At 38.5% G+C, this 72,089-nt stretch overlaps 1 protein-coding gene across 1 annotated transcript; it reads right to left on the bottom strand.

Annotated features, from left to right (window-relative positions):
* Positions 1–56,645: 56,645 nt before the first annotated feature.
* Positions 56,646–58,339, bottom strand: LOC147633549 (peroxidase 46-like). The gene is made up of 4 exons (XM_086806656.1): positions 57,883–58,339; positions 57,601–57,789; positions 57,321–57,486; positions 56,646–57,233 (listed from the first exon to the last, which is right to left on the bottom strand). Exons 1-4 carry the CDS (start codon positions 58,204–58,206, stop codon positions 56,812–56,814), a joined length of 1,101 nt encoding a protein of 366 aa, XP_086662782.1. The 5' UTR covers positions 58,207–58,339; the 3' UTR covers positions 56,646–56,811.
* Positions 58,340–72,089: the final 13,750 nt, after the last annotated feature.

Below are 72,089 nucleotides of genomic sequence, written 5' to 3'. Positions count from 1 at the left end.
TCTTTGCAAAAAAGAGCAAATGCACTTTCTCTGTCGACCATGTTGAATACTTGGGCTTTCTGGTATCCAAAGACAGAATTTCTCCAGATTCCGCAAAAGTCCAAGCAGTCATAGATTGGCGTGAACCAAAGACAGTGAAAGAAGTCAGGGGATTCTTGGGATTAGCTGGTTGGTATAGAATTTTTATACCTAAGTATGCTCTCATAGCTTCCCCCTTGACTAATATTCTCAACAAGAATACCTCATTTCAATGGTCTGCCAGGTGTTAGAGCATTTTTGCTACGTTGAAGACCACCTTGGTAACCAATCCTGTTCTAAAGTTGCCAAATTTCTCTCTACCCTTTGAGTAAGTAACTGATGCGAGTGGTTTTGCCCTGGCGCCTATGAATCTCGAAAACTTAGAACGCATGAGAGAAATTATGTTGTCCACGACCTGGAGCTACTTTCAGTAGTCTATGCCCTGAAGTTGTGGAGACATTACCAACTGGGTCAAAGATTCACTTTGATGACAGATCATCAGAGCTTAAAGTGGATCTTCACTCAGAAGGATCTCAACATGCACCAAAGAAGGTGGATGCAGACCCTGTAGGAATTTGATTTTGAAATCAAGTACCGCCTAGGCAAAGAAAATGTGGTAGCAGATGCCCTCAGCAGAAAAGCCTCCTTGCTTGCAATCATAGTGGTGTCAAATCCATTGATTAATGAAGCAAGAGAGAACATCATGTAGGATAGATTCTTTGGGCCTATTGCTACCCTACTTATGCAGGAAAGCAAAACTCCTCAAGAGTTAAACCGAGTTCAAGGGTATAGCCTGGATGAAGGAATTATGTATTATAATAGCAGGCTATGCATTCCCAATGATGAGGGAAAGCAAAACTCCTCAGGAGTTGAACCGAGTTCAAGGGTATAGCCTGGATGAAGGAATTATGCAGGCTATGCATTCCCAATGATAAGGGAACTAAGGGTCAAATTCTGAATGAAACCCATGATAGCATTATAGTAGGACATCCAGGTTTCATCAAGACCTACATGTCTGTAAAGAAAAGCTTCTTTTGGCCTAGACTAAAAAAAGGATGTACTTCATGTACGTCAATGCCTGATATGTCAGAAAGTCAAAGCCGAGAGAGTAAAAATGCCTGGTTAGACATCCCCCAGATGAAGTGGGAATGTATCAATATGGATTTTATTACTGGACTACCTTCAGTGCAATCAGGTTACAACTCCATCTTCGTGGTAGTTGACAGACTAACCAAAGTTGCCCATCTAATTCCAGTAAAAAAAACCTACACTGCACTGGGATGTGGCCAAAGTGTTCCTCAAGGAAATCTTCAGATTGCATGGCCTACCCAAAAGAATAGTAAGTGATCAAGATCTCAAATTCACGTCAAGATTCCGGACTGCATTCTTCGAAGCAGTAGGAACTTTCTTGGATCTCAGTGCAGCTTACCACCCCGAGATCGATGGTCAAACAGAAAGGGTTAACCAAGTAATCGAAGATATTCTTTGGTCATGCTGTGGCAGGGAACCCAAGAAGTGGCTACCTATCTGCACTTAGTCGAATTCGCCTACAATGCTTCTTATCACCGAAGTATTGAGATGAGCCCTTTCAAAGCTCTATATGGACAAGACTGCCTAACACCATTAACTTGCTATCTGCACTTAGTCGAATTCGCCTATAATGCTTCTTATCACCGAAGTATCAAGATGAGCCCTTTCAAAGCTCTGTATGGACAAGACTGCCTAACACCATTAACTTGCTCCGACCCATTGATTAGGTTCGAGATGTCCAGACAGATGCTTGACGACATGGAGCAGCAAATGCAGTCAATCTGCAAGGATATAAAAGCTGCCCCATGATAGACAAAAGTAGTATGCAGATAAGAAGAGGTCAGGCAGAAAATTCGAAGAAGCAGATATGGTCTTCATTGGAGTACGCCCTAAAAGAAGTTCTCTATCTCTTGGGAAGTACAATGTGAGATCCGTGTCCCCACCGCACAACGAATTCAGGGGTGCTAGCAACGGAAGTAGCACTTCTTGCGCGGGCCAAGGTCCCACACTCGGGGCCTCACCCACCACGGATATCCGGACAAGAGACTAATCCATCGGTTCTTCCAAAATCGAGAACCCGAAAAAAACTTCCCTTGCCCGGAAAGCACAAGCGATTCCTCCAGGATAACTTTTCTCGTAGTCAAAAGCCTTAACTAACTGAGCTGATCTGACCGAACCCGTAAGTTCTATAGTCAGATCAAGGGAAAGATTGCACTTGGATCAAAGAGACCAACATTTTTTTCCTCATTGAGAGACACAACCATTGGTTTTTTTCGATAGAACAATTTTTATCCACGATTTACTTCATCTATCGTACCAACAGAAATTTAGTCTGATTTTAGGGATCCATCAGTCCAGCCTAGTCCCATGGGTTAGCCGACCACCCAACCACTGTAGTGATGGGATCCAATTAGGAATTTGGTTAGGTTTTGTCCCGGGTACCAGGGAAAAGAGTTCCCAGGCCCCCTAGCTGGATATTCATGCAAACTTAAAGCTAGTCACACCACTTACACACCCAATATGAAATTGCCTTTTTCACAGAATCAGCTATCTTTCAAAGCAATCATTTAATGAAACCATTGTGTCAATGATCATAATCCTCAAAATCTCCAGTTAAATCCTTTTTTCCAATCATTCCTTCATCGATGTACCCATGGCATAAACGCCCACCTGTCCACAGGGGCCTTTTTGATAGTTCCTAGCTCATAGTAACCGGCAATATATTCACATATCAAAATGGAATCTCCGTTGAAGATCAGCAAGATCAACCAACGAATCCATATAAAAGAGCCATGGACTCATCCATTAAGGATAGCAAGGTCAATCAACCAGATCCATGCCCGAATTAAGAACACAACTCTTACTCCTTGTTCCAATATCTTCCCCAACGTACTTGTGGGTATCTTCTGCGACCCAGAGCCCGAGCACTGTATGGTCAGTACCCTCTAGGATCCTTCGCAGGTCACCTAGCGCTTCACTCATAGGCCGCTTCCTTGGTCCCTCATCCACGTACCGGAAGCTCACCATTTAAATCTAACCGAGGCTGGTCAAGACCTCAACTGACCTTGCTACGCGAGACATCCTCCATTGACTCTCCGTCAACTATTGCAACTTTATTAGCTAGGTCTTCACGACCTCATTCACAAGACGGTCAAAATGCTTCCCCAGCATTCTCGACATAAAACAGTCATTTAAAAACAGTTCATAAATACAATTTCTATAACAAACTCTCATCTTTCCACATCAATCTACATTACTTAATCCACATTAATTTCATATGCATTCCTATTCTCCTCCAATCACATCATTTTCCATCTCAACACTTCTTTCCTCAATTAACCTCACTAGATCTCATCCACTCGTATTTACCCATACATCTCATCACATCACATTCATTAACATCTATCAAGTTTACATCGCATCTTATCACATCCATTTCACATCACATCTCATTCATTCATATCCCGATTCACATCTCATCACATCCCATACCATTCGTTATCATCCCGACTCACATGTGCCATCACATTCATTCACATCCCTTATCATTCATTCACATCCTGATTCACAGGCTATCACATTCATTCACATCCCTTATCATTCCTTCACATCCTGATTCACATGCTATCACATTCATTCACATCCCATATCATTCATTCTCATCTCGATTCTCATGCCATCACATTCATTCACATCCCTTATCATTCATTTCTATCCAATTTACATCGCATCTCATCGCCTTAATTCTCGTTCATATCCATCACATTCACATCCACATATATTCTTCCACATACATCTACATCCATACTTATCACATACACATCCACATCTATCCTTTCACATACATCCACATCCACATCCATCCTTTAACATACAAACATCTACATCCATTCTTTCACATACATCCACTTCCAACATATAACCATTTCAAAATACAACAGGGCGTGAGGTGTAGTTTTGGTCCCTCCAAAAAAACACCTAAAATCGCCTAAAAATGTGAAAAAAACTAATAATTTATGTGGAAAAAAATTAGTAACCTTATTTTAGACAGTTTTAGTGACATTTTTGTTTCAAATGGCTCAGACACTTTTTTAAGTTCCAAACTCCACTCAAATTTGGTCACTTTCATGACAAATATTAATTTTCATCTTAAAAAAGCTTACAGATTTGGTCTAAATTGTTATTACCAATCAATGGAGAGTTCAATTTAAACCAAAATTTCAGGAATTAAAATGATTGTTATTTTTAAAAAATTAAAAAACAAAGATGTTCACATCTTCTTAAGATATAAATACTACAAAAACATTGTTATAACAAAAAAATATCTTTAGATAATGTGGGACAGGGGGTGAACGTCATCAATTATACTTTTCACCACGTGTTTTTTTATTTATGACCGCTTTTGACAAGATCTATGATAAATTTATATTAGAGAAGAGATTTTCATCACAAAAACAATCGTGCTTTCCAAAAAGCAAAAAGTGCTTTTCAAAAAGCAAATGTGCTTTCTTTGCTTTTCTCTAAGAGGACGAGATCCTAATGAAGAATCTATTTTCAGATAAGAAATTTGACTTTGTTAAGTGATTGCTTTCCACAATTAAAGATTTGCATATTTTTTGGTTATTTATAGCATACCATGCCAAATTAAGCATGATTGCTTTTCTGCATGCTAAAAATAACTAAAAAGCATGCAAATCACTAATTATGGAAAGCAAGCACTAAACATAGTGAGATTTCTTATTTGATCTCATCCTCTTTGAGAAAAGCACATTTACTTTTTGGAAAGATCAGTTGCTTTTGTGATGAATATATCTTTTGTAATATAAATTTATGAACTCATTAAAAATCAAGCCTGCTCCCCACCACACCAACCCCCCCTGTGCTCCCTCCACCCACCCCACATCACCCCCACCGCCCTACCCCCTCCTCCCACAATCCACACTGCACCTCCTCTCCCCCTGCGCCCCCCCAACTGCTCCTTGTACCCCCCTCTGCCCCCGGCCTGCTCCCCTCTCACACGGCTCCCTCCCAGCACTACACTGCCTCCCCTCCCCTCCCCCCCACAAACTCGGCACCCCCGCATTCCCACCCTGCCCCGCCCCGCCCCGACCCTTCGCCCCCCCACTTGTCCCACCCTCTCCATTCCCCACCCCTCCCCCCCCAACTTAACCCACCTCCCTCCCTCCCGCCCCCCCAAAAAAGCTATGCAACCCCACCGTGCCCTGCCATCCCCCCCCCCAACTTGCTCCACCCCCTCCATTCCCCGCCCCTTCCGCCGACACTCCCACCCCTCCCATTTATGGCCTGTACCTCCATCCCCCCCTGTCCCCCCAACAAAAAAAGCATCCCCACACCTCCTCCCCCCTCCCCCTCCCCTTTTCCCTCTGAAATGTGCCATTAACCACCCATTTCCTCCCAAATGTGCCACCAACCACCCATCTCCTCCCAAACGTGCCACCAACCACCCATCTCCTCCTTGCTCCTCTAAATTTTAGGAGGTGCAGGGCAAAGTTGTATTCCAGAATACATCCCTCCCCTAGAGCTCGAAAAAATGCAAGATTTGGAGTCACTATCTCATTTTGAGTTCCGGAAGCCGCCTCCTTCCTGTATTCTGAAATACGAGCTCTAGAGGGCTGTATTCTGGAATACAGGAAGGAGGCGGCTTCCGGAACTCAAAATGAGATAGTGACTCCAAATCTTGCATTTTTTCGAGCTCAAGGGGAGGGCTGTATTCTGGAATACAACTTTGCGTTGCCCCTCCTAAAATTTAGAGGAGGAGCAAGGAGGAGATGGGTGGTTGGTGGCACGTTTGGGAGGAGATGGGTGGTTGGTGGCACATTTGGGAGGAAATGGGTGGTTAATGGCACATTTTGGAGGGAAAAAGGGGGGGATGCAAGGCCGAGGGTTGGGCGAGGGGGGAGGGGCTCTATTCTGGAATACAACTCTTCCTTAGACCTTCTCAATTTAGAGGAGGAGATGGGTGGTTGGTGACATATGTGGCACTTTTGGGAGGAAAGAGATGGTTAGTAACATATTTGGGAGGGGAAAAAGGGGTGCAGGGGGGGGGGGGAGACTATGATCATTTAATGATTGCTTTTGATGAGACACGTGATGAACTTATATTATAAAAGACATCTTCATCACAAAAGGAATCGCGCTTTTCAAAAAGCAAATGTGTTTTTTGTGCTTTTCGCAAAGAGGATGAGATCATAAAAGAAATCTCACAGCTTAAGTGCTTGTTTTTCACAATTAAAGATTTGTATTTTTTTTGTTATTTAAAGCATGTAAGAAAGCAACCATGCTTAATTTGGTCAAATTAAGCATTGTTGCTTTCCTTCATTCTTTAAATAACCAAAAAACATGCAAATCACCAAATTGTGAAAAGTAAGCACTTAACAAAGTCAAATTTCTTATTTGAAAAATAGAATTGTGATCAGGATCTTGTCCTCTTTGAGAAAATTACAAAAACCACATTTAGTTTTTGGAAAGCATGGTTATTTGTGTGATGGAAATGTCTTCATTACTATAAATTCATCATAAATCTCATCAAAAGCAATCAAGAATCATAAAAAGGACATGGTGAAAAGTATAATTAATGACATTTAGTCCCCCCGCATTATTTTAAGAGATTTTTTTGTTATAATATTTTTTTTTAGTATTCAATTCAAATTTAGAGAAGTTATCTTAAGAATTTGATTTAAAGATGTGAAAATCTTTGTTTTTATAAAATAATCATTTTTATTTATGAAATTTTGATGTAAATTGAAGTCTCCATTGATTTGGTAGTAACAAATGATGGTTTTACAACAAATTTTTAAGATTTTTTAAGGTGAAATTTATTTTATCATGAAAGTGTAAAATTTTGAGTGGATTTTGAAACTTGAAAAATGTGTCTGAGCAATTTGAAATAAAAATATTAGCAGCATTTCTTTGGCATGTGCATCACTGAGCTATCGAAGAAGAGAGAATAATCTCTAGAATTAATTGAAGAGCTAGAGAGACTTATGTATGGAGAGACTCAAGAAGCTTATATTGGTGTAAGAAAAACAAGCAAATGACTCCAATAAGAGAACAAAATGTGGAAAGAAAATGTTAATCAGCTCACAATGGGGATTATAATTATTGTCTTAGCAGAAAATGATGAGAGTGGACACTGGATATCCCTTTTGATTCACAAGATCATCAAAATTCAAGAAGAGAATCAAAGGGTATAGTCAATTGATGTTTACTAGTTCAAAACAAGCGGAGATGATGCACTAACAAGAAAGTATACCTAGAGATAATTAAGGCAAGCCCAAAGGGAAAGAAAATAGAGGACAGTCACCATGACACATAATATCAATCAAGATGATGTGAAAATTCTTATTTATGGCTTCACTCGAAAGAAATCTAGTTACCTTCGACAACAAACCATACAAATTTTATGGGAGGAAGTGAAGGATCTTTTGAACAAGGAATGCTAGATCTTTAGATGTCACTTTTTGATAATGTATTTTATTTTCAATAAAAATGATGGTTTTATACGTCCAAATTTGCATGACTTTTTGAAGTTCAAAAAGTTAATTTTGAGTATTTAAGTATGAAATTTTAGTTTTTTTTTGTATTTTTTAAGAGGTTCATTCTAAATTTTACTTTTTTGGGCAAAAAACTAGCATTTTTGGAGTTTTTTGGTAGAATAAAAAATGAGGTGTAGTTTTGGCGGTTTAGGTGTACTTTCAAATGACCGACTGTTTTCCATTCTTCACATGCATCCACATCCACTCTTCACATACATCCACATCCACATCCATTCTTTCACATACATCCACATCCATTCTTCACATACATCCACATCCATCCATCCATTCATTCACATTTATGTGATTCACATCACATCTATCCATCCATTCATTCACATTTATCTGATTCACATCTATCCATCCATTCATTCACATTTATCTGATTCACATCTATCCATCCATTCATTTACATTTATCTGATTCACATCACATCTATCCATCCATACATTCTTTTATAAAAATCAACTTCAATGGGAATAACACTTTATTAAAAATCCTTTTATACATCTATTTATGCATAAATTCAATTTTAAGAAAAATAACACTTTCGAAATAAAAATAAATTCCTTTATGCATCTTTCTATGCATAAAATCAAAATTAATGAGAATAACTCTTTTGAAATAAAAACGAGTTCCTTTATGCATCTTTCTATGCATAAAATCAAAATTAATGAGTAACTCTTTTGAAATAAAAATGAATCCCTTTATGCATCTTTCTATGCATAAAATCAAAATTAATGAGAATAACTCTTTTGAAAAAAAATGAATTCCTTTATGCATCTTTCTATGCATAAAATGAGAATAACTCTTTTGAAATAAAAACGAATTCCTTTATGCATCTTTCTATGCATAAAATCAAAATCAATGAGAATAACTCTTTTGAAATAAAAACGAATTCCTTTATGCATCTTTCTATGCATAAAATCAAAACTAATGACAATAACTCTTTTGAAATAAAAATGATTTCCTTTATGCTTCTTTCTATGCATAAAATGAGAATAACTCTTTTGAAATAAAAACGAATTCCTTTATGCATCTTTCTATGCATAAAATAAAAATTAATGAGAATAACTCTTTTTAAATAAAAATGAACTCCTTTATGCATCTTTCTATGCATAAAATCAAAATTAATGAGTATAACTCTTTTGAAATAAAACTGAATTCCTTTATGCATCTTTCTATATGCATAAAATGAGAATAACTCTTTTGAAATAAAAATAAATTCTTTTATGCATCTTTCTATGCATAAAATCAAAATTAATGAGAATAACTCTTTTGAAATAAAAATGAATTCCTTTATGCATCTTTCTATGCATAAAATCATGTGCTTAATGATGAACTCTTAACTTCTTCAACCCAAGGGCAGATGGAACTCCAACCTAAAGAAATCCTTGATGTTTGAGAGAAGGTTCTCAGGAACAGAATTCTGAGAGAGTTATTAGTCAAATGGAAGTTCTATCCTTTTGAAGATGCCACCTGGGAGAAAGAAGCCGAACTGATGCGGGATTACCCCCAGTTTGCGAGATGAGGATATCTCGCGTTTTTCAAGTAGGGAGGAGGATGTAAGATTCCTCCCTAGCCTCTCAAGATGTAAGATTTCTCCCTAGCCCCTCAAGATGTAAGATTCCTCCCTAGCCCCTCAAGATGTCCAGTTTCTTCCCCTGTAATCAATCATCTTTTTACAATAATAAAAGATCTTGTTTCTACCTGTTTTGTAAATTTTCTTTTTACAATCCGTGCTTTTTACAATAATCTGTGTGAATATAAAATGATAGAAATTTCTCTCTTAGAGTATTTAATTATTCATTAATCAAATACTCATAGAATTTAAACATAGAATTTAAGAGAATTCTAATTTTGATATAAAAATTCTTTATGTATCTATTTATGCATAAAAATCAACTTTAATGGGAATAAAACTTTTATTAAGAAAAAATCCTTTTATGCATCTATTTATGCATAAAATAAAATTGAATAGGAATTACACTTTTAAAATAAAAATAATTTCTTTATGCATCTTTCTATACATAGAAATCAAATTTAATAAGAATAACACTTTTGTAATTAAAAAAAATTCCTTTATGCATCTTTGTATGCATAGAAATCAAATTTAATAAGAATAACACTTTTATATTTAAAAAAAATTCCTTTATGCATCTTTCTATGCATAGAAATCAAATTTAATAAGAATAACACTTTTATAATAAAAAAATTTCTTTATTTATCTTTCTATGCATAGAAATCAAATTTAATAAGAATAACACTTTTATAATAAGAAAACTCCTTTATGCATCTTTCTATGCATAGAAATCAAATTTAATAAGAATAACGCTTTTGTAATAAAAAAATTTCCTTTATGCATCTTTCTATCATAGAAATCAAATTGAATAATTAATATCAGTGATATCCATGAATATTCATAGGTGAATATGTACATGGAGTAATTATAATATTTCTTTTAGATGCAAAAATGGTGGGAATTACTCTTTTGGAATAACATAAAAATAAACTTTCTTTTTCACAAAATTCTAGAAAATTTTGCCATAACCTCCTTTGTATGGGTGACCATTTCTCATTTTTATCTTTCTTCACTTAACTTAATTAACCCAATTTAGAATTATAGAACTCTAATCTACACAATTTTCTAAATTCAAGAGAGTAAACAATAAGAAGAGTTTAATTAATCACTTAGTTAATCTTTCTAGGATTCAGAAAGGTTGGAGTGTAAAGAAGAGAAGGGGGTGGCCTTTTCATCAAAGGCATAACATTTGAATTTAATTCAATCATTTGCAAAACATAAAAATCAAGAAAACCATAGATTTTTCATTAAAATTCGTAAACAAAGTAAGAAAATTAGCTTACATGGAGCTTGTAAGCTCTCCTTTGGCTTGAGGGATTGAGGGTTCTACTCTTGTTTGAAGCAACCAATTCACTTTGGAGAGGATTAGGCCAAAAACAATTGAATTATTAAAAAATTCAATGTAGATGGCTCAGGACAGATGGCTCGGATAGGAGTAGAGTAATAGTGCATAAACACCATTAACCTTTTACAAAAGGGGGAGGCTTCTATTTATAGGAAAAAGTGAGCCTCTAACCAAGCAAACTGATTCTAGAATTTTTCAGATCAATTTGGTCAATTTTTGACCATTTTTGGGTCAGTTCAGCTTACTTTTTGGATCTAGATTTGAAACAGGAGAGTTGAAAATATCTCATTTTATTGATTAAAAATTGGGAGTAATGATGAGAAAAAGGCACCTACTTCATGAGGGGAGATCCCCACCACGAGGTGTCAAAATTTAGTTTTTTTAAATCTTTTCTTTGGTCCTTAGTCCACTCTTCATCTTATGTGAGCATTTACTCATTTTTAGGGGGTTTTTCTTTTATTCTTCAATTTATCTCCTCCCTACATTTGGATTAATCTCATTGGCTTGTCAAACCTTTGTTTGGACCTTAATCCAAATTTTTTTGAAAATAGGGAGCCCTTAGGCTAAGGTCTTTTGTGCACATTATAATTTATTTCTAATGCAGCTTAGGAATTTCTTTTTAAACTTCTATTTTGGGGGAATTTATTTTAATCAGAAGGGATATTTTTCCATCCAAAGATATCTAAAAACTGAATTACCTCTCTCTAGAGCATTTTCTCTATCGAGATCAAAATATTCAGATAAATGATTAATTTATTCCTCATTGGAATTTGTAACTAATTTAGAAATCAATTAAGTAAATATTCAAAGAAAGAAATTCAGTAAACTGAATTATCAAACCTTTTCGAGAAAGATAGTTTAGGAAAAATCTTATCCGACTCGAACCTTGAATTAGACTATGACCAAGACAAAACTCTTTCGTCAGTTTCAAGGAAAGAAGGTGTGACCAATTTAGAAAAATACACTCAAAACTCCCGCCAAATCTAAAACTAAGTTTGAGACCCTTTGAATTGATATGTGGATCAAGGTTATAGAATTCGAGGAATTCTGGTATGAAATTTAAAATTTTGATCAAGAAGTTCTGGGATAGTGATTCAAGAAATACTCCTTGTATTCAAAAGAAAATCAAACTGAAAACCTGTATAGAAACCCTATTTTCTTAGAGGACTGTCTTACGCCACCATGCTAGAGGGAGCATTTGGTATATTTTTTTCTAAAAGAGAAGTTCGGTTACAACAACAGATGGTGGGGAGTGTTCAAAGGACGGATCACGCGGCAAAGCCTGTGCCCAGGTCTTGACCAGCCTCGGTATGCTTGAAAAATGGTGCGCTTCCGGTACGATGGGCAAGGGTCGACGAAGCGGTCCCTGAGTGAAGTGCCAGGACACCTAAGGAGGATCCTAGAGGGTTTTGACTAGGAGATACACGGGATCCTGGTGCCTATGACACCCATGCGTATGTCGTGGAAGATATGTATGATGGACGAAATGATTATTGTAATCTGTTATTGGGTCTCGTTGTTGACCAGTTGGTCTCAACAACGGAGAGTCCAGAGTGATACTGTTTTTTGAGAAACAAGGGACTGGATGGAATTTTTGAGTTATGACATCTATAATAACCAATAACTGTTTGTCAATAGAGTATTTTTTATGTTAAAGTTTTAAAGACGAGTGTGTGCGTATCTCTATTCGAAAGCAAAAGTTAAGAAAGGCATTCAATTATGGATGGGTGAGTAATTTTCTGGTTCTACCGATTCCAGTGGTTGGGTGGTGGCTAACCCATGGGCCGCCGGATAGGCTGGAATCACTGGAGTTTTGATAATTAAATTGAAAAAATAGGAATACACTTAGAATTCAAGAAGTTAAATAAAAGCCTAAGGAATTTCTCAAACGAGTAGATTAATGGCTGTGCCTGACTTCAGTTAGGAAAAAAGCATTGATTTTCTCAAATGATTAGATCAACAGCTGTGCTCGATTTTGGGTAGGAAAAAAGCATTGATTTCTTCAAACTAAGTCAAGGATAGTTTTCCTTCTATCTGGTTAAATCAGGTGAAGGATAGTTTAGTCTCTTGACCCCGTTTTAGGAAATTTGTTAAGAAAATCAAAAAGGTGGAATCATCCTCGTTTTTTGGGTAAGGGAAATTTTCCCAGTTTCGGTTTCGGAATGACCATCAGATTAGTCTCATGTCCGGACTATCGAGGGCGAGGCCGCAAGTGGGAAACCCTGCCGCATGCAAGAGGAAGCTACTTCCACTGCTGCTGCCTAGCAACCGGGAATCTGGTGCACGGAGGGGGCAGAGGGTCAACTGGTATCAGAGCGCTGGAAACTTATGAAACAGCAGCAGAAATTGCCTAAAATTTTAGTAAATCTGGAAAATAATGTTTTCACGTGTTAAGATTATGTTTGAAATAAACTTCATAAATTAAAAACTCATAAATTGAATTGGATTTTTAGTTGGATGCACCAAATCTGTCTAGCATTCCTGGACTCTCCCAGAGTCAAGATATGATCGCCTTTGCCTTCGAAAATCTCATCAACTCCGCTACAACCCGAGGAAGTAGAGTGAGACTCGCTCGTCACTTTGAGGATCTATACTTTCCTGATCCAGTAGAGCGACGTCAGCATATGTGGTCCTCTGGTGGAGGGTGAAGTATTCGCATCAATACCAATCAACGACAAAGACTGAGACAAAATATCTCGCTAGCCATGATCTTGATAAGGCTAAGAGTTGTTCATTATGTACAACTCTATAATCACTAACCCCGAAATTTTAGAATTTCTTGCTGTATTTTTAGACTTCTTAGTCGCTTTATTCCTAGGAGAAGAATTACAGTACCATTATCAGTAAGATGATGAATCGTGTATATCATAGCATGTCTCCATCGCAGTATCACCTTTTTATGCGTACGCGATTGTGGCGGTGACTTTTGGAGCCGAGACGCTCTATGTATATATCAAAAACTTTTGATAGTAAATAATGTTTTGCAAAAGATTCCAAATTGTTTTCGTGGTTATGAATATTGGTTAATAAAATTATCAGAGTGAATCTTGTATTCAAGAATTATGATGGAATATTTATTTGTTTAAGAAATAAATCTCAAAAATTAAAGTCATAAATCTGATGACAAAGTTAAGTTGACAAAAAAACACCATATTGGGGAATATGGGAATTTCCCACAAGTTTGGGACACGTGGTCAAAAGTTTGGATTAACCATAACTTGAACACCACTAATCCAAAACGAGTGCTTTATAGCTCTTTAGATTCCATTTTTCAAGCGCTTTCCAACGATAGGTCATATGATAGGGTTTTGAGAAACTTACAAACATGTTATCCATGTCCCCTTTTTTAAGTATTCAAAAATGGGAATTGGGAAATTCCCAAATTCACTAATATGGTATTAAAATATCATTTTGTGAGAATCATGAGGCGGGCAGGCCGTGGTAGGCAGCCGGATCCTCTTACCGATGATGAAGAGTTAGATCTAGACGTTCGTAAAGCCCTGCACCGATCTCAACCTGGTCCCTTCAAGGGTGAAGGGGAACAGTTAGGAGTAGTGGAAAAATGGATCGAGGCAATGGAAGAGTATTTTGATGTAACCGGTTATATAACGAGAAGAGCAAGATGGCTCTCGGTAGATTAAAAATTATGGAAATTGCCAGGGTCGCATGGAGGAACCATTGCGAGACAAATCATCTCGACCGAAATACCCAGACCTGGTCAGATCTTAAAGCTTACCTCAGGAAGAGGTTCTATCCTCCGAGCTTCCTGGAAACCAAAATGAATGAGTTCTTGGAACTGAAGCAGGATAGTTGGATGATTGAAGAATACCATCAGGCATTTGCCCTTCTCCTTAAATATTCTCCACTCTTGGATGAAGAGCAGCTTATGGCCAAATTCATTCGAGGGATGAACGAGCCATTGGACACTTTAGTGAAAAATGCCAAACCAGTCTCAATGGCAGAAGCTGTCAGAATGGCAAAGGACTTTGCCAAAGCATTTGTTGTTAAGGTCCCGCCAAAGCCTGCACCCTCAAACTTTAAAAGGTTCCAAACCCCGGGAAGTGCTTTAAACTTTCCACCCCCAAAGAGGCAGCAAGACCCTAATCAGAATCAAGATGCTAGGAAATTCAGAAGTGAAGGAAGACCCTTCCCCCAGAACACTTTCTCAGAAGCCCCACCTCTTTCATGGATTCAGAGGGATGAGCTTAGAAGTGAGAACATCTGTTTTGGGTGTCAGGGTTTTGGTCACCAGCTTAAAGACTGCCTGACTCCTGCCATGTCAAGAGAGGACAGGGATGTCAAGGACCCAGAGTGCAGAGACTAGCCCCTTTGTATCAGCCAACCGTCTCGCCAAAATCAAGGCAATCCTAGGAGGACTCCAGCTCAACCATCTGCCTCTGTTCTGAGTAATCTCAAAACTCCCTCCCAGAAGTGGGGTAACCAAAGAGAAAGCGTTCCGCCCCAATCTGCAGCCAGAGCAGTTATGATAGCAGAAGTAGTGGAAGAGGAAAGAGGTCAGATTTATGGTGCGATTGAAAACCAAGGGCCAAATCATCAATTCTCTGTCATCCATGCTCCAGCTAAGTATAAGGGTAAGCCATTTTGATTGATTCAGGCAGTACTCATTCATTTATTTCCCCACAATGCTTGCGTAAGCTAGTCCTAGAACAAAAATCAGGGAAACCTATGCAAGTTGAATTGGCCAATGGGAAGATTCTTTTCACTCACCACCATGAGTCAGATCGTATTCAGTTTAATCTAGATGGGAATGTAACTGATTGCTAGTTCAGAGTCTTACCTTTGGGAGTTTTGGACGAAATCCTTGGAATGGATTGGCTCCACAAAAATCAAGCTGACATTCAATGTCACAATGGAACCATTTCCTTTCGTGACCTTCACGGGAACAAAGTTCAAGGAACTGGAATTTTTAGATCCCCAAATCTTTAATTAATAAAAACTTCTAGGCTACTGAAAGGACTTAGAAAGAAGCAACTCATTTATGTTGTCCAAATGAGTCCGGTAGACACAAAGTTAAAGACTAAAGAACCACAATGGTTAAGTCAGTATGATGATTTATTCCCAGCAGCAGAGCTAACTAAGTTGCCTCCGATTCGGGAAGTAGATCATGAGATAGAATTGACCCCCAGAGCTCAACCACCCACCAGTAGCCCAGCGCACGTACAAAATGCCCATCTCTGAAGCCATTGAACTCAAAGAATAGCTTAGGTAGGTGTTAGAACAAGGGTTTGTAAGACCCAGTGTTTCACCTTGGGGAGCGCAAGTTCTCTTTCAGAAAAAGAAGGATGGAACGTTAAGACTTTGTGTGGATTTCAGAGGTCTCAATCAGCTGACAGTTAAGAATAAGTATCCTATCCCTAGAATTGATGAACTTCTGGAGGACAGGCTAAATGGAGCCCATATCTTCACAAAGATAGATCTCAAATCAGGGTATTACTAGATCAGGATTAATGATCAAGATATCCCGAAGACAGCCATCAATACTTGCTATGGACACTATGAACTTACTCTCATCCCGTTTGGATTCACAAATGCCCCAGCTACATTCAATCGCCTAATGCAGGACATTCTCAAAGAATACTTGGATGATTTTGTTCTTGTTTTCTTTGATGATATTTTGATTTACTCAAAGAATGCAGCTGACCATGAAGCTCACGTCCGTAAAGTTCTTAAGATTCTAAGGAAGAACCAACTCTTTGCAAAAAAGAGCAAATGCACTTTCTCTGTCGACCATGTTGAATACTTGGGCTTTCTGGTATCCAAAGATAAAATTTCTCCAGATTCCACAAAAGTCCAAGCAGTCATAGATTGGCCTGAACCAAAGACAGTGAAAGAAGTCAGGGGATTCTTGGGATTAACTGGTTGTTGGTATAGAATTTTTATACCTAAGTATGCTCTCATAGCTTCCCCCTTGACTAATCTTCTCAAGAAGAATACCCCGTTTCAATGGTCTGCCAGGTGTTAGCGCGCTTTTGATAAGCTAAAGACCACCTTGGTAACCACTCCCATTCTGAAGTTGCCAAATTTCTCTCTACCCTTTCAGTTAGTAATAACTGATGCGAGTGGTTTTGCCCTGGGAGGTGCGCTCATGCAATGCCCTATGAATCCCAAAAACTCAGAACGCATGAGAGAAATTATGTTGTCCACAACCTGGAGCTACTTTCAGTAGTCTATGCCCTGAAGTTGTGGAGACATTACCTACTCAGTCAAAGATTCACTTTGATGAGACAGATCATCAGAGCTTAAAGTGGATCTTCACTCAGAGAAGGATCTAAACATACGCCAAAGAAGGTGGAATTTGAATTTGAAATCAAGTACCGCCCTTCCAAAGAAAATGTGGTCTGATGCCCTCAGCAAAAAAGCCTCCTTGCTTGCAATCATAGTGGTGTCAAATCCATTGATTAAGCAAGAGAGAAGATCATGCAGGATAGATTCTTTGGCCCTATTGCTACCCTAGTTATGCAGGAAAGCAAAACTCCTCACATGAGTTGAACCGAGTTCAAGGGTATAGCTTGGATGAAAGAATTATGTATTATAATCGCAGGCTATGCATTCCCAATAATGAGGGAACTAAGGGTCAAATTCTAAATAAAGCCCATGATAGCCTTATAGTAGGACATCCAGGTTTCATCAAGACCTACATGTGTGTGAAGAAAAGCTACTTTTGGCCTAGACTAAAAAAAGGATGTACTTAATACGTCAATACGTGATATGTCAGAAAGTCAAATCCGAGAGAGTTAAAATGCCTGGTTAGACATCTCCTAGATGAAGTGGGAATGTATCAATATGGATTTTATTACTGGACTACCTTCAGTGTGGCCAGAGTGTTTCTCAAGGAAATCTTCAAATTGCATGGCCTACCCAAAAGAATAGTAAGTGATCGAGATCCCAAATTCATGTCAAGATTCTGGACTGCGTTCTTCGAAGCAGTAGGAACTTTCTTGGATCTCAGCACAGCTTACCACCCCGAGACCGATGGTCAAACAGAAAGGGTGAACCAAGTAATCAAAGATTTCGGTCATGCTATGGTGGCAGGGAACCCAAGAAGTGGCTAAGCTATCTGCACCTAGTCGAATTCGCCTACAATGCTTCTTATCACTGAAGTATCGAGATGAGCCCTTTCAAAGCTCTGTATGGACAAGACTTCCTAACACCATTTACTTGGTCTGACCCATTGATTAGGGTCGAGATGTCCACACAAGTGCTTGACGACATGGAGCAGCAGATGCAGTCAATCTGCAACAAGGATATAAAAGCTGCCTAGGATAGACAGAAGCAGTATGCAGATAAGAAGAGTTCAGGAGGCAAAAAATTCAAAGAAGCAGATATGGTCTTCATTCGAGTACGCCCCAAAAGAAGTTCTCCATCTCTTGGGAAGTACAAGTAGTTATCCCCCAAATACTGTGGGCCATATCTGATTACGAAGAAAGTAGGTGACTTAGCCTATGAACTTCTTCTGCCTCCTCATCTCAAAGTACATAATGTAATTCATGTCAGCCTAATTAAGAAGTATGTACCGAGCCCGAATCATGTGCTTAATGAGATGAACTCTTAACTTCTTCAACCCAAGGGCAGATGGAACTCCAACCTGAAGAAATCCTTGATGTTTGAGAGCAGGTTCTTAGGGACAGAATTCTGAGAGAATTATTAGTCAAATGGATTTTCTATCCTTTTGAAGATGCCACCTCGGAGAAAGAAGCTGAACTGATGTGGGATTATCCCCAGTTTGCGAGATGAGGACATCTTGCGTTTTTCAAGTGAGAGAGGATGTGAGATTCCTCCCCACCCCCTCAAGATGTTCAGTTTCTTCCCCTGTAATCAATCCCCTTTTTAGACTAATAAAAGATCTTGTTTCTACGTGTTTTGGCCTAAAGAGCGAAAATGTTCTAGAGAGAGGTAATTCAGTTTTTAGATATCTTTGGATGGAAAAATATCCCTTCTTATTAAAATAAATTCCCCTGAAACAGAAGTTTAAAAAGAAATTCCTAAGGTGCAGTAGAAATAAATTATAATGTGCACAAAAGACCTTAGCCTACGGGCCCCCTATTTTCAGAAAATTTTGGATTAAGGTCCAAACAAAGGTTTGCTAGGCCAATGAGATTAATCCAAATGTAGGGTGGAGATAAATTGAAAAATATAAGAAAAAACCCCCTAAAATGAGTAAATGCTCACATAAGATGAAGAGTGGACTAAGGACTAAAGAAAAGAATTAAAAAAACTAAATTTTGACACCTCAGTGTGGGGATCTCCCCTCATGAAGTAGGCACCTTTTTCTTATCATTACCCCCAATTTTTAATATCAATAAAATGAGATATTTTCATCTCTCCTCTCTCCCATTTCAAATCTAGATCCAAAAAGTAAGCTGAACTGACCCAAAAATGGTCAGAAATTGACCAAACTAATCTGGAAAATTCTAGAATCAGTTTGCTTGGTTAGAGGCTCACTTGTTCCTATAAATAGAGGCCTCCCCCTTTTTTAAAAGCTTAATGGTGTTTATGCACTATTACTCTACTCTTGTCCTGATCTACATTGAATTTTTTAATAATTCAATTGTTTTTGGCCTAATCCTCTCCAAAGTGAATTACTGGCCACTATTGCTTCAAACAAGAGTAGAACCCTCAATCCCTCAAGCCAAAGGAGAGCTTACAAGCTCCATGTAAGCTAATTTTCTTACTTTGTTTATGAATTTTAATGAAAAATCTATGGTTTTCTTGATTTTTATGTTTTGCAAATGATTGAATTAAATTCAAATGCTATGCCTTTGATGAAAAGGCCACCCCCTTCTCTTCTTTACATTCCAACCTTTCTTAATCCTAGAAAGATTAACTAAGTGATTAATTAAACTCTTCTTATTGTTTACTCTCTTGAATTTAGAAAATTGTGTAGATTAGAGTTCTATAAAACTAAATTGGGTTAATTAAGTTAAGTGAAGAAAGATAAAAATGAGAAATGGTCAGCCATACAATGGAGGTTATGGCAAAAATTTTGAGAATTTTGCGAAAAAGAAAGTTTGTTTTTATGTTATTCCAAAAGAGTAATTCCCACCATTTTTGCATCTAGAAGAAATATTCTAATTACTCCATGTACATATTCACCTATGAATATGCATGGATATTATTGATATTAATTATTCAATTTGATTTCTATGCATAGAAAGATGCATAAAGGAAATTTTTTTATTACAAAAGTGTTATTCTTATTAAATTTGATTTCCATGCATAGAAAGATGCATAAAGGAGTTTTCTTATTATAAAAGTGTTATTCCTATTAAATTTGATTTCTATGCATAAAAAGATGCATAAAGAAATTTTTTAATTATAAAAGTGTTATTCTTATTAAATTTGATTTCTATGCATAGAAAGATGCATAAAGGAATTTGTTTTAATTATAAAAGTGTTATTCTTATTAAATTTGATTTCTATGCATAGAAAGATGCATAAATGAATTTTTTTATTACAAAAGTTTTATTCTTATTAAATTTAATTTCTATGTATAGAAAGATGCATAAAGAAATTCTTTTTATTTTAAAATTGTTATTCCTATTAAATTTATTTTTAGAATGCAAGAAAACATTGTTTTCCCTTGTTTTTGGTCTAGAGAGAGAAAATATTCTAGAGAGAGATAATATAGTTTTAAAATATTTCTGGATAAGTACTGTCTCCCAGTCAATAGAAGAAGATCCCCTGAAACAGAATTTCAAAAAAGTTTTCCAATGTGCATTAGAAATTAAATGATTATGTGTACTGGACATCTTAGCCTAGGGGTACATAATTTCAGAAACATTTTGATTAAGGTCCAAGGAGTGCTCTAAAGGGCCAATAGGGTTAATCCAAGTGTTGGAAAAACAAAAATATAAAAGAAAATCCACCAAAAATGAGTAAATTCTCACATAAGATGAAGAGTTGACTAGTACTGGGGTTTACTAGTTAAAAAATGAGATTTATTAGTAAAAAATGAAATTTTGACACCTCAAGAAGGAGGGAGGGGGATCATGAAGGAGGTGCCTAGAAATCACATCAAGGAGGTGATTTTTAATTCAAAAATATCATAAACTGGCTAGATATTTCATCTCTCCTCTCACCTCTTCCAAACTAGATCAAATAGTGGTAAAACTAGACTAAAACTTGTCCAAAATGGATCAAACTGAAGGTGGAAGCCTTTAAATCCCAGTTGGGCTTGGTTGGTGGCCTTCTTCACCTATAAATAGACCCCCATTCCTTTGTATTTTCATATTGGAGTAACTCTATGCTAGTGTAATTTTTAGTTTAGTGCATTTTCCTCTTCCCTCTTCATTGGGCCTCCATTGTGAAGCTTTGGGGCTTCACTAAACCTCTTCTTGCTTGAAGATTACCCTTCCCCCTTGGTGGTCAAGCCTCTTCCATGAGGGCTACACAATTTTTGCAAGGTAAAGAATCAAGCAAAGCCTAAATCAATGATGTTTTTCTCTCTTTTTCAATGGTAATCTCTTCCCAGCCTCCCTCATGCTTGGGAAGCATTTTATTTTATGTTTTTCTCTTAAAACCATGCTTTTCTTGATTTATGATGAATTAATGTTTATGTTTAAGCTTAGGTTTATGCATAAACTAACTTTTATATTAAAAGGAAAATTTTTAGCATTATCATTTCAAAGTAAATGCGGGAAAACTATAGCAAAATTTTTTCATTAGAAAATGAAGGTTTTTGCATAAATTAAATTTTATGCTAAAAGTGAACTTTTGAGTATTCTCATTTCATAGTAAATGTAGGGAAGCTATGGCAAAATTTTATCAATAGAAAATGAAGGTTTATGCATAATTATTTTTTATGCTAAAAGTAGAATTTTGAGTAATCTCATTTTATAGAAAATGTGGGAGAACTAAGGTAAAAATTTTATCATTAGAATATGAGTTTATGCATAACTTAAATTTTATGCTAAAAGTGGAGTTTTAAGCATTCTCAGTTTATAGAAAATGTGGGGAAGCTATGGCAAAATTTATATCATTAAAAAAGAAATTTATGCATAATAATTTTTATGCTAAAAGTGGAATTTTAAGCATTAATATTTCATAGAAAATGTGGGGAAGCTATGGTAAAATTTTTATCATTAGGAAATGCATTTACGTATAATAAATTTCATGCTAAAAGAGGAGTTTTGAGCATTATTCATTTACCAAAAAAATAAAGAAGGTTATGCACAAAATTTTACAGAGAATTATGGAAAGGATTATGAATATAATTCATTTAGATTTAAAAATGAATTAGTATGTGTGCATAAATATTTTATGCTAAAAGAGGAATTTTCATGGTATTTTATTTTGGAAAAATAGAGAAAAGAAGGTGAAAATATTCATAGGGGTGCATTGAGAAAACATAGATTAATTTTTAATCAGAAATAGGAATCACGAACATAATTGACTTTTGGGAATATGTTTAGATTCTTGAAAAATAGAATCTTTGGTATATTATTAATGGAAAAAGGATTTCCCAAAAAAAGACCAGAAACATGCTTAGTTGGATGAACGTGAATACTTGTGGGGCTGACTTATTCCTAGAGTCTCCAAGAAAGGAATCTGGAATACTTGAAAGGATCGAGGATCCAAAAGTGAACGGAAACTTAGATTTAATGTGATTAAGTTGCAATTAACTAAGCCAAGTAATGGCCGAAACTTAGGAAGTTCTGTCAGTGTGAAAAGTAGAGTAACTGTACTTTTTATCTGTTTAATTGTGGGATAAAGATTCTGATAACTAAATCAAGGAAAGTTGATAATCAAACCTGATTCGCTCAAAGCGAAAAGAGACCATCTTGTTTGTAGAAATTGGAATTGATGTGTGGAATGTGGGAAATGATGTAAAGTGATGAGAAGTGATGTGTGGAATGTGGGAAATGATGTGGAGTGATGAGAAGTGATGTGTGAGATATGTGGATTGATGTGAGGAATGATGTGAAGTGATGTGGATTAATGGGAACGATGTGGGTTGATGTGGATTGATGTGAGGAATGATGTGAAGTGATGTGGATTGATGGGAATGATGTGGGTTGATGTGGATTGGTGTGAGGAATGATGTAAAGTGATGTGGATTGATGGGAATTGATGTGGGTTGATGTGGAACGATGTGGAAAAGATGAGGGATGATGTGAATGAATGTGGGAACGATGTGGGATGATGTGAATGAATGTGGGAATGATGTGGGACAATGTGAATGGATGTGAATTGATGTGGGATGATGTGAATGAATGTGGAAACAATGTGGGATGATGTGAATGAATGTGGGAATGATGTGGGATGATGTGAATGGATGTGAATTGATGTGGGATGATGTGAATGGATGTGAAATGATGTGGGATGATGTGAATGAATATGGGAATGATGTGGGACGATGTGAATGGATGTGAATTGATGTGGGATGATGTGAATAAATGTGGGAACGATGTGGGATGATGTGAATGAACGTGGGAATGATGTGGGACGATGTGAATGGATGTGAGTTGCTGTGGGATGATGTAAATGGATGTGAATTGATGTGGGATGATGTGAATGAATGTGGGAATGATATGGGAAGACGTGAATGAATGTGGAAATGATGTGGGATGATGTGAATGGATGTGAATTGATGTGGGATGATGTGAATGAATGCAAATTGATGTGGGATAATGTGAATGGATGTGAATTGATGTGAAATGATGTGATGTGAATTGATATAGAAAAATGTGTGATAATGAGAAATGACGTGGAATGATATGGAATGATGAGAAATGATATGGAATGATGAGAGATGATAAGGAATGATGTGAAAGGATGTGTAATGATGTGGTAATATGGGAATTTTGTTTGGAAATTGTATTTGTATGTGAAAACTATTTTTTAAAGATTGTTTTATGTCAAGAATGCTGAGGGGGAAGCATTTTGACTATCTTGTGGAATGAGGTCGTGGACCTAAGTGGAAATATTGCAACAACAGCTGACGGAGAGTCAAAGAAGGACTTCTTGCATGGCAAGATCGGCCGAGGTCTTGATTAGCCTCGGTTCAGTTAAATGGTCAGCTTCCAGTACGGTGGATGAGAAGGAAGCGGCCTATGAGTGAAGCGCTAGGTCACCTGCGAAGGAACCTAGAGGGTGCTGACCTTACACCCAAGATACCCATACGTGCGTCAAGGAAGAAAATGAGTTGGAGTTTTTTTCTGAATACGAGCATGGATCTGGTTGATTGGCCTTGCTAGTCTTCAACGAATGAGTTCATGGCTCTTGTATATGGATCTTGTTGGTTGATCTAGCTAATCTTCAATAGAGAGTCCATATGGATTTTATGTGATTATATTCCTAGGTACTATGGGCTAGGAACTACTAAAAAGGCCCCTGAGTGAGCAAGTGGCGAGCATTTTGGTAGCCAATGATGCCATAGTAACGCTGAGGAAGGAATCAATGGAATACTTGATTATATTCCTGGGTACTATGGGCTAGGAACTATTGAAAATGCCCTTGAGTGAGCAAGTGGTGAGCATTCTGGTTGCCAATGATGCCATAGGTATACCAAGGAAGGAATGATTGGAATTTGGACTTGGAACTGGAATATTGAGGATTATGATGGAAACACTGTGGTTTTATTGCAATGCTGTTTTGGAAATAGTTGAGTCTAAGAAAAGGCAATTTCATATCGGGTGCATAAGTGGTGTGTCTATTTAAGTTTTGCATAAGAGCTGGCTAGGGGGTCTCGGAACTCTTTTCCCTGGTACCTGGGACAAAACATACCCAAATTTTTATAATGGATCCTATCAATACAGTGGTTGGGCGGTTGGCTAACCGATGAGATTGGATGGGGTTAGGCTGGATCGATGGAGTCCTATAATAAAATTCAATTCTGTTCAAGTTACGATAGTTGAAGTAAGTCACAGGATAATCCTTGTTCTATGGAAAAGAATCAACGATTGTGCCTCTTTTGATGGGGAAAAAAGCGTTGGTCTCTATGAGAACCAAGTGCAAGTTCCTCCTTTGATCCGGCCATGTGACATGCGGGTTCGGTCGGAATACAAGGGATAGTTAAGGCTTTTTTGGACTACGCTAGAAGATTTTCCTGGAGGAATCGCCTCTGCTTTCTAGGCGAGGGAAGTTTTTTCCAGGTTAGGTTTTGGAAGAACCGAGGGATTAGTCTCTCATCCAGACATTCGTGGGCGAGGCCCCGAGTGGGAAGCTCTGTCGTGCGTGCAAGGTTGCTACTTCCACTCTACAAGCACTCCAGAGTTCAATGCGCAGAGGGGGCAGGGATCCCATAGATGCGGACAATTCTTAATTAATTATCTTGATTCTAACCAGTTCTCCCATGGTTCACTTAGCCCTCCTCTTGACTCATCTTTCTCTCGGGGGGGTTCACATAAAAATATGTAAGTATAGTACACGAGTTTAAATGAAGGGGTTTTTTTATTCATAATTTTAAGGTAAATTTACATAAAAACATTTACAAAAGCGGTTTTTTAATCTTTTTTAAAAAAACCCGTAAGTCCATTAAGAAAAAGAAGTCATTTTATTCATGAAAAATTCACAGGTAAGGTTTTTATTAAATACCCCTTGAATACACGTGATACATAGGGTTTCTTAGCAGTGCACCCCCTAAGATCTTGGTTCAATCAGCATTTGTCCTATTAGCACTAATTCTAACACTTCTTACTTCAATCACCTCCACCTCAGACACCTTCTTGACCCAGACACCTCCTAATTTGAATGTTTTAATCATGCTCCAACAAGCTAAAAGATTTTCTCTCTCTAGACCATCTTCTCACACTGAATTTCTCTGATCTTTCCTTTCAATTGACACCTTTCAAAACAAACCACTCATAAAGACAACCAAAAAAACCATAGGCAGGTAGTTCCTCCCTAACCCAACAGCTCTTGCCTCTTAGAAATTCAGTAATCAACATGTTATTCACCCAAACATGACATTCTTGATAACTCAGAGGCAATATTTGGCATGAAACATAAATATTCTCATCAGAGAAGCTAAATAAATATGAAGGTACTCACAGTACTCATCCGAACTTGTAAACAGGATAAATAGAATAAGATTCAAATAGACTTAACAAACTCTTTCTTTGTTATATTGATTGCAGTGACCTTCTGTCTTGAAACTCACACAATGAAAAAAAAGAAGTGACTGAACGATAACATTAAGCTCACACATTTAGCTATATCTGTAACATCTTTTTCAAACCCTTCTCTCTTAGAATCATAAACCCACACATCATATATATTTATATATCTTTTACAATCAAAACTCGTAGCTTTCCTCTCTCTGGCTCCTCCTCTTTGTCTGTGTATCTGCTGTAATGGGTGTACCCTTTCTGTATCCCCACCATGACCCTCAGCGAAATCCCCTTTATACAAAAATCCAAAGAGATGACTTTTTCCTACCTCCCTTTCTTCAAAAAAGGATTTGTCGCATGATTTCTTTGAGATTCGCGCCTTCTTTTTCTTTTTTTGACACCTTTGTTCTTCTAGATCTCTTCCTATGCATCTTGAAGACTAGCTTTTCCTTTTTAGTAGGTGTATGGCCTTGTATGACTACCCACCTGCCCTGGTTGATTAGATATATTTCAAACTACATAGAACATCTTGGCCAACAAAAGCTAAGTGTACAGTGACATTCTACACCAACATATGTACATTACAACTTCCTATTTAACATGATTGTGCTCGCTCCTTGACACAATGTAAAGGAGAAAATGGGTTTCCAAAAAAAATTGCATCAATGGCAATACTACTTAGTAGTAACATGAACTTGGGCAGTGTATATATTTTATACCTTAAACAAGTATTGTACAATAATTGGTAGCATTGTGCATACTATGCAACTATATTTTGTACTTTTTAAAAAATTTACTAAGTACTATGTAGCTTACTAAGTGTCATAAAGTAGGTCTTGCAATGTATTGTTGTTCTTTTTTAGTACTATTCTAGTAATACTATCTAATACTTCATGCTTGGGAAGTACTATTCAAAACTGAATATTACCTTGGTTTCTTCCCATACTATGTTTGGAACCTTTTTAAAAAGTACTAAGAACTATGTGGCTTACCAAGCATCATGAAGTAGGTCCTACACTATATTGTTGCACTTTTTTAGTACTATTCTCGGTAGCACTATTTGATACTTCATGCTTGGGAAGTACTATTCAATGTTGATTCTTAGTTTGGTTTCTTTCTAGATATATTATTTTGTACTTATTCTAGTAATACTATTAAATACTTTGTAATTTTATTATGTTTTAGGTAGTACTTATTCTAGTAGTACTATTGAATACTTTATGTAATTTTGTTATGTTGTGGGTAGTACTATTTAGTACTTCTTCTTAATTTGGTTTTTTCCTAAATGTACTATTTAGTACGTATTATAATAGTACTATTGAAAACTTATTTGGTAGTACTACTTATTAATTTGGTTTTTTTCCCAAATGTACTATTTAGTACTTGTTCTAGTAGTACTATTGATAACCTCTTGCAATTTTGTTACATCTTAATTTGGTTTGTTCCTAGGTGTTTTATTTCATACATATTCTTATAGTATTCAATGAATACTATTTAGTAATTATTCTGTTAAAGGTATTGAATACACCATGCAATTTTTTTATGTTATGGGAAGTAGTAGTGTTCATTAATTTATATGAATTTAGTTCCTTTTGGATAGGAATTTTCAATACTTCTAGCAAATTAAGATACTCTGCAAATGTTCATGTAATTACTGTGCATACTTCATAAATATATTTGGTACTTTTGGGATAAATATTGTACTAAAGACTATGTGGCTTACTAAGCATCATGAAGTAGGACTTAATGTATGGTTTCTATACTATTATAGTAACGTTTATTTAATTACTTCAAATTCTTTATCCCTTCAACACCATATTAGGGAATTTGGGAAAATCCCAATTCCCACTTTTGAAGATTTGGACTATATTTGTTGTTAAAATTGGCTAGATAAAATCAATAAAATGATCTAGATTTGGACTATATTTATTAAAATCGACTAGAAAAAAGCTTGTATTACTTGTAAATTTAGTCTACATTACTGAAACTTGAGAAGAATTGCCCTTTTGATTTAGACTATATTTCACTAATGCAAGAAGAACATGCTCAACAAATAATAACCTATATTTCTATTGGAGAGATTTTGAAATACTACAATACAACATAGGTTACCATGTGATTATAAGGATCATTACTTAGTAATTCTACTAGTCAAAACTATATCAATCAGGACAATTCCTAAACACTACCAAATTTAAAATTCCATACTATTTTTATGAACACATTCATGCCACTTAGGAGCTCGAGTACATAGACATTGAAAACCTCTTAGAAGTAGTAGTGTTGAAAAAAACTATAAATTATAATTGAGATTACATTAGAAATCATAATCAGCAAAAAGTTCATCTCCAACAGTGATATTCTTCAATGCTTCTACATAAATGTAGCCATAATCTACATGTACATTTCTTTCTCTATGCTTGTACAATGGAGGTGAGAATACATAACACACATTCTCTCTTTCTTCGTAATCCTTATAGCTATTTATATAACCAGCCACATTTCCATCTTGAACATCACTGACAATGTAAACTCTGTCCTCCTTAGGACACACACTAGGGTCCTCAATGATCGAGTACTTTTGTGCTCTAGGATTCTCTACACAATTTTATCCAATTATCATGAGAATATTTTGACCCTCCATAGTGCAACAAGGTCCTTCCAGCTTGCACATTTGAATGTATAAACAATCCAAGCCCAACCCCTTGGATTGATGAAGGTCTAACCATGTAAGCCACATCTTTAATGTAGAAGATCTATGCAACTTTGATAGGTAAATGCGGTGGTTGCATTTCATCATCTTTGATATGGTATTCACAGATCGAAGATATCTTGATTTTTCTTAAAGGCCTGAATTCTGTGAAAAGAAAAAACACAAGTTAGTCTTTACGTAAACTACATACCATATATAGCATAAATGCTACATGCTTCCTCCTACACATTTGAAGGGTTCATGAAAAAAGAACCTAGTTTCTCCTTGGCTGACATTGATAAAAAATCTTTTAATTGCAATATATAACTCTTAGCTACAGCTCCTATGATGAAGCTTTTTTTATACCCTAATTTTTGAGTATAGAGCATTGCTTCCATGTCTTTTAGTGTCGACACTAGAGGAACTCTTTGTAATATCACTAGTTGTCTACTACTTAGATGAAGAGATGGAGCACGAATTTTACTTGTTGTTTCCACATCAGTATATGTTGTGTGTCCTTGACATTGGCCCGATGGAGTTTGTTTGTTTGATGAGCTTGAATGAGCATCTTGTCCTCCTTCCCTTGTTACACTGGTTGTTGCCTATATCTATTGAAGGTTATAACATCACGCATATCTTTTGCACCATCTAAGTACAATAGATACTGCAATCCTCAATTAAAATGTTATCTCCTTGATAAATATTGAAAGTGGTAGGAAAGATACAATTTTTTGCTGGATTCAAACAACCTATATAAGGGTTGTCATCAATGAGCATATAGTCCTTCCATAAAACACTTTCCACTCCATTGGCACCGTACCTTTAGAAGAGGTTTAAACATTGCTTCAACCCCAAATTATCTTATCTGGCCTTTAAATCTTCTCTTTATCATATTTGTAGCACTCTTCTTGTCCCCAAACCATGAAAAATGGCAAGTCCTTTCGCGTGTTTTGTCAAAGTTTTCACTATAGACAAAACATTCTTTTGCATTGTTGTTGACCATATCCCAACATGAAATCTCATAAATAGTTCATTTAAAAATTCCATGAATGTTGGACGAAGAACAATCCATTGATTGCCACAACGTAGGCTTGTGAATTTATTTGATCCCATGAAGCAATGCTGCAAAATTAATTTTGTAAGGTTCCCCCCTTCCAAAATAGGGGGAACACTTAAGAAAGTCCACTAAGTCTATTCATCGACACCTTGACCATGCAGAGATTTAAGGATATGATTCATAGATAAGACCTAGTCCTATCCCACAGGGGGAGCGTGATCTTCTAAAAATCAAATCACCCATAGGGTAATTGATCATAGTTTAGGCAACTACTTGTCTTGATTCCTAGAGATAACGCTTTTTTCCTCATCCATGCAAGGCACAGCCGCCGCTAGCCTAGTCTTCTAGAATATAATTGCCCGAGAACCTATTTATCTAGCGTAGGGCTTTCACTTAATCTGTTAGAAAGCTACCCAACTAATCGAGTCTACCCATCCATAGGATGGTGCCATCAAGGCATTCCATCCTCCCATTTTTCACCCTACTCACGCATCAATTTTGTTCTCTGATAAATTCTACCACACTGTTTGACATAAATAAACATGTTCCTTAATTAAGACCCTTTCACGAGGTTTGTTAAAATAGCCCTTTTCACGAGGTTTGTTAAACAGCCCTTTGCCATAGTACAATAATGCCAAAGACAAGATTTATAAAAAAAAGTTTATACATGAATCAATCCCATACAAGCCAAACTGGCTCTCTTATTCCTTTTCCTTTATACTGTCGATGATCTAGAATTCGGCCTTCTAGCCTCTACATGTTGGGCAAAACCCTATGGGACCATACACCTCATCGTCAACCGCCGCTGGCGAGGACTCAAGCCATCCTGTCACCCTCTTAGGTTCCGTCGCTCGATCCTCCCGCCCCTCAGAGGGATGTCTATGCACTAGGGTGGGCATATTCACCGCACTAGCCTGGGCCCTCAGCACTAGACAACATCATAATCTCTCGCCTCAATCGGTGAACCTTATTCTCCCAATGCTATGAGCGATACCTTAGGCCATTCTTGAGCTTTGCTAACAACACCACCTGCCTACACAAGCACGGAACGGAGTTAGCGTCAAAGCCAGGAAAAACTTGCACTCTTTCTCTTAAAGATAAAAATCTCAATACAATTCATTGAATACAGCATCACTTCAAATCGTAGCTTCATACCAAAAAAAAAAATTAAGGAAAAGATACACATTTATTAACATTAATATTAAAGAAAAAAACTCTTCTTTAAAAGATAACCAAGCTAACCTGGCCACCATTTCCTTGAGGAGCTTGTAACGGGAGGGTTGGAGCCACATTAGGAGCATATTCTCTAATCTCATTGTTGTGTACTCCTCCCGAGGTAATATTCTGGCGTTTCCGGGATGGGGCCATCTTGGACGTCGCCTTGTAGTGCTCACTGTCGCGGTCATAATGCTCCAGTCAAATCTCAATTCTGAGATTGTTTACTCACCGTATGAGCAAAAGACCACAGCGCATGAACCCTCTCTAAGGTCAAAACCTCTTGCTAAAGTCCATGCAAATGGGGGGGGAATTTGTGAGATGTCCTTAAACAAAAACGTTTTGCTGAAGGGGAGAGGGGTGCCGCTGTAAGTCTCTTCACACGGAGGGAGAAAGGGGCGGGGCAGGGCAGGGGGAGAAGAGCTAAGGACACTATCTTCTAACAAGGGGGGAGTTGAGGAAAGTTGCCTTATTTGAAAAGTGGCAGCAGATGAGGGGGTGTTGAGAGGGCGGCTGCACTGCAACAAGTACATTGCGCAGGGACAGAGGGCGGTATAGACGGCGACACGGCAGAGTGTAGGCTATGCAGAAATGTGTGCTGCCCATGGAGAACCCTAGGGGTTGATATAGTTATAGGGTACGGGTGTGGGCACTGTGCAAAGAATGGTCGAAAAAAGGGGGGTGTGCCGACAAAGGATGTGGATCAGTGGCCTGCATGGCTCTGGGGGAAAGGTACGGTGGCGAGGGTTAACAAGAAAAGGAGTGGTACGCATGTACCTTATCTGATCGTCAGAGGCAGCATGGGTGTCCATGTAGCGGTGCGTGTGGACCACACAGTGGGTGGCTGACCTTTGGTTCTTGTGTGGCCATTGTACGGGCACCCGCCGGTGAGTGTGTACGGTCCCTTTTTTGGGGAGGGGTCTCTAAATTTGGGGTGCCGGTCTCGATTTGCATGCCAGACTGCCCGGGGGGCGAAAAGAAATTTTGTCAGGGATGTTCCCCTGGTCGTTGGCCGTTCGTCAAATCGGACGCCCAGTCGTCCATTTATTAAGGTTTAAAGGTCGTCATTTTTTAACTAAAAATAACCAAAATTTGCGTATAAGCTTGATCCGATGTCCGTTTTGGATGCTGTAAAATCCTATATAAGGGTAAAATTACGCGCAAATTCTAAATTTTGGCTCAGAATTTGAAGATTCTAAGTAGAAATGGCTCATTTAATAAAATCATTGATTTTTATACCATAAAAACTCATAAATTCATCTATTACATGGACATTTCTTTATTAGTGAAGATGAGTATGTTACATCCTTCCCCCCTTAAAGAAATCAAGATGTGATGTGAATAGAGGTGATGAGATGTGAGGTGAATAGATGTGATGAGATGTGATGTGAATCAGATAGATGTGAATGGATGGATAGATGTGATGTGAATAGAGGTGATGAGATGTGAGGTGAATAGATATGAGGTGAATAGAGGTGATGAGATGTGAGGTGAATAGATGTGATGAGATGTGATGTGAATGGATGGATGGATGTAATGTGAATAGAGGTGATGAGATGTGATGTGAATCAGATACATGTGAATGGATGGATGTGATGTGAATAGAGGTGATGAGATGTGAGGTGAATAGATGTGATGAGATGTGATGTGAATCAGATATATGTGAATGGATGGATGGATGTGATGTGAATAGAGGTGAATAGATGTGATGAGATGTGATGTGAATCAGATAGATGTGAATGGATGGATGGATGTGATGTGAATAGAGGTTATGAGATGTGATGTGAATAGATGTAATGAGATGTTATGAGATGTGATGTGAATAGATGTAATGAGATGTGATGAGAATCAGATAAGTGTGAATGAATGGATGGGTGGTTGTGATGTGAATAGAGGTGATGAGATGTGAGGTGAGTAGATGTGATAAGATGTGATGTTAATCAGATAGATGTGAATGAATGGATGAGATATGATGTCATGTGTATCAGGATGTAAATGAATGGATGTAAATGAATGATATGGGATATGAGTGGATGATATGTGATGAAAATGGATGTAAATGTATAAGTGAAGAATGGATGTGAATGTATATGTGAAAATATTGGTGTGAATGAGTATGTGAAAGAATGGACATAGATGTGTATGTGAAAGAATGTGATGTGATGGAAAGAGATGTGATGTGTCATAAATATATGTGGATGTGAATGTGATGGATATGAATGAATGTGAATGTGATGGATATGAATGAATGTGAATATGATGGATATGAATGAATGTGATGTGATGGGATGTGAGTCAGGATAGATGTGAATGAATGAGATGTGAGGTAAAATGAATGAGATGTGATGTGAGTGAATGTGATGTGGTCTGAATGAATGAGATGTGAATGAATGTGATGTGATGAGATGTGGATATGGGTAGATGCGAGTGGATGAGATCTGATGCGGATAAATGAGAAAAGATGTGATGAAATGGAAAATGATGTGATGAGAATGAGAATACACATGAAATAAATGAGAATTGATGTGGAACAATGTGGAAAGACGAGAGTTCATTATAAAAATTGTATTTATGACCTGTTTTCAAATGGTTGTTTTATGTCAAGAATGCAAGGGAAGCATTTTGACCGTCTTCTGAATGAGGTTGTGGAGACCTAGTCTGATAAAGTTGCAACAGCTCTGAGACGGAGAGTCAATGGAGGACGTCTCACATAGCAAGGTCGGCCGAGGTCTTGACCAGCTTCAGTTCGATTAAAATGGTGAGCTTTCGGTACGGTGGATGAGGGACCAAGGAAGCGGCCTATGAGTGAAGTGCTAGGTCACCTGCGAGAAGGATCCTAGAGGGTGCTGACCATACAATGCTCGGGCTCTGGGTCACCAACGATACCCACGCGTGCATCAAGGAAGATATTGGAACAAGGAGTAAGAGTTGTTTTCTGAATTCGTGCATGGATCTGGTTTATTGACCTTGCTGATCCTCAACAGCGGATGAGTCCATGGCCATTTTATATGGATCCGTTGGTTGATCTTGCTAATCTTCAATGGAGATTCCATTTTGATATGTGAATATATTGCCGGTTACTAATGAGCTAGGAACTATCAAAAAGGCCCCCTCAGTGGGACAGGTGGTCAGCGTTCTGGTTGCCAATGATGCCATAGGTACACCGATGAAGGAATGATTGGAATTAAGGATTCAACCGAAGATTTTGGGGATTATGATCAGTGACTATGATTTCATTAAATGATTGTTTTAAAGATAGCTAATTCTATGAAAAAGACAATTTCATATTGGGTGTGTAAGTGGTGTGACTAATTTGAAGTTTGCATGAATATCTGGCTAGGGAGCCTTGGAACTCTTTTCCCTGATACCCGGGACAAAACTTGACCAAATTCTTAATTGGATCCCATCACTACAGTGGTTGGGCGGTTGGCTAACCCACGGAACTAGGCTGGACTGATGGATCCCTAAATTGAGACTCAATTCTGTTATGGTACGATAGATGAAGTAAATCCCAGACAAAAATTGATCTATGGAAAAGAATCAACGGCTGTGGCTCTCAATGAGGAAAAAAGCGTTGGTCTCTATGATCCAAGTGCAATCTTTTCCCTGATCTGACTATGGGACTTACGGGTTCGGTAAGATCAGTTCAGTTAGTTAAGGCTTTTGACTATAGGTCTAAGACTTTTGCATTAAGATCTTTTCGTGCCTGCTTTACATGGAACGGTTTAGGGATGGGCACCACCCATCTCTTATTAAGAATAGCCTTAAACCTTGCATCCAATTGCTTATAAATCATAGCATAGGATTCAGAGCTAATCCCTACCTTGTCACATATGCCTTGAGTATCTGTAGCTATGAAGGTATTGCTTACCTCCTTCAAGCGTACTCTTACAACATCATCACCAATGGTTTTGAATTTGGAGTTTTCCAATGCATATTTACCATACCTTTGCTTAAGACCTTTGCAATTGTATCATCAACCTCTTCACTTGGGTTGGAAAACATATTCTTCATGTTTGCACATTGTGCATAGACCCGCCGATTATATTGCCCACTCCCTCTGGTCAACTCATGAAATGGTTTGAGCAACCTCACACGCTCACGTGCTTGTTTGGTTTTCGCTGAGGGTTGAGCAATCTGATTCTCTCTCTCATTTTCACTTAGTGTTTTTGTGAGCTTCTTAATCCTTGCATCCATGCCCATCCGGTGCGCTGAACAGATGTGTAAACACTATGAGGCATTGCTAGCCTCCTAGTGTATCCCAATAACCCTGCATTACCTTCACACACATACTTAATGAAAGATGTAATCCCACTAAATTGTGGAGGTGTTTGGGTAATTGGATCAGGTGGATAAATACACCCCTCAACCCAAAGATCGACATGTTTTTTCCCTGCATTTCTTTCTTGTTGCATTATCTCTGGTTGCTTTCTACTTGCTGCCGTTCTCTTATCTAACGGTGCGTGCTGGGACTCTAATTGGAAGTGAATGTCTCTCTTCTTTTCCGGCCTACATCCTAAAATTAGCATTTGGGCAAAACACAGCTATTAACCAAAAATTAGCTCTGAACAAAATACAACTATTAACAAAAAAGTAGCTTTTATACATTTGTACAACTCAAAAATATAACCAGAAATAACATTATTAAAAACAACTTTAACTAGATATAACTTCGATATAATTTAGAACTAAATCATAACTTGTAATAAAAATAACACACTTATTTCACCCAAATATGCATTTCTTGAATAGCCGATTTCTTTAACCGTAATTCTTGGAGCTCTTGCATCCTGGCTTAGTCGCTAATCCTTTGCGCGTTGAGCCTTGTGTCACGTGAATGACTAGCCTCTGTCACTTCTGTGATCTTAACTTTCTTCGTTGAAGGTGGGATTTCCAAAATTCCCTTCATTCTCTTGTCACTAAGTAGGGCGGGGCTCTAGCGTACGGTCATATCTGAACCTGAGAAAACGAAGCGAGTTCATGTCTTTCAGCATCACAGTGATTCTGTGTGCATGCGCGGCAAGGACATAGCTATCCTGAAGAAACTCGACAAGCCAGTCTTCCGTAGCCTCTTGCAAACATCCTAGGGCAGAGGCCTGCCAACGCATATTAATGCCAAAATTCTCACATATAGACTGGACTACACGCTGGAATGGCAACTTCGGAACCGTGCAAAATGCATGTGTTTCTCCACCTTCCTTAGTTCAAGAAGGATGGATCTATGTTGGTTGTATTTATCTGCGTCTCGTCATTGAGCACAGTGCACACATTTTCTTTCCTGAACTAGCTTCTCTAGCTAATTGAGGATCATCTGTAGATGAGAGCCTTGCAGTCTTCTTCGTACGCGCCATCTGAAAATAGTCATAATGTTACATGATAAGCTTCTCAATAAATATATAGGACAATAATATAAAAACTACTGAAAAAGTTAACTTGGATAACGAATTAGCTTCAAATCACTACAACGCAATATGGGTACTTCAGGCAAAATCTACATCAACTCCTCGCGTTGTATTGATTTCTCAAAGAGACCCTTTCATTTGACAAAATAACACAAGAACAATACACCTAACAACACCTATGACGATAAAATAGGTCCAAATCACTACATCGCGATAGAGGCATATCAGACATAATCGTCATACCCTCAACGGGCTATAGTGATTTCTTTCACAAAGCATTTCATTTCACAAAGTAGGTCATGGAAATAAGTAAATAGATAACATACACGACACAGAACAATGTATAGGACAAGAAATTATGTCCAATACACTATAACGCGATATGGCTACATCAAAAAAATTGTAATTCATTCTTCGCGTCGTGGTGACTTGTCAGACATTGCCTTTCATTTGACCCAATATCTAATGAACGTAGATAAAACATGATATATATGATTGAATATAACATTTAAGACCAGGAGTGATTGCTTGATAACTTACCAAAGAATTACGCAAGGAGAATGTTGAAGTGATGGACGCTTGCTTGATAAATCGCAGAGATGGCGTAGATGAGGCACGACAGAGGAATACACGCAGCTGAAGGAGGCAGAACGAAACGGCAGCAAAAGACAAGGACACTTGACATTTACCGAGGACGAGTACCACATTTACTGAGGATAAGCACGACACACGTACAAAAGAGCATGTCCACACGTGCCAAGGAGGACGTGGGGCCGTACTCATGATGATTACGATCAATAAAATTTTAACACACGTCATCATATGTGCGCAAAGCACGTGGTGTGCCATCATGCATGTCTGCCACGTGTACAGACCGTTAGTTTCTGTGGATAAAGGTGACCAACATTCATTATTCGTTGCTTCTTGCCCTCGTGCAATTTTTCTCGCAGTCACATCACCTTCACCCTGCTTCTTGCTCTCCTACAGTCGACTTCGTTGGTTGCTTCTTGCTCTCCTAGTGAATTTCGCGGTATGTTTTTGAATATTTTCGTGTTTCAATTTAGCCGAAGTTGTATAATTGTTTTATAAATATTCCATCAAAGATTGCTGCTTTTAGATTTTTAAGAATTTAATTTATTTCTCCCAAATATTTCATCAAATCACTACAACGCGAAGAGGGATCTCGGTGAGAACTAACGTACCCATATCGCGTTGTAGTGATTTTGCCCACAATGGTAATTTGCTTGCATAAATTTCTTAAAAGCACTACAACGCGAGAAGAGGTCTTGATGCGAACTCTCCTCAAGCATATCGCGTTATAGTGATTTGTCCTACTGTCGTTCTTTTTTTACTTTTTCAAAGATTTCATCGTTTAGATTTTTAAGAAATTAATTTTTTCCTTACAAATAATTGATCAAATTACTACAGCGTGAAGAGGGGAGTCGGTGATAACTCTCCCACCCATATCGCATTATAGTGATTTGTCTTACTGTCGTTCTTGTAGTGATTTTTCTTACAATCGTCATTGCCTTTGAAATATTGCATCAAATCACTATAACGTGAAGAGAGGGCTCCTTGGGAATTCTCCCACACGTATCGTGTTACAGTGATTTTGGCACATTTTTCCTTATAATTTCATTTTCTCACTAATATTTCATCAAATTACTACAATGCGACTAGAGATGTCGGTGAGATTTCTCCAACGCTTATCGCGTTATACTGATCTTGGCTAATCCTTTATTATCTTACATAGAACTTTCGTCATCCTAACATATTTCCTAGCTTGTAGATGGAACCTTTCGAGATTGAGGTTGAGTTTGATGTTGGCCTTCAAGAAACTCCAGATGAAAAGTTGTTCGACTTCCTGTATAAAGTTCAACAGCATCATCACCATCCTGAAATATCATGCATGTTTAATTTCAATTTCTCCATCGAAGACATGATCATTTCTGCTCGTTCGTATCTTGAGGAGAAAGGGTAGCAATTTCAGCAGACCACTTTGAGTGGTACAGTCGTGTTTGACGGTGTCCAATACGTGCACGTGAATGATATTGTGTCTTCAACAACCCTGAGACAAAAATTAAACAGTGATGTTTTAAAGGTGCTAGATGATAAGAAGAAGACACACAGTAAGTGCCCCATTCACAATCGCAAGTGTCGTCTTGTTGCTTACCACTATGGATTTATCTGCTACCTGCATGTGCTGCTTGAGGATGAAGAAGTTGCAAATGAAAAAATTGAGGAGAAGCTAGAGGAACCTCCAAGAGCAGAAGATGAAGTTCAAGAGATTGCGGAGGAGATAAACTTGGCTTCAGAGAGGGACTTAAGTGAGCAGTTGGATATTGATGCACTTAGAAGAGAAGACACCTTAGTGGTTACAAGGTGACAAGCGGCCCTCTATGATAGAGGAAGCAGGGGACATTCCAACCCCACTACTCCCCACATTTCCTATTGGTAACAAAGAATATTTGCTAATTACAGATATTCAAGCTATCTTTGACATAAGGGAAGACTACTGTCTGGCCATCATTGCACAGAATCTTGAGGAAGATGAAGATTTTGTGGATCCAGATTTGGATAAGTATCTCTTATTGGATTCAAATGTCAAGGACAGTGAGTTCCATTCTGCTGCTGCTGACACATTATCCATGATGTACAAGGATGCAAAAAGCTATGAATCCAACCTTCCTCCCACTGAAGGGAAATTTCAGCAAAGACTTAATATTTCACACATGGGAAGGGAAGGGGCATCCTCATCGATGGTCCAAGACACTAACTCAACAATCAATATATGGACAAATGATTTACTTGTTAATGATAAAAATCAGAAGGTGTGCTTACTTGTTAATTACTTTTTATCGTGTTGAGTAGCTTATTCTATTTGTTGTGTTGGCTCATCGACAATATTGTTTTGCAGCTGGTTGTGTTTGAGGATGAGTTTCTCGGTCGCGGAAGCAGGCAAACGCGTGGGAGGGACTCAGCACTGGGAGAGTACATAAACCGATTGAAGTTTCCACAATTCATTATATTCCACAAGAAATTCTCGAAAGACAATGCAGAATTTCCTTTGTTTGCAATCAAGACATTATCCAGATACCTTGGGGCATATCCCGTCACGTGGAATGCAGACAAAGTCATGCTTTTGGAGAAGCAGTTAGCATTGCGAATCTTTGGGCAGGGCCCTGGAGTCTATGCACTAAGGAGTAAATATTACTTAGCCTATAGTGCTTATGGATTAGTGTGTGGGATTAAGGATTCTAATATGCTAAGTCATTATGGCAAAAGGGAGCTTCTGAGATTCACAAAACCGAGGGTTCCTCCAGTTTGCCAGTTACAGGATGTTGCAGAGCCATCTTCAAAAAGAGCAAGGCTTCATGCACCTGAGGATATTAGTGAGCAGGTTAAGGTGTAGTAGTATATTCCTATCTCTTGTAATCATATTCTCTCTCGTGTAATGTCATGACAATTTTGCATATGATCATTTCTGAATTTGAAATGTTAATCATGGATCTATGGGTATCCAAATCTTCCCATTTCTTTGTTTTGTTACTCGCCATTCTGCATGCTTAATACTTGCATTAGATCTCCTCCATATATCTTATTTTCTTTCTTTATTCACAAGTTTTATTGCTTGATTAATTTGGGATGCTTTGAACTGCTGCTTCTTTTTGGCTTTGTGTACAAGCTTCCTATATGTTTACTAATGTAATTCCTCTAAATTGTTAGCTTTTTCTGCTCCTCCACCATGTCTTGTATGATTGAAATACCCGGAACTTGCTTGATAATGTGTTTTCTCCATTCCTTGGATTGACCATATTGATAAACTACCATACTTCTTTGCAAACCAAGGGGTATGATGGTATATAATATGCTTCAAGAGAATAAAAGAATACATTAATTAGTATATTTTTTAATATACAGTATGAAAACTAGTTCAATGCATAATTAATCTAATACTATATAGTGGGTGATGTGTTGATCCGTCCATGCATCAATCATTGATCTCTTGAACTCATCTAGCACTGTTTGAAATATCTCATGGTCCTCCTTCATCCACACTTTCTTGTCACAGATTCAGTTAAACATAGTGTCTAGAGATTTCTACACCTTGGCTTCATCTAGCACTGTTTGAACTATCTCATGGTCCTCCTTCATCCACACTTTCTTGTCATAGATTCACTTAAACATAGTGTCTAGAGATTTCTACACCTTGGCTTTCCGTGTTCTTTCTTGACCATTGTCTGCATGGTCTACTACTGCATTGTGAATGCACTTCCATCTGTTGTATTTTACGATCTACACTGATCGTCTTCTTCTACGACCTTCTGGTGTCGGTTCAAATAGAAACCTTCTTGCTTTTAACACCCCTAATGGAAGGTTTCTTAGGTACATTCTTTCCATCCTTAGACCTTTTTTCATCATGTTCAATTTTTGCATGTCCACCATGTAAACCAATGTCTGATAGAACTTTCTCTAGTGCTTTGATGGATGTAACCTTTGCTGTATTGGGTTGTAAAGTCCATGCAAAACATATGTATAAAACCAAGAGTTTTTCAATTACGTAAAGAGCATGCATTGTACAAATGTGGACACTTGACAATGGAATATCGAGAATTAGCTTGAAGTTTGGGTCTTTCAAGAGCCTATCTGTGGTGCCTTCTTCCAATACCTCTTATCAAACACCTTTGTACTGCACATACAATATAAGCAGGGACTTTTTGAATTGGCAGCCTTTGACACTGTTTGTGCATACATTTCAGAGTTTTAAGATCACCCGCCATATGCCACTCCACCTTATATTGTCCCATGCCTTCCACATCCAAGATTTTACCATTTCTCTGCTCGCTGTGATGATCTTGGGTAATATCAATGTCTTATGAAAGACCCAATGTAGAACATCAAATTCTCTGATTCTACCTACAATACATAAGAAACATAGGAATGCAACACCCATTAGTGTTTTTTATATGTAATTCTTTTTTCACAAACATATCCGAGTCTAATAAATTTTACCTCAAACCATCCCAACAACGACAATATATTGTTTTCAGATTGAACACTAAACCATCTAGGATCATCTTTTAGAATAGATGTATCAAGTGCCCTGTTCATCAGTGTGATGGTAACCCTTTCTAGCTTTCTCTCCTTCACAATTTGACACTCATCAAGCTTTAGCACAAATTTGAGGACACCATCACATTCTTCAGGAGTAACTTCAAACAACTGAACAGCATATGATTATAAGGCCTCCAAGTTGTAGAAAATATTATTGTATCTATTGTAGACCACATCTCCTGTTGGTGCAGCATAGGTGTCTTCAATATGAAATGGGGTTCCTAGTGCTTGCAGTACCTCTTCGTTTACTTGTTTACACATTTTTTTTACCAAAGAAGGATTTGGCAATAATGATCCTTTCATACTAGAATCCTTCATCTTTTCGTGCAAAGTCTTATAAATGGCTAAGTACCCTCTGTGTAATATACCAGCCTCATCAAGTATTGCGTGGATGTCCTGTGGATTGAGTTGATTATCTTTGAAAAAGTCGTCTATTTGCTTTTCTGAGACCTTCTTATATTTCTTCGCATTCATCAGTGCTCTGCATACTGGCGATCTAAAAGAAGACTTAAATGTGCGCCAAAAGGTTCTGTCGTTGATTCTTTATTAGGGTGCAATAATGATCCGATATCATATTGAAATGCAAAAATTGATATACATGAACATATGCAATAATGATTGCTATTCATAAAATATCACAATAGAAACAATAAACCAATTAATAGAAAGGAGCTTACTTGATTGCATGTATTCTCTTCTTGATGCCACCACCTCCTAGCTTCATTTGCTGAATATCCCTTAGTTTTTTTTGTCATTTACGGAGACCTAATGAGGTCTGCTTATGTCTTAATTCAAACATTTATTTTTCAAGCCCTGAAATGGTTTCCTTATTGCTTAATAACTTTTGCACACAATGCTCCATGGTTTTCTTCAAATGAATGTTCTCCTTCTCAAACAAATCTCTTTCTAATTTAAGAACATTGCTTGTTGCTTCCAAATGATGTGTATATCCTAGGAGCCCATTATAGCCATCTTCAATAAAGTTAAGCAGAGATGTCGTATTCCTAAATGGGGGTGTGGAGTTTGTAAAAGGGTCTTTTGGATATAACCTCCCATCAATCCATAAATCTATGTTTTTCTTCCCTTGCATCCTCAACATTTCTTTAGAAGCAGTACACAAAGTATTAGGTTTATTTCTCTTACTTAGAGGTTCATAAGCTCGATGTGCAAGTTGTAAATGTCTCTTTTCTATGTATTCCTCCTTGCTCTTGATCTCTCTGCAATCCTCTTGATTCTCTCTGTGTTCCTCCTTGCTCTTGATTAGTTAAAAAATATGAATGGAAAGAGAAAGGTGCCAAAATAGTAAAAAGAAGTAAAGAGTCCAACTAATTTGCAAGAAAAACCATGATTTTAAAGGTACCAATACCTGCAAACTTTGATATGTAATAACTTCAAAATTTGAGGTAAAGTTTCTTATAGGGAGGGAAGTCGAAAACCTTCGAAATTTGAGGTGAAATTTCTTGCAGGGAGGGAACTCGAACTATTGTTGGATGATCCTTGGTTCAAATTTCAAGAAATATTCTATTTCGGCTTATACGTAGAGATTTTGAGATATAAGCCATTAAACTTGGAGAATTGACCAATTCATTGTACATATAGTACATGAACAGATTGAAGACTTTGAGAACTGGCAATATTCTATCATTTTTATGTACATTTAAGAATAGAAATATATCTTCTATATCTCAAGAAAATGCCAAGAGAAAATACGCCAAAATCAATTTTACCTTATTTTTTAGGCTTTTTGGATTATCTCTCTCTAAGCTTAGTTGGCGCTTCTTAAAGGGCCCAAATTTGAGTCCAAAATTCCCCTAATGTACAAGAGTTTTGGTGATGTGATTTCCTCCTTTAAAGGAGTGTATCTCCACTGAGAGGAAATATAGATGTGGAAGAGTAATTGTTCTCCTACTTTTGATTGACACATGCTCTTGCTAGATGTCCTAGCTTATAGAATTTACCACACCGCTTTTTGTTAGGATATTTAATACAGCACTTGTTCTCTGTATGCTCCTTCTTCTTGCAAAAAGAGCAATTGAGATTCTTTAATGTAGTCACAACAAGTGCTTGTTGATTGGAGGCCGATGTAGACACCGATGATGGCGTACCACCTCCGTTTGATGAGATCCTTTGTTCTTCCTTAAGTAATAAGGAGATGACTCCTCCAAGAGTCAGTTCTGGGATGTTCTTGAGTGTAGTGACCAAGGTAGAGTATTGATTAGTCACCACTTTGAGAAGCACATCAATGGCATTATCATCATCGACCTTAGAGTCGATGGATGATAACTATGCTATTATCCCCTTCATATGCGAGATGAATGGCCCAAGTTCCTCTCTGTCCTTTAGCTCAAGACCAAAAAAATTCAATATTAAGCGAAATTTTTGAATAAGTTGGTACAAAATCAAAGATGATGTTATGGTGGATGACATAGATTCCGATGTGCATGTGAACTTGCCAAAATAGAGTTCTACTTCATTGTTTGGGCCAGGTGAAACATTTAGTGGAAGTGATAATATAAGTACATGGTCAGGAAGGTTGAGACATGGTGGTAGTGTAAGCACAAGTGGAAGTGTTGTTGACAAAGGCAAAAATAAGGTTAAAAGAATTGGCATAAACATGTATGAATCATCTAGCTCGGAAAGCTTATATGAAGAACTTGGCATCCCAGCCTTACGTACTCTAGGTGTAAGGCAAGAGAGATATGTTCCTCCACATGCTAGAGTGCAGGGTGTACAAAGTGATCCACAAGTTTTGAGAAATAGTGGACGAGTCGTCCAAATGTCACATGATGATGGCTTGATCACGCTCGTCATGTTCTACTTCCTCCGCCTTATTCATGTCCACAACTTTCGTGCTGTTGTGACAAGAGGCCATAACCCTTTCGACATAAGTCAATACTTAACCACCAATTTCCAGGTGTGAAACCCCATATGTTGACAAACTTCATAATGTCCTCCTCCTCATACATCGAAGGAGGGCTGAAGCTCAAGGTAGAGATGAATGGATGAGGCTGGGCGGCTTGAATGTAGCAAAGACTTAAAAAAAGATTGTCAAGAAAAAAGCCGTGCTTTTAGGTCAAAGACTAAGCCACCGTATGAACATGGCTTGTAGAGATTTTAAAAAGATTGTATTTTTTTAATAGCTTTTTCATAAAAGCATGAGAAATACAAAATACAAAATATACGTGCAATATTTGAACAAAAGGAATTCAAAAATTGGGGCCAAGTGCAGGAGGTCGTGAGGGGGTGATGACTTTCCTATAAAGACTTGTCCACTACTGATTGTCGATATAGGGGGCGATGGCCTCTACTCTGTAGGGACTTAGCCACTACTCACCATCGATAGCAGGAAGCGATGGTCTCTGCTCCTGCTGTCGCCTATTGCTACCACCGATAAAGGGGGGCGATGGCCCTGCTGCCCTATTGCTAGCCATCGATAGGGAGGGTGATGTGCATGCCTGGGTTGCTTTTTCCGTCGCCCTGTTGTAGCTTTTTTCGCTTACTGACTTGCTGCATCTATAGTTAGATGCAGTGATTTCAATCACACTTGAAATCAGCTCCACACTTGGAATCATCTCCTCTTCTCGATTACTACAAGAGCTTGATCGCTACAGGAGCTTGAAGAGGCTATGAGCTTGAGGAACTCCTATGGGCTCTTGATACCAAGAAAATTGATACCAAGAAAGAAATTGGAAGGTGCACAACAGAAGTGTGTGTGTGAGTGGAAAGTAGAGACTGTGTGTATAGCACATTCACTAAAGTGAGAGAGAGAGAAAAAAGATAAGACAATTGTCTCACTCTAGATTGAGTTTTGTGGCAATTTGGATGTTCATGTGGCAATTTGGATGTTGAACATCCAAATTGTTAAAAATTCATCGGGCATCCGCATGGTGATGTCATGCATTCTCGTTCCTTAGCTAAGATGGAGGATGAAGGCAATGTCTTAATGTTTTCAAACACAGAAGAAGCAATAGTGAAGGAAGATCAAATTAATAATGATAGACGATAAAGATTCATAACCCCGAAACAAATACTTGATCCTTAGTTAACTTTTTAGTACGAAAATAAAGTACTTCTACACAACTAGTAAGATTGGTAGGACTTTATATTTGAGAATTAATACTTTGTTGCACCAATAATAGAATGTCATATTATGATTTTAATAGCTTTTAGTCATGCTAGGTTTCGCCTTAGCGAACTAGACACTTTGTATGTTTTTTAGAAATCTTTTTAATATTACATTCTTTTTTTTAAATTTAATTGGTTCTAGTTTACTTATGATTTAAAATTGTTGTTATTGAAAAGTGTTAGATCACTATTTATTATCTTCAAATGACAATGCATTGTAACTTGTTTATTCAATTATAGCTTTCGATATATCATTAATGAAAAATTCTAATGATTACAACATTACATAAATGTTATAATTTTCTTGACATTATTTCTCAAAAGATTAAGCTTTATCGTATAAAAGAATGTAACTTTACACAAGCTTTAAAATTTCATTAACTTAAAATTTGCTAACTATATCACTTGAATTTTGTTTCGAATAAACTAATAAATTCTTTTTCTAGCTTGCCTTGTATGTTAAATTATTTTAAATCTTATAAATTTTTATTTCTTTAGAAGCTGCTATTTGTGTAACAATCAAAAAATAGAGCATTGTATAAACATGGTTATTTTAAAGATGATTCAAGTACCAAAAAATTGATATATTTTGAGAGTAGTCCTTTGATTTACTTTAAGTTATTCAAAATTTACACAAATTTTAGTCTTTTGTGAGAATCAAATTGTAAATTTTTGACCAATACTCAAAAAATATATTTTTTTTTAAATATTTGGAAAGGAATCTTTCCAAGTGGTCTAGGTCAACTACCTATTTTACTCGCAAGCATGTTATGTTCTAAAAGAGAATTGAAGAGATTTTGAAGATATTATGTGTCCACTTGCACACATCCAAACCTTGGCTCTGACCAATAAGCTTGTTTATTTTTACTAAGCTATGAGAAGCGGAGGGCTATCGACGACAAGGCTATCGTTTTATTTGTACACGCGCGCTTGAAGAAAGTTTTACTACTAGCAAAAGAACTTAAGTAGTCTTTGTGCATATTTAAATTGTAAAACCCCAAATATCTTCTTTAATATCATACAACCTCTAGTCATGCACTTCTATGTATGGTACCAATTTGGGGTTTCTCACAAGCAACATGCTACCAATTTACACAATACCTCTTGAACAATTGAAATCTCTTTTTCTTGTATCTCGTTAATTTTTCTCCAAAAAATTTGCTACATTCTTTAAAAAAATCTTCCACATTCTTAATATACAATACTATACACATACATGCATCATCTATGAAACACTAGACATACATTTTCTATGACAATTGATATGCATGTATAGATAGCTATCCTACACCCATGAACAAAATGTAGCTATACCTCCATGGGATCCAATGGATATCAAATTGTTCCTTAAAATCACGAGTATCAACACACATAACTAAATAAAGACAACCATCCACATTGACAACTAATATCCCAAGGCCACACATTCCTAAAGTGTCTTTTTCTATACCCTCAAATGCTCATATGTTTGTATTCACTCAAATGCTCATATGTCTATTGATTAATTGTGCATTGTTTCACCATAATTTGTTTGTTTAGGCCCACTTTCTAGCTTCTTCTTCTAGACTAAGTTTGATTGAGCCCCCGACCAACCTCCCTCACTCCAAGGTTTATCTTCGCAAGTTGTGGCACCCTTCTAAGGGGCATTTACCCTTCAAGAGGATCAAAGAAAATTTTTGAACCCTCATTAGAAGGTTAAGGCTTTAAAAAAATAGCCCTTCTATAAGGCATGCAAAAACAAAAAAACAAAAAACAAAAAAAAAACTTTCTATTTAAGTGTAGTTTTTGGAGTTATTTTTTGGAAGTAACATGTATTAGTAAATATAAAATCATGCTTCTTATAGCTTCAAGGCTAGTCAACTAAACCTTGAATGCTCAATCACCTGAGGCAAGCCACGTGCTAGCTCTAGATTCTAGGGCAATTTTACTAGCAAGTTAATGAACCCTAGTGGCAAACTCTACCTAGAGCTCTATGTTGCCTTGCAAACTTCATTTATGTTGAGAAATCTTCGTTCTCAACATAAATGCACATCTTGTTTGATTGGTTGAAGCCATCCTCATTCTTCTCAACATAACACATCATGTTTGATTGGTTGAAGCCATGATGTTATCACCAACTTCTTACCCTTAAGTATCAAAATAGATACAACACCCTAAGGTGAACACTGAAGCTTATGTACTTTCCTAAGCAGTAGATCCACAGTAGCTTTTATCTTCCCTCTCTCCCTAGTACTTGCTTTAAAAAAACTTCTTATCCTTCCTAGAAGCATGAAGGCTCCTTCTATAACCCACGTACTCCTTTCAAGCTTTTCACTTTTACTACCTATGTTTTAAATTTCAAATTGTTGTTTTCTTTTTTGATCTTATCTTGCGTACAACTTAAAACCTTAGACCGATGAGCTTGTCAATTTAATACCTCCAATTCATTGAGGCTCCAAGATTACCAAGCAAAGGGCCTAGAGCAAGATTGCCGAGACCACCAAGAGCACCAACATTAGCCATGGGAGTAAGAATATATATTTTTCTACTTCCCTTCTTAAGTTTCGGAGATAAAGCTATGTATATCCAAGTATAGTCATGTAGTCTCTTTAGCCAATAAGTTTGAAATCTTGCTTACTATTAGATGCTTGTTAACACTACAAGAGGTTGAGGACATACCGACGCCAAAATACCGACGCAAATGTCGAACGTCGGTATGTCCGTCGTCATGTTGGAGGAGACAAGTATGGCGGGGTTTTTTTAAATTTTCATTTCCCGTCGCGTATACCGACGCTTATACCGACGCTTATTCCGACGCCGATACCGACGCATATTCCGTAGCATATACCGACGAATATTCCGACACATATTCCGTCGCATATACCGGCGCTCGTAAGTTTTTCACAGCCGAGAGCCTATTTTCTGGTTTTTCGCAGAAGAGGCGCAGGTAATCAAGCGAAAGAGGTGCTTTCTCTCCCTCTTCTCTTTCCCTCTCTCTCCTCTTTTTTCCTCTCTCCTCTTTTCTCCTTCATTCTTCTTTTCTCCTCTTCTCCTTCTCCTAACATGTTATTGCAATTGCTTTTAGTTTTTAATTGAAAAATTAAGACGTTTAGGGTTTTGTGTTTTTTTGGCTCTCTATGCATGTTGAGATCTAGAGCTCTCTATGTATGCATAGATCTCCTAATGCATGCATAGAGATTTTAGGGTTTTGTATTAGTTCTTTTTCTTGTGTTTAATTTACTAATTAGTTTGTTTAATATTTTGTTTTGCAGCTCTTTCACCTCACCAATCTTTCACCAATCCTCGAGCTCTCCTTCAGCTTTGCAAAAAAGAGGTAGATCCTCTATTGATTTTTCTTGTTTATGCTATTTTATATGAATTTTTGCATCCTTGTTTTATGGTTTAGGGTTAGTTTTGGGTTCTTGTAAGCTTACAACACATAGGATTAATTTAATATCTATGCATAAAACCTATAATAAGCTTGCAATCTCTATTATCCATGTACGTAAAACAAGATCATGTTTATTACACCATTGGGTGATGGGATTAAGGGTTAGCATAGTGCATAAGGCATATAGCATAGAGCTTATGCATAGAGCTTATGCATAAGTCTTGCATAGAGCGTATGCAAGAGACTTATGCATAGAGCGTATGCATAAGACTTATGCATATGACTTATGCATAGAGTTTATGCATATGGCTTATGCATAGAGCGTACGCATAAGACTTATGCATATGGCTTATGCATAGAGCTTATGCATAAGGCTTATGCATAGAGCGTGTGCATAAGGCTTATGCATAGAGCGTAATTGCATAGAGCGTGTGCATAAGGCTTATGTGAAAGGGATTAAGGGTTAGCATAATAGTGCATAAGGCATATAGCATAGAGCTTATGCATAGAGCTTATGCATAGAGCTTATGCATATGTCTTGCATAGAGCGTATGCATAAGACTTATGCATAGAGCGTATGCATAAGACTTATGCATATGACTTATGCATATGGCTTATGCATAGAGCGTACGCAGGTAGACTTATGCATATGGCTTATGCATAGAGCTTATGCATAAGGCTTATGCATAGAGCGTGTGCATAAGGCTTATGCATAGAGCGTAATTGCATAGAGCGTGTGCATAAGGCTTATGTGAAAGGGATTAAGGGTTAGCATAATAGTGCATAAGGCATATAGCATAGAGCTTATGCATAGAGCTTATGCATAAGTCTTGCATAGAGCGTATGCATAAGACTTATGCATAGAGCGTATGCATAAGGCTTATGCATATGACTTATGCATATGGCTTATGCATAGAGCGTACGCAGGTAGACTTATGCATATGGCTTATATGAAAGGGATTGTTAAAATGCAATTGCAAATGCCTTGATTGTGGTTAACAAATGCTTATGCAAATGCCATGGTGAGGGCATTGTGAATTGTTGGTTTGTGTTGGAGCTTTTGGATGATGGATTGAGGCATGAGTCCATGCTTTATTGCTGAGTTCTAAATTGTAAAAGGGCATGAGTCATGCTCAATACTTGTAAGCCAACAAACTTGTTCTATCATTTGATATTATCCACATCATTTTGTACCTACACTCACCATTGCAACCACTTCAAGTTTCTATAGAATCTAGCAATGTGTGAGGGTACCTTGGCATTGGTTGGAGAGGCCAAGGGGAGAATGGCTTGAACTCTTTGTGCCGTGATTGCTTGGTAAAGCGGTACGAAGGGGGATTAGGTACACCGGTGTGAAGAAATGGCCTCAACCTTCACCTTGGAGGAAAACTCGGTGAAGGGGTGAGAAGAGCTTGGCCGGGAGATCGGCAAGCTTCAACGCGCGTCCTCAACAATCCTCACCATCGACTTTGTGGATGCATTTGGGCAATGGGACCCCTTTTCTGTCATATTGTGTGGATATTGCAAATGCATATGATCTTTCATGACATTGTGGGATGCAAAGAGTATTGCGTACAAGTTTTAAGAAGTTGCATTTTCAATTGAGATTTGGTTCCAATTACAAAGGAGACTCTGGCGGAATTTACAAAACCGTAATTCAGTCCTAGGGTTTTTGGGATTAGGTCCGAGCTTATGGCTTATGCATAAGACTTGTGCATAGAGCGTGTGCATATAGCTTATGCATAAGACTTATGCATAGAGCGTGTGCATAAGACTTATGCATATGGCTTATGCATAGAGCTTATGCATAAGACTTATGCATAAGGCTTATGCATAGAGCTTATGCATAAGTCTTGCAGCCTTATTATGCAAGCTTATACTTATAATATGCATTTAGATTATTGCATAAGGCCTTTATATATAAACAGCTATTTATGAATAGAGATAGCTTCTCTCTCCATCCTTGTGTAAATTCTATTTAATTTTGTATGGAGAGGAGATAAGCTGATTTGTGTTTAACGAGCTGCATATACATGTTATCCTGCTAGATGGAGCCTCTCAATCTTGAAGAGAGAATAGCGTGTCCATGCATGCGATGTAAGTACCAAATCTTTCGAAAACGAAGGATTTGCAACGAGCATGTTCATGACGCTGGAATATTTCCAATGGAGCGCTTGCAAAATTTACGATTTCAATCGTACAACCAAGCAAGTGTGCAGCCGCATCTTGATAACATTGCACCTGTGAATTCTCGTCCCCAACAAAGGATGAGGATATCGCAAGAGGGAGTGACAGATGGAGCTCAATTAACAGCACCCGAGGGAATGGAAGAAGGTCAGGAAATGGAAGAAGGTCCAATGGAAGAAATGTTGGATGCCTTCATTGAGCAACAAGAAGCTCTCTTCGAGGAGCATGAACATGAAGATCATCAACCACGACATTCTCAACGGTCAAATTATGAACCAGAGGAAGAGGCCATGCGTAAACTTGCACGCCTTCCATTATACAATGGTGCCAACATATCTGTATTGCGTGCATCTCTTACGATGCTAAATTTGCAGTCAGTTTTTGGATGGTCTAATACAAGTGTCACTGAACTATTCAAGTAAGGTCTTTTTTTGGAGATTACACCTACTGTTGAAATGTTAAATTATCAACTTGTATTTGAGAAAATCTTAATAGTAACGATCAGATATTGCCATACTTGCAGGCTTTTGAAAGATCAAATATTGCCCCCTAGCAACGAGATGCCTCCATCTCGTGCAGATGCGAAGAAGTTATTGAAATCCATAGACATGGATTACAATAATATTCATGCTTGTCGCAATGATTGTTGCCTCTTCCGCCATGAATATGAGCATTTGCAAGAATGTCCCCATTGTGGCTCTAACAGATATAGAGAAGATGTTCAGGGGGAAGCTGTCCCGGTAAAGGTTCTCAGGCACTTGCCAATCATTCCAAGGATAAAAAGCATGTTCAGGTGCAAATCAATAGCAAGCTTGATGACATGGCATGCCACAACTCGATCCACAGATGAAGTGATGCGTGTGCCTGCAGACTCACCCGCATGGAGACACATTGAAGAGAAATGGCCGGCTTTTAAGGAAGAACCTAGAAACCTCCGTCTTGGCCTAGCAATGGATGGTGTAAACCCTTTTGGTTTAAGGAGCTCTTCATGGAGCACATGGCCTGTTTGCCTTGTGAATTATAATCTTCCGCCATGGTTAGCAATAAAGAAAGGTCATCTGTTGCTCTCATTAATAGTTCCAGGAAAGTACAAGGTGAAGAACATGGATGTATATTTGGCACCACTTATTGATGAGTTACGCACCTTGTGGAACGGAATTGAAGTGAAGGACATGTCAAAGCAGCAGAGTGGCCAAAGACTTACAACTGTGCAAGGTATTCTCATGTGGACAATGCATGATTGGCCTGGCTATGGAGAATGCTCAGGTTTGTCTATATCGGGTTACAATGCATGTCCTGTATGTGGTCCTCGACTTGATTCAAGATACTCAAAAGCATTACGAAAGAATGTCTACCAAGGACATGTTAGGTATCTGCCAGAAAATCATGAATTGCGGGATGGTAATCTAGGAAGACCTCCTCCAAGTACATTGAAGGCAAGCGATTGGAAGATCAAATGGGAGGAATGTGGCAACTTGGCATGTCCTGGGATGAAGAGGCTCTCTATCTTTCACCAACTCCCCTATTGGGGTGATCTCCTTATAAACCATTTGCTTGACCCGATGCATATTTTCAAGAATGTAGCTGACATTCTGTGGAAGACCATGATAGGAAAAAAGGATACTAAAGGCCAAAGGGATGACTTGGAAGAGATTGGTTGTATGCAAGAGTTGTGGGCTCGCACTAGACCCAATGGAAAGGTGCTACTTCCAAGAGCCCCATGGGTTTTTAGCAAGATGGAGGAACAACAAGTCAAGAGGACAATTTCAGAGTTTCGGACTCCGACAGGTTGTATGCATTGCTTGAAAAGTGCATTTACAAAGGATGATGATCTTAGTGGTCTCAAGAGTCATGATTGGCACAAGTTTCTACAATTTGTGCTACCCATAGCAATAAAAGATTGCCTCACTGAAGACATTAGAGCTACTATCTATAAGATTGGCACATTGGTGCGCTGGATTTCTTCAAAAGAGATAAAGAGAGACACTTTGGAGACAGCGCGTTTAAACTCCATAGAGGCAGTCTGCATGGTAGAGAAGTTTTTCCCTACAAGTTTATTAACAATCCAGATGCATCTGCTAGTTCATGTTGTAGATGAGGTTGCAGTTGCTGGAACAGTCCATTCAAGATGGATGTTCTTTTTGGAGAGGTTTATGAAGACATTAAAGGGATTTGTTCGCCAAATGGCTCGCCCAGAGGGTAGTATGTCAGAAGGGTGGCTGATACAAGAGTCCCTTGTTTACATCACTGAATATTTAAGTTCCTCAGATCCAGAGATACCTCGACTATGGTCTCAAGAGTCCAACAGGCGAGTCATTGGTGAGGAACCTCAAGGCCAAGGCATTAAGAGAAAGATGGATAACACTTTGAGAGAAAAAATCAACAAATTTTGCATCTTGAACTCTCATGTAATGGAGAAGTGGATTGAGACATATGAAGCTCTCAAGCGACAGCGAGTACAAGATCGTTTAAGTTTCAGAAAGAATCGCACTACAAGAAATCTCCCATATCCAGAAGGTATGCAAGCTCTTCCGGACTTTCCCACAGGTAGATGGCTAGAAGCTACAATTTTAGAAGCCAAACGTGCTAGTTTACCTATAACAGAGGAGGAGGAGGAGCTTACAAAAGGATGCGATTGGCATGTAAGTGTTTAAGTTCTACATGTCTCTCATTTTTTTCTCTACATGTCTCTGTGTTTGATTCTCCATCAACAAACTTTTTGTGCTCATTGTAGTATCACAAATATGGGGCGTTTTGGTCACATGGACGTCATTTTCGAGTAGAACGAATAGACCAAAGAAGAGCAACCTTTGATTGTGGTGTCACAGCACAGTTTGTTCAAGAAAGTCGTGCAAGTGCAAGTGATGATAACACAATTACTGGAATGCTTGATTACTTTGGAACCATTCAAGATATATTGAAGGTTGGCTTCAAAAGTTTTGAGTTGTTTATCTTTGATGTGAAGTGGTTCAAGGTAATCATGAATGGGCCACATGCAACTGTACGTAGAGACAAGAGTGGCCTCATCCAAGTGGACTCCACAAAGGTATGGACCGATCAGCAAGATACTTTTGTGCGCCCAGAGCATTGTGAGCAGGTTGTCTTTAAAGCGGATCCAAAAGATCCACGCTGGCTGTTTGTGGTTCAAGTCGCCCCCCGCAGTAAGCAAATTTATGAAGAATTTGAGCTACAACAAGGTGATGTGGATGCACAGGGTAATGGAGAGCAGCAAGAACAAGCCGATATCAACAATGAAGAGGAGCAAGCAAATGAAGAGAAGGAACTAGAGCAAGATCCAAATGAAGAGGTGCAAACCAAGGAAGCTGAAAAACAAGTTGAGGAAGAAGACATAGATGATGAAGACATCCTTCATCAAGGGACTTTTAATGATGAGGATGCTGAAATGTGCATAGACATAGATCTCTTTGGGGCTACTGATCTTAATGAGGATGATAGAATAGATAATGATTTATAAAATGATGTATCTTAATGATTATGCAAATAGTTATGACATATTTGTAATGGTTTTATGACATTGAAGGTCCATTCATTGTTTACCATTGTTAATGTTTACCATCATAATCACTACTGTAGGAGCAAGTTGATATAGTTTTACCAATGTTGTTTATCATTGTTAATGTTTATCTTATGGTTCTTTCATTCATTGTTTACCGTGTAATTTTCATTCCGTACAAGTTTGTCATATGGTTTTTTGTCCAACAGGCCATGGGTGACTCACCGCCCTACGACTACAGTCCAGATTTCTCATTTAATCCTACACCGCAGGGCATGAGTCCCCAGCAGTTATATGGTTTTCTTTCGTCCATGACTCCAGAGCAGAGAGCCATGGCTCAGAGTTATTGGGGTTCTGGAGCAGGGACATCTGCCTCACCATCTGGATTCCCGACGCCAGTTCCCACACCCGTGGGTACGACAGCAGCTCCCACACCTCGTACCACACAGCCTTCCACTCCTGTTACAGCTCGATCTACCACCTCTTCACATAGACGGCGCTCACGTAGTAGGTCTTCAGGGGGAGGTTGTTGTGGTGGTAGTGCCACAGATGCTGTGACACCACCACCACGTGAGCGTCGTCCTTCGCTCTCATCTGTTGATAGCACACCCATAGGGTCACCTTCCACTCCCTGGGGTGCACATGACCATGACAACAGCAAGATTTACACAATTAGGGATGGGGCACCAATAATGGATAGTGCAGGGAAGGCAATGAAGACACGCATTCGACAATTATGCACTATACAGTTTCATGACTCTGTCATGACTAAATGGGATCAGCAAGACAAGGGGAAGAAAAATTATATAAACACAAAGATAAAGCAAGAGTTCCAGCCATCTGACCCTATGAATGTCGTCTCTAATGAGTGGATACAGTATACAGCTCACATTTTGATGGGACATCGTAGGTCAGAGGCGAGGAACGCATTCAGAGAGGGGAAGGAGAAACCTGTTTGGCTAGATGACAGGGAGTGGGCAGCCATTGCTCAGGAGCTCACCGAGACACCAGACAGGTTTCAACAACAAAGAGAGGCGGCAAGGACAAGACTCCAAACAGTAGGGGCTTCTCATCTCGGGAGTGGTGGTTACGAAACCATGCGCCATGAATTCGTAAGTGTTTGTAGCAATTTTATTTATTTAAATGTATGTATGTGGGCTAAATGTTGATTTTTTAAAAGTTATAATTGTTAATCGTGTGCGCAGGAGTTGGCCATGAATCGCCCACCAAGCAGGCGAGAGGAGAAGTACGCTCACAAACATGGCCTTGTGGCCTTGTTTGAGATGCTTGAAGAAGAAGGAGAGACCGTCAATTGGGAGGCATTACCATGATATAAGATGACCTTCAAACTAATGAAATATGATCAAAACATTCTTGAGTATTAATGTTTAATTTAATTTCTTGTTTGTCGATCAGGAAAATATGCAAACGAGCACGGTTGTTTTTGTGCTCTATTGTAGACAGAATAGTGCTGTCTGTTTGCTGTTGTTGATCCTGCTCATTGCAGGCAGCTAGGCAACAGCCAGGCAGCACTATTCTGCCCAAAAAAAAATTTCTGCTACAACGTCGGTATTTGCCCCGGTATCAGCGTCGGTATATACATTGGTATAGATGCCGGTTTACACTTCGGTATATAATCCGGTATAGAAGCCGGTTTATCCGTCGATATATGTACCGGTATAGACGCCGGTTTAAGCGTCGGTATTACCCCCGGTCAGCGTCGGTATAGGCGCCGTTATATGCGCCGATATTAATACCCGACAGGTATACCGACGTTGCGATACCGACGCTTATACCGATGACGAAGCTTTTTTAGACCCCGTTAAATAGCGCCGGTACAAGCCCCGATATTAGGCTAATATGTAGTAGTGTAAGAACTTATTTTTCCCTTATCAAACAAGAAATGCATATTTTATTTGTCTAAATTTTATGAATTATATATGGGTGGAAAATTTTCTTGAAATTTCGGTTCATGCAGGCTAACATTGTGCACTTCTAAGGATGAAAAAAATTCTCAAGAAGGATTATTAAGAGGCTTTATTTAGAGGGAGGGGATTGGCGCAACTTGTAAAAATAGACCCTGCCTCCCTCCCCGACCGCCCCCCTCTCTCTCTCTCTCTCTCTCTCTCTCTCATATCCCGCCAACAGGGTCTCCATTCGATCAGCCTGGCCAGGTTAAGGAAAAAGAATGTGTGTGAGAAAGAGAGAGAAGGGGGGGGGGGGGGGGGGGGGCAAGAATTTGATGATTACAAGGTAGAAAAAAAAAACCATACTCCAAGTATACACTTCCAACCTCGAATGAAATTTAATTCAAGGGGCTCTTGGAGGTATATGTTGTACCTTCTCCTTAACTTCTTAATCCCTTATTTGAAAAAAAAAAAGGTTCGGTTTTACGCGTATAGATTATTATTTCATCACACATACATGTAAAATTGCACTCCAATACAATGATTTGATTTTTGCAATAAAAGACCTGGAAGTAGCGAGAAGGTCTAAAGCTAAAACAAAACAAAAAAACCAAATCCGCGTTGGCTAAGGGGAGTTGATGGCCCGGCAGTTGGTGCGAATTTGGCCCTGACCGGACCCTGTTGTTTTCACACCAATGGTGCTCATTTTGACGAAGGCCGGGGGGAAGTTGGCCAGGAAGCTGGAGGCGTCCAGGGCGAAGGTTTCAACGAGAGACTTGGAGCGGGGGTCGGTGAAGAGGACCTCGTCCACCGTCAGGAGGCCCTTGCCCTGCTCTAGGTTGGAGTAGTAGGCGTTATCGAAGCGCAGGCTGGAGACGGCGTCCAGGGGCACCGTGGTGGCCGAGTTGGGAAGCGACGCCGGACATGTCTGCTCGAGCGACTGCGCAAACGCTGGGTCGAGCGTCGGGTCCGCAACCATGCTCCCATTGTTGACGCGGAAACGGTCGCTGAAAGCCCCGCACCGGGCCACGCCGATGGTGTGCCCGCCTGCATTTCAAGTCAGGCATGAGTACGCACGCAGCCGGCTGCTTAATACCTTGATTAACAGATGACTGTCCAATTAATGCTACAAACCTAAGAGAACAACGAGATCGGTGAGCAGCAAACCCTTCGCCTGGAACGCTTCCAGCATCTGGTCCAGGTCCGATGAAGGGTCCGGTATGCTGCTAGATGCTTGCGATGCCACAGAGACAACCCCATCTAAGCGACCTGTTGGCATGTCGAACTTTGGCCCCCCTGCCTGCAGATTGTCAACAACTCAATACATCACCTCAAGACGACATTCTCATTAAATGTCGACGTGAAGCGAGATTATATCCCCAAAAAAGAAACAAATATACTGTTCTTTCTCTACCGCTGCTACGGCGTCTCGTGCCGCCAAGGCTAGAATGTCCGCGCACGAAACTGTAGCCGTGCACACCTGCTCGAGAGTTGCCTTCGCCTGATCGATCACATCGAATCCTTCCAGAGTAGCACTTACGGTGGCACTCTTCTCTGCAGTATTGTTGGTGGTGGAGTCCAGCAAAATGGAGCCATCGCACCCCTGCTTCAAAGAAAAAGAAGAGTAAGAAGCTCACCCACAACATAGAACGAAAATCTTGATCGAGCATGGGCATGAGCGTGCTGTGGGTTTTACTTGGACGAAGCAATCGTGGAAGAGGAGGCGTATGAGCTTGGCGGGGACGCTGGGGTCCTTCTTCTGGACTGCCAGGACTGTTTCGGTGACGATGCTCTCGGCTCTGGGGCAGGTTGAGTCGTAGGAGTGAACCAGCAGCTGGGCGTGGCTGCGATTTGTAGAAAGCAGCAACACGAGAAACAGAGGTGCACATACCAAGAAGCCCATAGCTCTGTGCACTTCTCCTCCAGAAGCAGAGCTTTGCAAAGCTTTGTGAACAGTACTGTCGTCCACCTTTACAAACACATTTCCTGAGAAATGCGTCCTCAACTGCGATTTAAACATTGTCTAGCGTGCCTTTGGCACAAAAGCTGCCATATCCAGAGAGTCATTGCTGTGCGGTGGAGCCTGTGAGCGACGGAGAGTATAGGGCGGACTCCGGAGGCCTTTTATTTTCTACTTTTTGCTTCAAGACTGAGGCCCGGCTGAAGCCTGAGACAGTGATGAACTGTGTCTTGAAGCGGTTGGGCCAATTTGACGCTCTACCTAAACGTGTTCGTAGAGCTGTGCAATCCCATAAAGCCTGGATGTAATTTCGCACGTTTAAGCAAACACGCGCTGCCCAACAGAAGCATTAAAGACTGAGGACGCGCGTAGTAAAGAGTCGGCGTTTTTTGCACACAGTGACTGTCACATGTAATGGTCTTTCATCATGCGTCCAGAGTGACGGTCCGGCGGCGGTAAGACTCCCTGAGAGTCGAGACTAAACACATCATGTACATGTCTCATGCATGAGTCATGGCCGGCGCTCGAAAAAAACCCACGTATATAGTGGAAATGTACCTTCAAAAATAAAAAAAATTACGTTCAAACTTTGAGACTCAAGGTTTGAAAATTGGTGCTTTTCTTTTCTTTTCTTTTTTCCAAGAGGATTTATTAATAATACCTTTAAAGTCTTAAGAAAAAGCCAAAAAAATTTTGACTTGCAATATGGAAGTTTTTCAACTATAAATTAAACACTTTTTTAGCACTAGTCATGGCTCATTAGTCTATGATCACAAGTCACCGACTCACCGGTCTACGCTATAACGTTAGATCATAGATATTTTTTGACTTTTAAAAGCCAACAAAATTTGATTAACGAAGGTGTCTTTCATAATACTACATTCAAGGTCAAGTTCTTTCTAGGCCTTCAAGTTCACATTACATATATAATTTTTTCACCACTTGAGCATCTACACTTTGATATAAACTTTTGTTTGTACACGAAGCACACTAGATTCTAGGTGATCTAACACACCAAAGGGCTTTCCCATGCTCCATCGTGGATGTTCCCTTGAGAGCAAAGAGCATGGGCCTTATGGTACAATGAGGTTAACCAATCAATGAGGCCCAATTCACAATCTTGTGACTTCACATAAGAGGATAGCCAAACTTCCAGGCTTCGAATTGCTCGCTCATTGTCTATACATGAAACACAGGGGATCCAGGAGTTGCTTCACCCACTTTTAATATGGTTATCTCGTTTGTGCTTATCCCCTTCGACATTGAAGTTTGTGTCTATTAGGATACATCTTTCGTTAATGGATAAAGTGGACGAAGCTTTTGGGTTGTTCCATGAATACCAGATCACGGATCACGGCCTAACCATAATATTCCTTCTCCAAGTCCATTCTTTACCCTTAGACATCCACAATTCTAAGATCAAAAGCCTTTTTAATGCGTTTCCACTCTAGCTTTGTAAACCATGGGGGAATGCTTTGTCTAAAGTCGTGCTTCCACTCTAGCTTTGTAAACTATGGGGGGATGCTTTGTCTAAGGTCTTGATTCCATGGTGTTTCTATCTATCGGAAAAGCATTTTCTCAATGCTCCACCCTCGCGATGTTATTGTCTGTAGGTGACATATGTGTCCTATTTTGTGAGGCCCCCTATATGAGTAGCCATTTGTAGTGAGCACCTGGGCAACCCATAGTTTCTAGTTTAGACACTGGATGGTGGCCAAACGGTTAGGAGATGGCTTAATTAGACTTGGCATTCTACCAAGTAGGATTGTGCAGGCTATATGACCACAGTAGTGAGTGCTAGACCAACAAACTAAGGACACACTGTTCTCGAGTTGTAGGGCTCATTTGACGGTTCAGATGATCTCAGATGGCCGTGGGAACAGATGTTAGTAGTTTTTACAATTTGAAGGTAGATTTGGAGAGATGCCCCAACCTGCAAATAACACAAGCACTCATGTGCCTGGTCTTAAATAGTTGGAAGGGGAAAATTACACTCTCTGGAAGTTCAAGATTAGATCTATTCTTGATTCATATATAAGTTGTGAGAAATTACAAGGGGTAATGCAAAGCTAGGTCCTACTTCAGATCCACTACATACCATACCACTAGATCTTGCTCTGGCTTTGGTGTGGAGCCGAAGGAATGTACATATGCTATGTGCCATTGTCACTCGAGTCCCTGATTCAATGACCCTGATTGAGTATTGAAAAGATCCAGGGGAGAAGAGAGCTTGAGCTCTTGCAAGTACACACACACTCACAAAACCCTAAAAGAGAACACACAAGGTGAGAGGCTGAAAATCTTCTTCTTCTTCACACAACACTCAACACACCATATAAAAAGATAAGAGTACACACAGTATTAAAAAGTACTCAACCAAATACATACTAGGGTTCTCTATAGTTGAACCCAACTAAATGAGCTGGCACTATGACTATGCCAGTCTCTAGAATAGCTGCCGCACAGCCTGTCATCCCACTGGCCGCATATCACCCATGATCTCACCAACCATGCCAGTGGTAGTTGTAGCTTTTTTCAACATATTGGAAGCTTCACATTTAACATCATATTTGCAAGTTAAGGGTCTATTTCCATGTTTTTAGTGCTGGATAAAAACCTTTTTTTACAACCAATGAAAATAAGGACAATTTATTAAATCAACTTGGTTTTCATTACATTAACATACACTAAATGCTAATTTTATAATTGAAATATATAAAAAAAGCATAGAAATGTCCTTTCCCAATTTTTTTGAAATCAATTTTTTCTAAACATGAATGCTTTGGGTTTGTCACCAATTATGGCTTTGAAGAAAAACCAAGCTGGTCTTAAAATTTCATTCCCACGTTCCACTGGGGACAAGGAGTTAGTGAGGCTCAAATGACATTATACAACAACATGAACTTGGATGGAAAAGTTAAAAGTACACCCTCCTAGCTACTTAATTAGTAACCACGTTTAGAAGAAGTGACCATCAACCCTTACAATTTGTTAATAGCACATGTGAACAAAAACTTGGTTGTGAGTTGCATTTAGGGACGCATGCATAATCTCTATGAAAAACACCCAAGTACTTGGGAACTAATGAGAGCTTGGCTGGCATCCATGGTTGTACTCATGTAGCCACTATGCGGCTACATGCAAAAGCATTAAGGATTTGTTACTTCCAACTAGTAATGTCTACATGGGTAGATAGTGGGAGAAAACACAATAGCAAAAGATACTCTTCACAATATAAAACATTAGACTACAGAAAGAAGATTACAGAAATAAGTGGCAAGTAAACAATATTACTGAACTTTGATTACAAACTAGTGGTGGTGGATGCCCACTCCCCCATGTGCTCCAAATAAGGAGATTTGATCTAGACGGAGTACTTCTTGCTTACAAGAGTGCTTGAACATAGTGAATGTGACGGATGAACAAAGGCTATCAAACTTGTCTATGCCCAAGGTCGGTATGGACATAGGTTGACCACATCAGCCAACCCACGACCAATCGACCACGTCATCCAAAATGACCAATCGATTGGTCATTTTGGACCAATCGATTGGTCCAAAATGACCAATCGACCACGTCATCCAACTGGGACTATATTAGACTACAACGACCATCATCTGGGACCATTTTGGACCCTTAAACAAACCCTGTATACCTGGGAACAAGGTGTCCTTGGTTTACTTTCTAGCACTTGATCTCCTGTTGGGGCCCACATAAGCATGTATCCTACTTGAAAGAGTGAAAAGTCTACAGAAGCCATCTCCTAACCATCTAGCCACATTTGCCTATCATCAAGTATCTAAAGTGGGAATTACGGGTTAAACGGGTGCTCACAACAATGGCTACTCCTCATATAGACGACCTTACAAAATAGAGTATATTTATCACCTTGTAGTAACAACATGAGGGTGGAGCATTGAGTAAATGCTTTTAAAAACCCCCCCTCAATGTCCATCTGTAGATGAACACCCACATCTTTGGCCCAACACCGAGTCAATGAAGACGGCACTCCAGCAAATCTCTTCGAAGAGCCTTTGTGAAAATTATCTATACAATTCTCTATCATTTGGGAAGTAGAAAAGCTCCACCTCTCCATCCATGATAAGATCACACACATAATGCTAATATATCTCAATGTGTGTCGTGCAATCATGGAACATTGGGTTCTTGGCAATCACCATCATACAACTCTGATTGTTGCAAACCAACATTGTCACTCCCTTTTGAGCAACACCCATGTCTCCTTAAATTCTTCTCACCTAGACTAGGTCACATATGAAGCAAAGTATGTTGTCTTATACTGAACCTCTATAGAAGAAGGTCCCATTTTATGCTACTTCTTGTTAATCCAGCATGTAATTCCAGACCTAATAAGAAAACTATACAAGTTAGATAGATTTCTTACTATTATAATCTCCTACCCAATCTGAGTCACAAAATCTAGTCAAGTTATTAATGCCCGATATGTAAGTGATGCCATACCCGATATGGTAGCTTTGATGTACTTAAACAACCCCTAGCAATCACCTTCTTCACCTCTAGGTCATATAGTTGATAACAGTTTACTCTATATTATACCCTAAGATTAACTTTATGTTCTTAGAACCCACTCGTTTTGGATGAGTCTAGAACATGCACAAAACACTCACAACCAAATGTCTTGAAATATGAAACCAGAGGTTTCTTACCAGAATAAGCCTCTAAATCCCTTTAGTACCTTTGTATAACTCCTACTAAGGATATGCTCTATAGTGTTAAGTGCCTTATCACATAAAGAATTCTACATTCCTTCCTCTTTGAGCATACTTAATGCCATCACCATAAATGTGCAATTCTTGTGCTCTTCAATACCATTTTGTTGTGAGTATGAGCAACTTCCAAATCTCTCTTGATCATATCCTCCTTATAGTAGGCATTAAATTCACTGAATGCTATGAATTCTCCTCCTCGATATGTTTGAAACTTCTTCATTCTGTTTTTTTATCTTATTATCTATGAAGCTATGCCATATTTTGAATTTTCCAAAAGCTGCAACCTTACATCGCAAAGAAAATACACCCAAATCTTCTTACTAAAGTATCAATGAATAACAACAAGGAGTAGGCCCAATATAGTGGTGGTGGGCCAATTTACCACAAAGATCTACATGTACAAGCACTAGAAGAGCCTCATTTTTACATGATTCTTACTTTCTAGAGATGCATGTTTATGTTGCCCATCATATAAGCTTCACCACATACATTTGACATCTCTAAAAATGGTCATAGATGTGTCACAATCCCAGTTCCATACATCTCTTTTAAGACTACAAGGCAGAAGGTGCCCAAATCTTTCATGTCATAGCTTTCTTGTCTTGACATATCAGCTTGGGTTTGTAAAAGCTAACACATCATACAAGTTGTTGCACCAAATTCGTCTCCCTTCAACATTGCCTGGTAGAATGTGTGATGACTACATCGAAGAGAACTTTGAAGTCATGGTCTAGCTATAGCCGTTTGATAGTAGATTCCTCTTGATGACATCGACAAAATAAAACAATAGTACCTAATCTCATGGTTGGGCATTTGGCATTAGTCCCAACTACTACTAGGATGAAATCTTGAGGAAGTCCGGTCCTATGTTGGGATGCTCCACTACTGTCAATGATCCATGAACCATCAAGTACTAAGGAATGTTTTTTCTTTGCATAGATCTCTTTGATTATCATAAACAGATCTAATTTCGCTACAACATTGTTTCTAAACTCTTTTGAAGGCTCAAAGTGCCATTCTTCTCATTTGCTTGCTTCAATATACATGATTTGACTACATTATTAGGCTTAAGTAGTAGAAACACTTTGTCTTTAATTTTTTCTTTTTTTCAGAAGCCTTGGGGCTACCAAAGCCCTTTCCCTTGCCTTTCTTTGCATTTGCAAAAAATGTAGTGTCACTACCATCCCTTGATTTAAATTGCATCTCCTCCTCCACCAGCATTGTGTACCAAACTCCCTAAACACCATATTGGGAAATATGGGAATTTCCCATAAGTTTGGGACACGTGGTCAAATCTTTGGATTAATCATAACTTGAACACCGCTACTCCAAATTGAGTGCTCTATAGCTCACTAGATTCCATTTTCCAAGCGCTTTCCAACAATAGGTCACAAGACATGGTTTTGAAATACTTATAGGCATGTTATCAAGGTCCCACCTTTTTAGTATTCAAAAAATGGGAGTTGGAAAATTCCCAAACTCACGAATAGTGTTCCTAATAAAGAGAGGTTGGTCACACAATTGCGTGTTGAGTAAAGTCACTACTTCAGGGGTAAAACTTTGATGCACTTCACTACAAGACACTATTGCCATACACGTGTTCCATACACGCGATAAGTTACGGGCGTGTGTATGGTCGCGCATGTATATGAATAGTATCGAGCGCGTGTATATTGGCATCTAAATTCGCGTGTGTATGGTCGCGCATGTATATGAATAGTATCGAGCGCGCGTATATTGGCATCTAAATTCGCGTGTATTGAACTTTAAGAAACGCGTGTATATTGGCATCTAAATTCGCGTGTAAGAAACGCGTGTATATTGGCATCTAAATTCGTGTGTATTGAACTTTAAGAAACGCGTCTACCAGTGCATGTATATTGGCATCTAAATTCGCGTGTAAGAAACGCGTGTATAAGAGCATGTATATACACGCATCAATACACGCGAGTGCTTTATTAAGAAAAACTAAATTCCTTTACAAAATTAAAAACTATTTTCTTTAAACCATCTCATAGTACATTACAGTATATATCATTACACAATCCCACTACATGCATTTACAACAATGAAATATATTCAAAAATAAATCATGGATGATAATTAAAAGAAAACATATACAATAGAAATGTCATCAATTTAGAACAATACAGTGATGGATTGGTTAGGGTTTGATCTCATCTTCAATAAGATCCACCTTGCCAAACATTAACATCAATATCCATTTGATCAATTTGTAAGGCTACGATTAAATTTATTCCACTATCGATATTCTATCCATTGATAATGGTATCGATGTCCTGATCATCCTCATCAACATCACCATCATCCTCAATGATAGGGTCATTCTCATGATCATGAGAAATGACACGCTCATCCTCATTATCATAATCATCTCTTATTTCTTGATCATCGATCACATCTTCATTGGCATGTTCGACATCATCTTCATTGCGGCTTGTTACATCCTCCATATGCTCCATATCAGTGAATGTATTATACATCACTTTGGAACGTGGTATGACGTACCACCATTTAATGTCATGCACCATTGGCAGATAGATAACCTACTCAAATACACATACTGCAGTAATTAATTAGCATATCAAAAGTCAAGGGGTACGTGAGCTTAGATATATATGTACATGAAACACATTAGTAAAAAAATGCATACCTGCTCACATTGTTGTGGCAATACGAGCCTATCTTGCCAAAACTTTGTAGAGTCAATAGTTACATAGCCACTTGCATGGCATTTTATCGTTGCATTAGGCCCTTTTTCCACCACGTTCATTTGCCATTTGACATCCAAAACATACACAAAGAAGCGACGAAAGTCAAGCCTAAATATGTCTTGGATTGTGCCACAATAATCATCCATTTTTCCATTAGCTCCCTCAAAGCTACTAATGACATCGTAATCTTGTGTATTCCTCTTTTCATCAATTCTTTGTGTTCGAAAATGCTTGCCTTCACAACATATAGCATTGAACATAGTGCACTGGACCAAAATAGAAGCAATATTTGTGTAAGCAATGTGAATAAATATTAAAAGCAAATCACTTACAACTAATGCAAAACATTAGTTCTATGTACCTTTAACATGCATCCTCGTGCATACTCCCATTCTTCCGCTGTGATATGCAGCCCCTCGTCGCTCTCTGCTCTCTCCATTTCCTCATGCAACCAATCAACATGGATATCATTCGGAAGTGTTGCTAGATGCTTAGGGTACGCCTTACGAGAGCCATGTTGCCTCCGAAAGAGAGCTCTTTCTGCTTACCGTTTTGTCTTTGCATCCTCATATCTTGTAACCCATAGTGGTCATCCTCAAGTCCTCTTCATTGCTCCATAGTCGTGGCAAAGAGCTATCCACCTAACCAAGAAATTCTGAAATATATACAAGAGACTCTTGTATCAGCCAACCCTCGACCATGCTTCCTTCGGGCCTTGCACTTTGCCTCACAAAGTCTTTTAAGGTCTTCATGAAGCGCTCTAGGAAGAACATCCAACCTGCATGCACAGTGCCACATAAAGCAATTTCGTCTACTAAATGCACAATGAGATGTAGTTGACTTGTGAGAATGGTTCACGGAAAAGTCTCCTCTACCAAACAAACCACCTCCACTACCATAACATGCACATCATCCAACGTGGCTGGATCAATTGCTTTGGAACTAACATATCTGAAAAATAAATGAATAGTACGTTATACCTCATGCACGTTCATTTTGCAAGGTATAATGAAGGGTGATCTGACATGGGTTTTACATACCTCACAAGCTCGCCCATCTTATAAATACATTTTTTCAAACTCTTATTTGCACAATGGTCGATGCTAGTAGGTAGTATGAACTGCGCACATAAGAGCACATGTATGTATGGTTTATGGCATAACAAAATTTAATTTCAACGTACAAGACTTGGAAAACACTTACTTGGAGCATCTTGTGCCAATCGAGGGACTTCAACCCATATAGTTGCTCAACGCCTCTTTTCTTAGTGGTTGTAAAGGCTCCCTTCAATGATCTCATGCATCCAGTGGGAGTACGCAAAGTGGTGATGGCCTGCTTTACCTGCTTCTCCTCTTTCTTTGATATAATCCATGGTGCAGGCGGAAGACGAACGTGCCTGCCCTCCTCTCGTGGGCCAAGCTTGATGCATACGTCCTACGACCCGCAAGTCCTCCCGTACGCTAACAGTGTCTCGTTTACCAATAACATGTTCCCAAATACCAGATCCCACATTCTTGAAGATGTGCATGGGATCAAGAAGATGGTTGATCTTAAGATGGGTCCAATATGGTAGCCGAAAAAAATGGAGTACCTACACAAGGGATTGCTCTATGTGATCTTTAATCCAATTAGAGACTACACAAAACAAGATTGAAAAACATTACTATACCTGTTCATGCCATCTGGAGGAAGAATATTTGTAGACTCCCAAATACGCTTCCAATCTTTTGCACGAAGTGTTTGTGGAGGAATGTTACTCTTACTAGCAACATATTTAGGATGATCTGACGGGAGAAATCGATGATGATTATCGAATATGGTCTTACACAAACCGTCAGCATACTCATGTACTAACGAAGAGCCACAAACAGGACATGCATGTTTACCTGATGTTTTCAAACCTGTTAAAATATAAATATAAGTTAGAATAATAAAGACAATAGTTATAATTAATATAGCCAATAGTATTAGAGTAGGGAGGTAATTAGAATTCTTACCAGAACAATCGCTGTATCCTGGAAAGTCATGCATTGTCCACATCAACTGCAACCGGAATCTTATTCTAGGAATTGATTGTGGAAAGATAGAGAATTAATTCAATCATAAAAACCATTGCTTGTAAGCTTCAACTAAATCAAAGCAATTGAAAAATTAAACACTTAAACAAAAATACTTAGCTCCAAAAAGACCATATTGGGTGCAATCTTCCCCCCTCTTGTGCGTGGCCTCTCCCCACACAAGAGTATTTCTTTATTAGCTTTCCTTTTCACCAAAATTAGACCATAGCCCCCAAAATACAAGATGTGCTTTTTAGACAGCACGGCACTCTTCTTTAACAAAAATAGAGTGTCAAATTGGGACTAGGGTAAAGCTATAGGCTTTAATAAATTCCACAAAAAATAAATGTATCTTTCCTAAAGTTCAAAATGGAAAAATCATTTAATAAGATTACAAGCTACTATGCTTGTCAAAAATGAAATGTGATGATCCAAGACATTTCTTCCAAAGTAAACTCTTCAATTCCCATAGTCTTCATCACCTGAAAATATAAGCCCAATTAATTATTAAATTAATCCCACAAATATTAAACAGGCACAAATCATCACCAACTCATGACTACCAGGCGTAAGTACCCCAGGAATCACCCTGCCATACAAACCTAACTGAAATAATCATAGGTGGCCTCAAACATACGTCATATACCGCACGTATTAATATTTATAGTGGTGTCACCCACGATATTAACCTAGCCGGCATGACGCAAGAGTAATCTAGGCGTCCCCAAATTACTCAAGAGGGGATAAATAATATTTTTGTAGAGGACTTAAAATATATTCTCATGACATCCCTCTTGCTTGAGTTTGCAATTGTCCTCAATTGCGGATTTGCTGGGTTTGAAAAGAATGAAGAATTTCAGGGTAAACTCGGAAAAATTTCTCAGGCATCCATTTAGCATCTTCTTGTGGATGATTCTTAAAAGTCAAAAGATACTTGAAGTATTGATTACCTGTCCTTGTTGTTGTTATCTCTTGGTCAATGATTGCATCAGGAACTAGTACTTCTTCCTCTCCTTCAATAAGAGGTGGTTCCTCATATGTTGGGTGAGTAGGAAGTGTTCCTCGAAAAGGTTTCAAGAGATGGATATGAAAAGAATTGTGGATATTCCAATTAGATGGAAGCTCTAGTCTATAGGCCACATCATTAATCTTTTGAAGGATTTTAAATGGCCCATAATATCTAGGCGCTAGCTTCACTGCAGGGAATTTTTCCACACTCTTTAATCGACGCTTTTCAATTCTCAAAAGTACATAATCACCTTCTTGAAATGAAAAATCTTTGCGCTTCCTATTTGCTTGAGATGTATACTTCTCTTGAGCGCTTTGAATACAATCACGCACTTCAGATAGAATGCGATCAAAGTCTCTAACATATTGGTCGGCTGCTTCAATCTTATGAGAGAGTCTAGTAGCCGGAATAGGCAATGCTCTTCCATAGATGATCTCAAATGGTGCTCGACCAGTAGCAGTATGAGGAGTATTGTTATAAGCAAATTGGAGTAGGTGTATGTACTTATCCCATGCACTAGGTTGCTGGGAAACATAGGCTCTAAGCATATCTAAGATAGTGCTATTTGTAACTTCAGTTTGTCCATTTGATTTCGGATGGAATGCCGTAGAAAAATCTAACTTAGTGCCTAAGTTTGAGAAAAGAGCAACCCAAAAGTGACTACAAAATTTAGAATCTCTATCAGAAACTATCACTTTGGGTAGACCATGATGAACAAAAATTTGCTTAACAAATATGTTCGCGGCTTGCTGAGAAGTTAGTGTCTTTTTGCATGGAATGAAATAGGCTTGCTTACTAAATCTGTCCACTATTGTCCAAATCATATCATGGTGACTGGAAGTAGTAGGGAAGCCAGTAATGAAATCCATAGACACTTGTTCCCATGGTCTATCAGGAATAGGTAGAGGCATAAGCAATTCCTAAAGCTTTGCCTTTGTAGCTTTTGATTGTTTGGCAAATGTTACATTCAGCTACAAACTTAGCTACATCATTCTTCAAATGGGGCCAATAGAATTCTCGAGAAACTACTTGAAGTGTTGCGGAAACTCCTCTATGTCCCACAAATGGTGGTTGGTGCATCTCTTCCAAGACAAGCTGTCTGTAAGGTTGAGTAACACACAATCTCTTCTCAAAGAAAAGATAACCATCATTATGAGAATAACTTCCTTGAGGTGTCCAATTGTTTTCACGCAATTTGATCCATATTTGAGAAAAATCTGGATCAACTTCGTAAGTTTCTTTCATGAGAACGAATGGTTCACTTTCAATTATAGAAATGTTGTTGATATTTGGTCTTCGACTCAAAGCATCGGCAACAACATTTTCTTTTCCAGGTTGATATTGAATCATAGGTTGGAAACTTTGAATGAAAGCTGCCCATTTGATATGTCTATCTGAAATAAGAGGTTGCGTAAGCAAATGCCTAATGCTTTGTTGGTCTGTCTTGATGAGAAATTCAGAGCCCATTAGGTAATGCTTCCAGATTTTTAAAGCATGCACTACTGCTGCTAATTCCTTGTCATAAGTGCTATAATTTTGCTCTGCAGGCTTAAGCTTTCTACTTTGATATGCAATAGGATGGTTGTCTTGCATAAGAACAGCTCCAAATCCTTTGCCACTAGCATCAGTCACTACTATAAAGAATGGTCTTTGAAAATCAGGTAGTGTAAGAACTGGTGCTTGTGTTAAAGCATTCTTGAGTGTTGCAAAAGATTTATCTTGCTTATCAGTCCAATTGAAATTTGTAGCTTTCTTAAGGAGTTCAGTCAAAGGATTGGCAATACAAGCAAAATTCTTGACGAACTTCCTATAATAACTACATAAGCCAAGAAAAGATCTAAGATCATGTATGTTTCTAGGCGTAGGCCAAGAAGCAATACACTCAATTTTCTTAGGATCTACACGAATCCCTTCGGCCGATACTATATGTCCTAAGTATTCAATCTCCTCTTGAAAGAAAGAACTCTTTTCAGGATTGACATACAATTCATTTTCTCTCAAAAGATTGAACACTTGTTCCAAGTGTTGTTCATGCTCTTGTCGATCCTTGCTGAAAACAAGAATGTCATCAAAGAACACTATAACAAAACTTTGAAACTTAAGGAATATACGATTCATCATACGGCTGAAAGTAGCTGGAGCATTGGTCAAACCAAATGGCATAACCAAAAACTCATAATGACCAGTTTGGGTTCTAAAAGCTGTCTTGAATATGTCAGATTGAGTCATACGGACTTGATGATACCCAGACTTTAGGTCAATCTTGCTAAAGACCTTTGATCCTCTAAGCTTATCAAGAAGATCATCTACCCTGGGAATAGGATATCTGTTCTTGACAGTAATCTTATTCAATGCACGATAGTCTACACACATTCGGTAAGTTCCGTTCTTCTTCTTAACAAGAAGTACTGGAGCTCCAAAAGGTGAACTACTAGGTCGAATAAGGCCTCTCTCTAGCAAATCTTCTATTTGGCTTTGGATTTCTCTTTGCTCTAAATTGTTAACTCTATAGGGAGCTTTACAAGGCGGGGAATTTCCAGGCAATAAATCAATGCTATGATCCTCAGGCCTAGACTTAGGTAATCCTGGAGGCAGATCTTCCATGAAACAGTCACTAAATTTGGAGATAAAAGAGTCAAACTTTGGTCTTTTGGATGTGTCCAACTCAGCATCAAGCTCGTTAACCCATACCATATAAGTCTTGTCTCTTTTTCTTAGAGCTCTCTTTGCTTGAGTGTGACTCAACAAAGGACTCATTTCTCCTTTGACTTGACACTGGAAGATAATATTTTCATTGTCCTTCCTTAGAGAAATACTATGAGTGTCATAGTCTATCATAGGATTGTATTTGTGTCTCCAAGGCATACCCAAAATTATATCTACCCCTTGTAAAGGTGCAACTAAGAAATCCCTCTTTTCTGTTAAAGGTTTGATGCATAAATCCAAATCTTTCACTACTTGCATGCAATTATACTTTGTTCCAGTAAATGCTGCTTTGACTTTATAGTGCGTAGGTAAAGAATGAAGATTTAATGCTCTAAGTACCTTTTCAGAAATGAAATCATGTGTACTACCATCATGCTGCAAAATAAGAACTTCATGTCCATTTATCGTTCCTTTTATTTTAAGCAAAGAATGAACATGAGGTTTACCTTCTTGTTCTGAGTAATTTGGATCGAAATTACCCTCTTGCTCGAATGATTCTTCTTCATTGTCGTCTTCTTCAATCATGTTGACTCGAGCTGCTGCTGCTGGGGTTGAATTCTTGGTACGCTCCGGACAATTCGGTGCTATGTGACCTTCTTTGTGGCACTTGAAACATTTGATAGGAGATGCCACCATTGACTTTCTTATTGGTACTCAGGTTGCCTTTAGCCTCGTCCTTGCCTTT

Source organism: Cibotium barometz, chromosome 12 (genome assembly GCF_041138505.1).
Source record: "Cibotium barometz isolate CiBa-2024 chromosome 12, ASM4113850v1, whole genome shotgun sequence".
In the NCBI taxonomy this organism is placed as follows: domain Eukaryota; kingdom Viridiplantae; phylum Streptophyta; class Polypodiopsida; order Cyatheales; family Cibotiaceae; genus Cibotium; species Cibotium barometz.
Note: the sequence above shows the minus strand (reverse complement) of the source record. Positions and strands in the feature narration are given on the sequence as shown.

What these genes read in the sequence shown, in the direction of transcription:
- LOC147633549 (XM_086806656.1), bottom strand. Translation starts at nt 58,206, where the DNA reads ATGTTTAAATCGCAGTTGAGGACGCATTTCTCAGGAAATGTGTTTGTA. An exon ending in TCCACGATTGCTTCGTCCAA is followed by an intron (nt 57,790 to 57,882) that starts GTAAAACCCACA and finishes TCTTTGAAGCAG; the next exon opens with GGGTGCGATGGCTCCATTTT. An exon ending in CGATCTCGTTGTTCTCTTAG is followed by an intron (nt 57,234 to 57,320) that starts GTTTGTAGCATT and finishes CTTGAAATGCAG; the next exon opens with GCGGGCACACCATCGGCGTG.